The 72,089-nt window shown below is 36.3% G+C and overlaps 1 protein-coding gene across 1 annotated transcript; it reads left to right on the top strand.

Annotated features, from left to right (window-relative positions):
* The first annotated feature begins 28,965 nt into the window (after window positions 1–28,965).
* On the top strand, window positions 28,966–51,545 carry SEM1 (SEM1 26S proteasome subunit). The gene is made up of 3 exons (XM_063100910.1): window positions 28,966–29,152; window positions 44,948–45,041; window positions 51,345–51,545. The coding sequence occupies exons 1-3, from the start codon at window positions 29,077–29,079 to the stop codon at window positions 51,385–51,387; spliced, it is 213 nt and encodes a 70-aa protein (XP_062956980.1). The 5' UTR covers window positions 28,966–29,076; the 3' UTR covers window positions 51,388–51,545.
* Window positions 51,546–72,089: the final 20,544 nt, after the last annotated feature.

The following is a 72,089-nucleotide window of genomic DNA, read 5'->3' as shown; positions in this document are numbered from 1 at the left end:
ACAGCACTCTGCCTCACCTGCATCTTGTATCTCTTGCTTCTTGCTTTCTGCCCCAAGGCTTATCTGAGGCAGCAGTGTGGTATGGAGTAGTTTATTCATCGCAGCTTGGAGGTGCGCATTTGCATCCCATGGGACAATATGCTTCCTTCTTCCAATCCTTGGGAAGACAATTATGAGGAACATGTTCCACAGCTCCGTACTGCATCTTTATGTTGGTTTCCCATCCTTTCCTTCCCTGTTTGACTCACCCCATCCCCCGCTCCTGCTTACTGAGATCACTTCCCAAAATAAACTATCTATATGTAAGTCCTTGTCCCAGATTCTACTTTTTGTGGTTATCCAGGCTAAGACTCCTAACTTCCTTAGAAATACGGAATTTTCTTCAACTTATTTGAAAGTTACATGCTATATAGCTTTATTTTTTGTTGATAATTTATTGAACTGATGTTTTTATCATCAATCCCATGAGCTAAGAATATCTGTAACTACTACTCTCTCCCCTCCAAAAAACAAAGGCAACTTAGCATTTGCTTTTCTCTGGTCACTCTGCTTCTGGCCATTTTGGTATCACATAGAATGTTAGCTTGGAATTATATTAGTTAGATATATCTTATTTCTCTTCCTGATCCTTGTATTTTAATTTTAAATCAAACTTTATTCCCTAGGTATCTCAAATCATCCTCTGAAATTTATTTCTTTTCCTGCTGGAAATATTTGCCCAAGTGTATATTTTAAGAGAACCTTATGTTTTAAATTTTCTCAGCTTTATATCACTGAGAATATCACAAAACACTAAGTTCAAAGATAATTTCCTTTAACACTATGTATTAACCAGTAATGTAAATATTACTCTATTATTTTCTTCCATCTAGGGTTGCTGTTGAGAAATTTGATAATAATAGCCAACACTTACAGAATGCTTACCATATGCACTAGAGTGTTCTCATAATTTACATATATTAACTCATTTAATGTCCATAATGGTGATCTCATTTTTGTTCCTTTGTAGTTATAATCCCCTGTCCCATCTTCTCCCCCTCCCCATTTTGAAGGCTTGTAGAATTTTTCTTTTCTCCTTGATGGTTTTAAATATTAATATATCATGCCTAGTCATGATTTTCTTTTTCATTTATTCTATTAAGCAGTCCATAAGTCTTTTTAATCTAAGGTCTTATATATTTCTTTCATTCTGAAAAATTCTTGTTTACTACCTCCTCAATTATTTTCTTTTCTCTATTTGTTTATTTCCTCTTCCCAAGACTCCTGTTATATAAAACTCAACTTAAAAAAACAAAAAAACTTCCATCTTCTATATCTCTTACCCTTCCTTTTATATTGTTCTGCCTGCTGCTTCCTGGGAGAGTTCTCTATCTGATTTTACAATTCACTAATTCATCTTCAGATATACTGAGTTCTTTATTCCAACTCTCATACTTTGATGCCTAGTTTCTTTCATTGGTTCGTTCTTATGACAATTTCTGTCTCTTTTGTGTTCTTACTAATCTCCCTTATTTCCTTCAGAATTTTTATTATGCTTTTAAAAATTTTTTGTTCTATCTGCTACATTAATAGAGCTTTATCTAGTACAGATTGTTCAGTTTATCTTTTTTCATAGTGCTTGTACCTCAAAGAATTGCTACCTTGGCTGGTAATGTTTCTAAACTGAAGCAGCAAAAGCCTAGGTCCTATCTGTACCCATCAGAGTGTACTTGGCATGGGGGAGGAAACGCTTCTCAAGGAGAAGGATGTTTCTGGTGTTATATTTCACCATCTATCACTCACTCTTCTCGTTTTCCCCACCACCGACTAGACAGCCTGCTTTGAAATCTTCCTATAGCTGTGGAATACTCTCTGTTCAGAGCTGCCTCTCTTGACTCGTAATCGCCTATCCCGTGGGATGAAAAGGAGAAGGGGAGAGGGAGAAAAGAAGGCTTCGGAGCTGTCCTCCCACATGTTTTTATTGCTTTCCATGCAGGCCAGAAAGCTCTTCCCTGGCTGACTCTGATCCAGGGCACAGGATGACTCTGCCCTGGGCCTAACTCCCTGTTGCCACAAGAGCTTCTCACTGTTCCTGTCAGGTTCTCAGATTTCTCAACCTTTTTATCTCTCTTTTGGCATCCCCAGGGGTTAGTTAAGGGAAAGTCAGCATCTAGAGCTAGTTCACTCTCTCTACAGGACCAGCCAATGACTTTCTGGAAACTCCTAACTGTATCCCAGTCCTCACTTATATGATGTGCCTAAGCAAACATGTCTGCCCTGAAAGATGCTGAGGCTGAGTCTTTCACTTAGAAAGCTCTACAGTGATACAGGAGGGTATTTCACAGACTTGAGGTGGCAGTTTTGTGCAGAGATATGTGGCTTTTAGAAAGAGCATAGCTAGGGCGAGACAGCATGACAGGCCTTGACAAGTTTATGTACCTCAGCCTTATTTGTTGGCCTCCAGTAACACTATAAAAATGTCATTCCTTTCCTCTTTCTTTCCTTCTTTCCTTCTTTTCTTCTCTCTCTTTCTCTCTCTCCTTTTTTTCTCTCCTTCCCTCTCTCCCTCCCCTTCTCTCTGCATGGAAAATAATCAGAAGCTGTTTGCCCACAGCAATGTGAATCCACACAATGGGGTGCAGGTAAAAGCGGATTTGCAGCAGGAAATTTGGAGGAAGGGTAAAAAGAAACACTTTCCTCCACAGTCAGAGGATTATGTCTAGACAAGGATGACAGATTTGACTCTGAAATTAAAATGTTGCAATGCAATTTTTCCAACAACAGAAGGTGATTCTTATAAGCAAAGTAATATATGGGTCTTCTTTGCTTTTCTAATGATCATGTCTCCTGATTTCTACCATTAATGTGTTTCTTGCCAAAAGCAAGCCAGATAATTGAGTTAAGCCAGATTAGTCACTCCAAATTACCTATAGTCTACAGAAGAAAAAAAATTACCAGAAATCTACAATCAATTTTTATTTTCTCCCAAAGTAAAAATGTGCAGGGATCTATTCAGAAAATGTTATTTTATTTGCATTCTGCATTTATGTAAATCCACAAGAATAAATGGTTTTCAATGACATCATCCTCCCTCCTTTGTAAGTAGATAATAATTGACGGGTACACTTTCCAAAAGAAGGATTTCACCAAATAAGGGGCTTTGCGAATGCAAATGCACGAAGCGGCACGCACGATGAATAGAAAAATAAATTTCCCCACAAAAAGGAAAGAATACACCTAAGGAACTGCTTCTTAAGAATAATAATGTTATTCATTTACTTCAGGATTTTTTGTTCAGATATTCCCCATATATTCAATAAAGAGAAATGGTTTTCAATCCCTGGTCCAGCTAATAAATTTGAGATGGGAATGGAGAGAGGCCAATAATCTTGCCTTCTGATAAGCCCCCCCGCCAGGTATCAGTCCTCACCCTCCACCTAGACTCTTCCACAGTCAGCGGGGAAAAAGGAATCATCCATCTATAACTCATAAAGTGAATTTCCCTGGGCTTCAAAATGCACCAAATAGCAGGGACTGCTCCAGGAAGAAAACAGTACATGAAGGTATTGTCTGTCAAGACAGAATAAACACTAGGGACTGTTTATGCTAATGGGAGCAATTTTCCTAGTGTTACACAGAACTAGAATCCAAAGCTTTATCAGCAGTTTGGCAATAACGTATTGATTTGTCTTTCCCTTTTGACATCACACAGACTTGCCATCACACAATGAGCAGACTGAAGACCACTGTACTGAGACACTTAGAGATTACTAAAGATTTTCCTGCTACAGAATCTAATGACAATTACTTCATCCTCTTCTGCATTGACATATCTTAATATTTGATACTGTTGAATACACACCATACTTCTGAAATAATACCTGACATTTAGTAAGAGTTAAGTATATGTCATGCACAATATTAAGCATTTTGCATGCATTAATCTTTGCATATTTCAAATGACCACATAAGGTAGGAGCCATTATTATCACTATTTAAAAAATAAAGTAGTGGGGTCCAAAGAGGTTAAGTAATTGCTAAAAGTTCCCCAGTAGCAGAGGAAGGAGTCAACTGTAGGTCGTGTTGACTCTAAGCCCATGCTCTATCCACCACACTGATACTTCACACAATATGCTTTTGTCCCTTCTCATTTATGATCCCGCTTTCCTCCTTACACTCTTTTCCCCACCCCTTAATTTTGGGCATTGTTAGGTCCCATTTTTGGCCCTCTGCTCTTCTTCCTCTCCACTCTGCTTCAGGACTTTTCCAGAGTTGTATTAGTCATCTCAGGCTGCCATAAGAAAATACCTTAGACTGGATGGCTTAAATAACAGAAATTTATTTTCTCACAGTTCCAAAGGCTAGAAGTCTGTGATCCTAGTGCCAGCAGGGTCAGGAGTTAGGGCTTCTTGGTTTGCAGAGGTCACCTTCTCGCTGTGTCCTCATATGCCTTCTCCAGGATGCATGGGTATGGAGAGAGAGAGCTCTGGTATCTCTTCCTCTTCCTGTAAGGCCACCAATCCTATCTGATTAGGATCCCACCCTCATGACCTCATTTAACCTTAATTATCTCCTAAAATCCCTATTTCTAAATCCAAGCCCGATGTCCATCTCAGACACATGGAGGGCCAGGGCTTCAACATATGAATTTGGGGAGACACAATTCAATATGTAGCAAGTTATGACCTAAAATATCCTCTGTCCTCTAATTCAAGCTCTTCTCATCAGTAGCTTCCAATTATACCTTTCCCCGTGAATCTTCCACTACCACTTCAGATTTAACAAGTCCAAAGTTCAGTCTTTCATTTTCTCTGCCACAGAAGTGTCAGCATTTCTTTTACTTTAGGATCAAAATTTTGGAGGAATTTACAAACCGCCTTTCTCTTTCAACCCCAGAGTCTGTTATTAAGAACTATTCATCTGTCCTTCAAAGCATGTCTCATAATCACTCCCTCCTTTCTTTCTACACCACATTACATCCTTACCTTTGTATCAGTTACTATTGCTGCATAACAAAACACCCCAGAATTCAGTCTTAAACCAATTATCTATCATTCATCATGTGTTCATGGGCTGGCTGGGGGTTAGCTGATCAAGGGGGGCTTAGGATGGGGCTCAGCTTCTCCTCAGCTCTCTCTCAGGCTAGCCTAGATAGCTTCTTCTTTTGGTGATAGTGGGAGCAAGTCCAATCACACAAGTCCTCCTCCAGTTTTTGTTCACATTGTGCCAACTAGCTTTTCATCAGCCAAAGCAAGTCACATGACCAGAACCAAGGGGTAGAAGGTGTGGGGTAGGAGGGAGAGAGTAAATATTTGGAAGAGTAATTTAACCTATCACATCTTCTTATCCATCTATGATGGCAAATTTAACCCTTAAGCAGCTTTTTTTATGACTGCAGTATCATCTTTGTCCAATGTTTCCTGTATATACTTCCCAGATTCATCTTCCTTAAACACCACTTTTATGATGACATTTATCTTCTCTAAAATCATGAACGGGTCACTATTTCCAACTATACTGTATCTAAAGTACTTTTCCTCCTTTTCAGAACCCTTCATAATTTGGGCACGCTCCATTTCCTCATCATATGTTTTCTACTCTAATCAGGCCAGACTCTTTAATAATTCATGAACATCCTTTATCAATCCTCATTTTGGCACATTTGTCCATACAGTTCTTCTTACCCCAAATGCACCCTTCTCTCCCCAGACCTGATTACATCTCCTTCACAAAATTTCTCTAGGTAATTTTTCCTCACTTATCTCCCTTTTATGCTGTTGAACCAATGTGTTACTTTTCCCAGGGGAGAATTTTTTGTTCGTTTATTCATTTAACAAAATTTTATGTAGTATTTAGTAGGTGTCAGCATTGTACTAAATGTTGGAGATAACACAATTTAAAGGACCCAGTCCATGACCACATTCTGGTTGACAATCTTTGGGAAAGATTATCGTGTGATAGCACTGCATAAGTGTGAATGAGGGTACACAGGAAGGGGTTTTAATCCAGTATTAGGGGACTATGAAGAGGTATTTGGAGAACAAGTTGTCTCTGGTTAAATGTGTGTGATGAATTAGTTATTCAGATGAAGAGGGATTAGCAGAAAGCATTCAGGGTGTAAGGAACTAAGGCAAGCGAGAAAGAGGCAGCATGTTTGGAGAGCTGCCCATAATTCAGTATATCTGGAGAATTCCATGTGAGACAGGAAGAGGAGGGAAATAAGGCTGGAGAAGAAAGCCTTGTATAATGAATTTGAAATCCACACTGAGAGCAGCAGGGAACTAGTTAGTATGCTTAAGCAAGGGCATGGCATGATTAGATTAGTGTTTTAAAACATCATCTGCAGACAATGGATTGAAGGGTGTCAAGAAGAGAAGCAAGGAGACCTGTTCAGGAGGCTGTTGTAATAATCCAGGAGAGTGTGGATCAAATTAAGATAGCAAAGAAAAGTAGATGATTTCAGAGATATGTGAAAGTGGATTGACTAGGACTTGGCTATTAAATGACAAAATGCATGAGAGGGAAAAGTGCCAAGGCTGTGCACAGGTTTCTGGTATTGGCAAAGTAAGTGGTGGTGCTACAAATTTGGGGAGCCTGAGAGGAAGGGGGAGAGAAATGAAGAGTAGGGAAGGACAGGATGAACAGGTAGATGATGGGGGGTGGGGAGGATGTCACACCTTGATGCGTTTTAAAGAATGATACCTGTTTCAGAGATCACCAAGCAGGCAGGAAGGAGGATCTTCTGGCACCTCTGATATCACTCTAAATAGTTGGCCACATATCTTGCTCATGAACCTATGTTCAAACCACAATGGGCCTAAAAGGAGTGTTACAGTCCAGTGTCTGAGATCCAGATTAACTCAGTTGTAGTTACCACAGGTGGGGCACAAAACTGATAAAGTTAAGACTATGGGTCTCTTCACTCTCTTCTTATTGGATTTAGAATCATGGTAGTTGCAACAATTCCTCATTCCACCATACCCTTTGATGGAGTTCCTGAGAGATGCAGCTCACCCCCACTCATCTGATGATGCCAAACTAATAGTGCTCTACTAAGCAAGTAAAAGAACTAAGTCCAAAAAAGTTAAAATTGGCTTTGCGTTTTAAAAAATTTATATTTCTTTTGAGGAAACTGAAATAATATTTATTTTTTTGTATCTTGAAATATAAAATTTCATTTGCTGGAAGAATGTTCAAAATATATAATGGATCTTAAAAATGAAAACAGACTTATAGAGTTTTTATCTTAATATCAGTGATATTGGAAGGTTGCTCTAGAAGGAAAACAGTGCCCATAGAAATAACAGCTACATTTTCAAGGAAGAGAACTGTGTATTTACTTGATGGTTTGCAATGTATTCAATTACTGGTTGGGTCAGCAACTCAGGCCCTTAGCAGTGAAATAGTCTATTACATTACCTAACACCACCCCCACCGCTCCAACTAGGGTAGGATTCTTCTATCTGGTATGTTCATAAGAACTCTGTTCAGTCTAGTTTTAAAGGTGTTTAGCTTGGGGCTTTAATCACCTCCTTTAGAAGACTCTTTCCTACTATCATAGGAAGTATGTCCTTAAGGGAAATTCACTGATACTTAACCCATATTTTACTTGTTATAATTTCCTATTACCCTAATGAATACCTTTCTTTGAGTCTTTCTTTGTGACTCATCCACCACGTATCACCTCTTCCTCTCTGGTGTTTTTGCCATTCAGATCCCTTGCATGTGGAAGGTTATCCTGTGTCTCTAGTCAGTCTTAATAGTTAGGAAATGTTTAAGCCTGTAGAACTAATAAATCAGCTCAACATATAATTAGAGGCTTAACTCCATGAAGAGAAGATGTAACCCATTTGTTAATAATATCACTTAGGTCTTTTGAAAACATTCTTGCCTAAAATAACTGAGTCAAATTAGGAACTGGCCTTAAACAAAATGTCAAAATAATGGCCTTCTAGGACATAATGAGCCCTATTTCTTCACTGAAAATGCAGAGCTAAGAATGCTCTGTAGATCTCTGTCAGTTATTCTAGAGGCAAGTTGACTCTTAGCTTCTCCAAAGTTGATTAATATTCAGATTTAATAAACATCACCATTTGCTAGATGCTTTCATTTAATCCCCCACATTATATCATTTTATATTTGACTACACCAAGGCTAAGAGAGGTTAGGTAACATGTCCAACACCACACAGTAGAAAGTGACAGACTCGGTATATGCACCCAATTCTTCTGACTCCAAATTCTGAGCTCCTTAAATGTCATTCACCTGATCATGAGACAATAAGGTATTACTTAGTGGGCTTGAGTCTTTCTACCACACCACAAGGCCTTGGCAACATATCTGCTTCATATCTTTTATTGCACTGTAAAGCTTATGGGCATAATAACAAGAGTGTTTATGGTTGTATAAGAGCCATGGAATTCATATTCTCCACCTTGAAATAATCCATGCCTCTCTGTTCACTCCATATTACCCCTTTTTATATTCTTGTACATGTGGTCCTATAACAACCACTTCACTGGGTATTCCATTAAAGTACCAGCCCAGGCCAGGAAAAGATGAAATGAAGACAAGGTAGGAGTTGCTCTAAGTTCTCTCCCCATCGCCATCTCTGGCTCAGCCTTTCCTGGGTTCAAGAAGAAGAACACACTCTTCTCCATATAGAGCAGAAGAGAATCATTTTTTTCTAACTCACTCCACTTGCAACCCATAACTTCCAGACACCTATCCCTCCTGCTTCTCTGACTCCCAGAAGAGTGGAGATTTGTTCACCTCAACCTACCTCATATTAAGCATGAGGAAAAGAAGGGTAGAATCCTGGCAGCTCTTCTTCTGGAGCTGACTTTGGGTCTGGGGTGGAGGCTCAGAATCAGGGAGGTGCTGCTTCTTCTCCCTTAACCTTCGCAGTGAAGTGCTTAGAATCAGATTAGGGGTGCACAACTCTGATGCACTAAGCCCATGTGGTCCATGAAAAGGTGGGGAGGGATCTGATCAGGCCTAACCAGGGAAAACCAGTCTTTGCCAGGGAAGCAGTAACCAGATGTGCTACAGGGTCAGCCCCCATTCCACTAAATTTTTTCTTATCGAACAACCCCCCAAAAGGGATTCATATGAAAGAAACTCATAGTATGGCTAATTTTGTATTCAAATACAAATCACTTATAGAAAAAGTAGAGTTGTAGCATATTTAGAGATTAATTTTTTAGAGAGAAGGTACATATAGTCAAAATTGGTCATTAAAATACCTTCAGTGTCCCACAGTAAAGAGCAATTGTGGTTCCAACTACTTTCCCTCTGTCTTTGGATCATATTTCAATTTCTTTAATATAATATCCAGATGAAGTAGTTGGCTTACATCTTGGGACCTTGTTATATGAAAAATACATACCTTTAAACACTAGAATCACACTTGGTATGGCAAGACTTTGGGACAATGAGAGGCATGAAAGAAGTGAGGCAACCTAAGAGAAGAACAAGCCCATGGTTCCATGTCATGCTTACTCTAAGGCCTACACTCAGTGAAGGGAATGTCAGGTAGAATTGCTGCTTCTCCATCTCTTTCTTTCTGTACACCTATTTTTGTCCCGTGTATGTACAGTTGCCTTCTCTTAAGTTAAATGCACACATGATGTAACTTCCCTGCATACAATATAGGTTTACATTATTGTTGGCCACCAAGACACCACATTAGGGTAACCCTGACAACTTAATGAAATTAACAATCAATATTCAAACTCATCATGGTGATTGAAGTCTTAATATTTTATTTTAATTTTTTACACTTCTTAAGGTCATCAAAACCGAAAGTAGGACTTGGGAGATCTAGAATTAAGTAGATTTAAGGTACTACTGGAAATTGTGGTTCCCTCATGACTATGGTGCTGGTATTCTATTGACATCTGGGTAAACATAGGAACTGTGTTCCTCTGCTCCCATAAGATTTCCATAGCATTGGTTTGCAGCTGTTTTACAATTGCTGACATTTACATGATTAATTAAGATTGATGGTCAGTTTTAGTACTAACATCGTGCTTATAATTCCCAAATCTTGAAGTTTTTGTTTATAAGTTTGGAGGATTTGGAAAGGGAGAGTGTATTAGTCCATTTTGTGTTGCTATAACAGAATACCTGAGACTGGGAAATTTATAAAGAAAATAAAATTTATTGCTTACAGTTTCTGAGGCTGGGAAGTCCAAAGTCCATCTGGTGATGGTGACAGCAACCCAGGGGACTCAAACTGCAAAATGGTGGAAGCAGAGAGAGCAGAGACAGACTCTCCTCGTCTTTCGAAGCCCTCAGAACCACGTCCTGACCACCATTTTTATATATCTATAAAATCTCCTAAATATGTATATAATTTCTAAGTATATGTAATCTCCAAATTATATATATCCAAATATATATATTCTATATATATCCAAATATATATATTCTATATATATACCCAAATATATATATTCTCTCTCTCTCTCTCTCTCTCTCTCTATATATATATATATATATATATATATATATACAAAATACTAGTACTCCTCAAAACTATCAAGGTCATCAAAACCCAAGAAAGTCTGAGAAATTGTCATAGTCAAGAGAAGCCTAAAGGAGACATGCTGACTAAATGTAATGTGGTTTTCTGAATGGGAAAAAAAAGAACATTAGTTAAAAACTAATAATATCTGAATAAAGTGTGGACTTTAATAATGATGTATGGATATTTGTTCATTAATTATGGGGAATTAGGTGTGGGGTATATGGGAATCTCTGTACTATCTTCATAATTTTTTAAAAAAAATTAAAACTGTTCTAAAAAAGAAAGTTTATTTAAAAATGACTAAAACAAAAAGCATGTAAATAGGATTTTGCTTTGAACAAATTCCTTAAAATGTGCATTCTCCTTCTCCTGTTTTCATGTTTTTCAAAAATCTGAGAGAGCAAGACAGCATTTTTTTTTTTAATTCACAGGAAATGTGTTTATCAGGAAAAGTATAAGTTAGCCTTGTCCCATCTTGCCTTCTTGAATAGAGATTAAGAAATTCAGGACTATTTTTCTTTAGCTTTGTTATTGATTAATTATGATCTTAAAACACTTATTTTACATTTGTAAAATAGATAAAATTCTACCTACTGGCAGGCTTACAGTCGAATTGAAATGAAATAAATAAACAGATAGTACACAAAAAGAATTTCTTTAGGATTAACATTCTAATTTCAGAGCTTTTAAAAATAATCAATTTTAATTTATTTCAAATCTGACCAGAAGATTTGACTTTCCTGTCAACAAAGAGGCCTATAATAATTTTATTCCTTTGTTGGATTTTCTTCACACAAATGAGCACGCATGTAAACTTTGCTTAAATACCAGGACATGCTGGCACAAGTTGGGGGCAGAACTGCATAGACAGTCCACACCCTGGCTGCTGCTCGGTTCTTACAACCCAGGACACAGTGTGACCCAGCTGTGCAAGTCACTGTTTCATGAATCAGCCCCTCCATGTGAAAACGTCCTTGGCAACCTGGCAGTGCTAGTCTAAGGTGAGGGAAGTGATTTCCAAGGGAGAAGACATCAAGGCTACCACACATAGGAACTTGCTCTGCCCAGGACACGGGGAATTTTGCTTTGCTTGGAATCGGCTCCAGAATTCAGAATTAAACTAACTACAGCATGCTTTCCTAATATCTTTAAAACGTGTGCTTTCGTTAAAACCCTCCATGCTGGCTTTCCTATTTGTGTGTGCTTTGCTTCCTCACCACTCCTGAGCCCTTAGCACACCATTGCTTGGCCTCTTTAGGTAATGTGAAGCACAATGAGGCAATCAGCTGTAAAATTCAGTCACAGGTGTGTGTGTAGAAACAACCCCACGTGTAATCAGAAAGAGTCACAGGACAGAAAGGGCTACTGCAGGTTCTGAAAGAAGACCTGATGGACTCTATGCCAGAAACGAGGCAGGCAGGGTGGAGCACGGTCATCACCTGTGTGGTATCGGTTTTCTTACGGTTTCTGCTATTGGTGCCTAATTCAAGAGAACGTCACCCAATGGGAGCAACAGGAAACAAGCAGGCTATTCTTCTGTGGAACCTGTTGGGTCCAGTCTCTGGCCCAAGGTGGTTTCCAAATGCTTTTTTTTCTTCCCTCATGTAGGCCACAGGAACTCACGGTAATGAAGACTTATGACTCATGGTAGCTACTGACAAGAATTTTATGGAACATAATTGTACCAGGCTCTGTGGCTTGACTTGTAGTACTATGTGACTTGAAAGTCATAAAACCAAATTCCACAGTCTGCATTCCTTTTCTCTTTAGGACTGCCCCTACTCCATCCATCCCTAGAGATTCTTCTCTCTCCCCATCTCCAAGACTGCCTATGAGTGGCTCATATACTCCCCAATACTTTCTTGCTAACCGTATAGAGATGCATGTCATTTCTGCTTTAGAAGTTTAGACTAAGTGCTATAGGAATGCTGACACCAGAAAAGAAAAAAATGCAATAATCACCGGGGAAGTTGTAAAAGCCTAATAAATTATATAAAATTCAGCCAGTCATAGTTCTTAGTCTGAAGTCATGGGATGATGCCCTTTGGCTTTCAGTTCTTGTTTATAAAAGTGAAGTTCTGAATAAATAGTAAGAAAAAAAATTTATAGAGTTCCTATTTGTGGGTAATATGCATATTTATTTTTCAGGAACTTTCAGGTGTGTGTTACCAGATTCACTGAGTATTTTCACAACACAGGTATCATCCTCCATGAACATATTGTTGGGATAATTATACCCCTATCCAGAATTCTCTGAGTATTAAGGAATTATTCAGTCAATATACTAAAAAAAGGAGAATTTGACTTCAAGTTTTATTTTTGTCATTTGACTCATGACAGTAACTAACCAGAATACCATTGGATATGGATGACACATGAAACACAGTCACAAGGTTCTGTGGCTTGGTTTCTGATTTCATTATCATCACTGTACTCAGCAATGTTTCTTGGACACAACACTGGACCAGGCTTTCCTTCCTCATTCTTTCCTGAGACCCAGAAGCTGATCTAACAGAGTTTAGGCTTATGTTCCATAAAGTCACCAGCAAAGTTTATTAATTTAAAATGCCAAGTATTTATACTAAGAAAGTTAAGTTTTTTCCTGGATATCTACTTCGAGCTAAAGAGAGCAGTTTGTTTTATGAGTATGGAGGCAGAAAATAAAGGGAAGAGAATCTTGTAAGTTGAGACATCTTGCTGAAATGTCCTCGTGATTATGGCACCACAGACTTATATCTACCCCAAAGCCTAAATATTCCTGTCACAAGTCTAGGTACCCTTAGCTTGGGGACATACCAAAAAATTCTTACAATTCTCATTTTTCTGGCTGTTGTATGCACCTGCACCTTTTGAATTCTACACTTTCACCTCCCATTGCAGCACTCTTGCATTTGGACAATGTCTGTATTGAGTTTTACATTCCATTGATCTGAGTTCCTATGTAAAGGAAGTATCCATGTACATAATTTACTAATTGCTATCAGTTCCAGTTAGGTAGGATTTGCCATTCCTTTTCTTTTTTGCCTATTTTTTAGCATTCATCTTATTTTGGTCTGTTCTGTATATCCAATTACTACAATAGTAGATAGGAATAACTGACCACATTTCAAAATTTGTATTCATAATGTCAGTTGAATGAGTTCCATAAGCACAGACAATTGTAAAATTGTATTACAAAAGCACAAAAGAGCATTATATAGGATAAACATTCCTTTGTTTCTCATCCTATATGTGTGAATGGGAGAATTAATATAGGATGACATAATGGTAAGGATCTTGGTACCTTATATTATATAACATCAAATGATGGGGTGCAATTAAACAAGCCTTCCTTGTGGTCAGTCATTACTGACTTGGGGTTTTAATTAAGAGGACATTTATTGTGTTCTCATTACAGTGCTTACAAAGCTTTGACAGCATAGCAGGCAAGCAACCAGAGAGGAAAAAACAGTATTGTAATTAATATTAATAAAAATACTGTAATTAATACAGCCTATAAAACATTCTTACCTAAATTTTAAAAGGACCCTGGAATCAACAAATGGTGCTGGGACAACTGGATATCCACATGAAAAGGAATGGAGTTGGATCCTTATCTCACACCATATACAAGAATTAACTCAAAATGGATCATAGACTTAGATGTATGAACTATGTTTTGTCAGAAGAAAACATAAGAGTAAGTCTTCATGATCTTGGATTAGGCAATAGTTTCTGGAGGTGACTGAAGAGCACAAGTGATAAAAAAAATTAGATAAATTTGACTTCACCAACATTAAAAACTTTTCTGCTTTAATAGACACTATCAAGAAAGTAAAACAACAGCACACCGAATGGGAGAAGTTATTTGCAGATCGTCTATCCAGTAAAGAACTAGTATCCAGAATATATAAGAAATTCTTTCAACCCAACAAGGAAAAAAAATCATCCAATTTAAGAATGAGCAAAGGATTTGAACAGACATTTCTCCAAACAAGATATACAAATATCTGATAAGCACAAAAAAGATGTACAACATAATTAGTCATTAGAGAAATGCAAATGAAAACCACAATGAAACACCACTACACACCCACTAGGATGGCTATAATAAAAAGAGGAACAAGTTTTGGCAAGGATGTGAGAAACTGGAACTCATACATTGCTGATGAAAATGTAAAATGATGCAGTTCTTTGAAAACAGTTTGGCATTTCCTCAAAAATTTAACATAGAGCTACCATAAAAGCCACTCCTACTGAAACCCCCTCATAATTATATCCTAAGAGAAATGAGAACATATATTCACACAAATTTATAATAGCCAAAAATGAACACTACCCAAAATGTACATCAACGAACGAATGGATAAACAAAATGTAATGTGCCCATAGAATTATATATTACTTGGCCTAAAACAGAATGAAGTTTTGATACAGGCTACAACATGGATGAACTTTGAAAACATGATACTAGGGAAAGAAGTCACACATAAAAGATTACATATTATATGACTCTATATGAAATGTCCAGAATAGGCAAATTCACAGAGACAAAGCACATCAGTTGCTGCCTAAACCTGGAGGAGAGCGGAGTGGGGAGTGATTGCTAGGGAGTATTGAGTTTTCTTCTTGAGTGATGGAAACATTTTGGAATTATTGATGATAGCTCCAAAACTGTGAATATACTAAAAATCAGTAAGTTGCACACTTTAAAATGGTGAATTTTATGACATGCGAGGTAGGTATTAGAACTGTCCACACTTTAAGGTAAAGGTACTGGTTCGGAAAGGCTGAGGACTTGATTAAGATGAGAGGTGGTATAGTGCATTGATTACATCAAAGTTTCTCAGAGTGTGGTCCACAGGTCAGCAGCATTAACATCACTTGGAGAGGCACATTCTCGGGTTATGACTGACTGCTGAGTCAAAACCCCTCTGGCTGGGGCTCGGCGATCCGGCGATCTGTGTTTTAACAAGCCCTGCAGGTGATTCTGATGCAAACTCAGGTTTGAGAGCCACTGGCTTAGTTACAGCTTTAAATGCCTAATTGCTCTTCCACTAGATTTGCAGCCTTTGGCAAGTTTCTTGACCTTTCTGTGCCTCAAATTATTCATCTGAAAAAATAGTTCCTCACGGGGTTATTGTGAAGATTGAACGTTTTAGCACAGGCAATGTGGTTGGAAGGGGACTTACCACTTAATGAGTACTCAATAAGTGTCAGCCATTATTATGCAACAGTACTGAGCTGATCTGGCAATCAACACAGATCCTTCCACTCAGCAGAATGTCAGCCACCTTTTAAGTTTATATTTTCTAGTAGCCACATTAAACTAAAAGGAAACGAGAAATTCATTGTAATAATATATTTTATTTGACCTAATGAATCAAAAATATTATCATTTCAACATGCAATCGATATAAAAATTTTGAGATATTTTACATTCTCTTTCTCATATTGTCATCAAAATTCAGTGTATTTTATATTTAGAGTGCATCTCAATTTGGGATAGCCACGTTTCAGTTGCCCAATAGCCACACATGGCTAGTGGCTATCCTATTAAACAACATGGCTTTAACTCAAATGCTCTGCTGTTTTCCCTTTCTCAAGTTCCTGAAGATTCAGGGATGTAGTCTCTGCCTGAGGATTTCCTACGAGTTGATGACCAGGTCATGAAGCATCATTTCCTGACCATGTTCCATCTTAACATGTGACACTGGGTTGCAGATGAGTCTCCCATTGATCCACCTGCTCAGCTTCATATGGTTACACAAGAACTGGTAAGCTGCCTAAGGAAGACCTTAATGGAGTAATATATTAGATTCCAGGCATTTATATGTCCATAGCGTTTAGAAAACGTGCCTGGCACATAGCAGGCACTCAACACATTGTTTCAATTAATAAACGAATATTAACAATGCTTTTCCGACTTAACCTCTACTTTTGTAACTATCTTTTCAAATATCTGAAAACACTCTAATAATTCTTTTAATATTGTCATTACTTCTCACAAGCAGATCCATTCTTGTCTTCTAAATTGATTTTAAGCTCCTAGTTAACTTTAAATATTTATTGAGCCCTTAAAAAAGGTTAGTTTTCACAGACATGGACTCAATAGAATCACTGGTATTTAGGGGTTTATTTTCTGTGACATAACACATATTTCACCTATGTGCAAACATAGTAACAAAGATCAGTATAATTTTGTTTGGATTTTTCTTTATTGCTGGCCTGAACAAAAATGGAAGGAAATATTCAGAGGTCTAATATTTATGATTCTTCCTGCATTCTCGATAGCAGTAACTACAGGATTTATTTAAGGGCCCACACTGCTGGATGATACTGACATTATTAACACTTACACAAGAACAATCTGAAGGAGTGCACAGAAACACTGCTGAGGTATGGGTGAGTGGTTTCCCAGGGAGGCTGATACCTTACAAGGTAATTTCATCTCCGAGTTCCCAGGATTCTCACAGTGAGATGTTGTGGGCAGTTTACTCAGAGTAGAAACAAGGTCCTAGCATCATCTTACCAGGCCTCTCTGACTTCATCTCTTAATATTCTTCTCCACACTCACTCCACTCCAGCCACACTGGCCTCCCTCTGTTCCTCAGACACACTGGGTTTGCTCCAGCATTCCTGCTGTGCTCTGTAGCTTCTCTCTTCCTGGAGTGCTCTTCCCCCAATATCCACTAGGCTAACTACTTTCTCTTCCTTTAAGTCTTGCTCAAATGTCTCTCTTTCTCCATGAGTTCTACCCTGATTACATTATTAAATACGTCATCTGCTCCGATTTGCACCGCCACCACCCCAGCCCCTTCATCTTCTTTAGCCTGCTTTTTAACCCCTCCCTTAGCACTTCTATCTCTTAAGTGCAGCACACTATGTATTTCATGGTTCCTAACACTAGAACGTAAACACCAAGAGGGCAGATCTCCTGTTTTGTTCACTGGGGTACACCACCCTAGAATAGTGGCAGGCAGATAGTACGCATTCCATAAATCCTAGCAGAATGAATAAATAAATTTGTTTACTCATTGACCAGACTGTTTAATACAATTCTTTTCCCTTTCACTTCTTAGCCTGCTCTAGTATTGAGATCAGCTGGGAGGTTTTTCAAGTGTGTCTAAGAAGTTGAACTCTCCCAACCTGTTAGGTGGGCTTGCTCAGTGAATGATCCTGTCCCTGGAATTTATTCCTCTGGGCAGGTTGCCAGAGCCTGTTTGTCATCTTTGGGGTCTGATGCAAGATTTAGGTTTTTTTATTTTGAGGGGCGTGTTTCAATTTTGGTTGACTTTATTGTTTTGTCTGGGCTTTTATTCTTGTGTTGAGTTTTATTTTTCTAGGTTGATCAAGCAATTTAGCAACTATTCTTTACAGAGCTATGGAATAGTAGAAATTAGAGCTGGAAAAGGCCTCATGGTTGATCCAGGCTACCCTCTTGCCATTAAGTCCTGCTCGCCACAATACAATGTCCATGGTTTTGTTCAGTGAGGTTTTAAATGTCCTCAGAGATTTGTTGGGGCACCCACTCAACTAACCTAATATTCCTGACAATTAACAAGAATTCCTGATTTTTTTGTCTAAACTTTCTTTTTCTTATTTTCATTTTAGTTCTCCTGTTTACAGCCCAAGGTAGAAAATCCTTTCTCTTTGGGGATTTTATATCTTTCAAAAAGGTGTGGACTTAACATTTCTGTTCTATCACCTCTTTATCCAAACTGTACATGCGTTCCTACACTAATTTTTCTTTGTTCTCTTGTTGAATTTTGATTTTGGTTATTCAGTTCCTTCCAACTCCTCACCTTGATCTGGAGTATATGTAGTTTCACTAGACACCCATCGAATGATTGTAACATAATGCTTTTCCCTCCGTAATCTTAAGACAAGGCATTGCCATATGAAATTGAAAACATTGTAAACATATCCAATTTGCTTCCATAATCAACCTGGAATGTTTTTACTTTATACATCAGAATATTAAATAAGTTCTGTGTAATGATGTTTACTGAACTTTACTTTAAAATTTTGATGGTAAGTGTGTAATATCAGACATCTCACTTAAGCTCTTTGTATCTTTGTTTTCGTATCTGCAAAAGGAGAGAACAATATCTGCTTTGGTCTCCTGTGCTATAACATTATGAAAATAAATATGTTATTCTAGGGCTAGAAGGAGATCTTTCAGAGATAAAAACACCCCATTTCCCAGCTTTCAGACAGAATCACACAGGATAAATTATTCTAAATACTATGAAGTTCAAATGACACTCTTTTTTTCTGGCTTACAGTAATTCATGCTAAATCAATGCATCTCTATTTATAGTAAAGGGCAAATTTTAAAAATTCCCAAATGCCATGGCCTGATTTTTATAAAATACAAAAATCACAGAGTTGGATGAAGTGGCAGGGTCAAACTGCCCTGAGAATCTCCAAATGTTTGTGCTTACTTTCTGTAGTTGTCTTGGATGGGCACTGCTCCATGGACCCCACTTTGAGTAGCCCTGTGCTAGACAATTATATTTCTGCCTTCAGATTAAGATACTTTTCAAGATAAATTTTTCTCTTCTAAAGATTAACATTACACTTGCTTTTACTTTTCAGTTTGTTTTCTACTTCAATTTAAAGTCAACTGAAAAAAATAGAATTGCCAATCAATTTTCCCCAAAATATTTGGTTACATATTTCGTATTTATCTTCTCCTTCTTCAAAGTTTGAAAATCCCTAGCTTATCTCATAAGATAGTCAATGCTGTCTCTTACAGATATGTACGATCATGTTTCAATTAAAAATAAATAAATGAAAAGAGAAATAATACCAAAAAAAAAAAAAACCACAATGAAAAATATTTTTAAGAAAGAAAAGATCATTTCATGGAGCTTGCAACAGGCCCATAAGTTACTGAATGATCTCTTAGTCAAAGCAATGCCAGCAGCTCTACTCGTCAAACTGTCATTAGTCTCTGGCAATATAAGGTCAAGACCAGGCTGAGAGCAGGCAGAAACTCACCAATCTGAAGGAAAGCAAAAAAACATCCCAGCACTTATTCCACCCTGCCTGGAACTCTGCCATCAACCTGTACTTTTTGAATTTAAGACACAGATTATATATCAGTAATAACTGGCGTAGCTATTACATAAGCTGGTTATGAGATGCCACGTGCTTTCAATTGGCATCTTTTATAGTTTGGGTAGAAGAAAATTTTCAAGTTTTAGCACTCTTTTCTGAAACAGGCTTCTTTTATTTTTAGTGGGCTTTAATTACTTGGAGAAGGAATTAAATAAAAATGTACTGAAATTTCGTTTTTCCAGGGAATTAAAAAAATTAAGTTTATGGCAAAACATGAAATGTGGGGAAATATTAAATATAGTAAACTGAAAAAATGTTATACATAAGTTTCACGTTGGACTTTTTATGATCTAAAAATCTATTCCAAGAAAAAGAAAAATTGAAATTTAAAGACTTACGAGCTTGTTTTAAAAAAATAGTAAAAATAAGTTCCAGGTGGTGTGAGAACATGCATGAAGTCCCAACTCATGGTCAAGGTGCAACATGGTACCAGGGTAAATAATAGCACAGGATGGGTGAGGTGCTGGCAGATGTAAACATTAAGTGCAGAACATTTTACACTGCTTTTCTAAGAGATTTTCTAAAAACTAATAAAACATGTATGTATGTATTATTAGCAGACAAAATGTATTGAAACAATGTATCAGATGAAGTTCTTCTTTACAGGGTTTTCCAAGAGCAAGCACATAGCCAATGTACATCAATCACTAATGAATTTAATAAAGTGAACAGATTATTAGCTCCTAAAGCTAGTTATTTTGTTTTTCAAATGTTTCAATGTGCCAAATGCTTCATAAAAATAGTTTTTATTATTTAAAATGATTTATGAAACTAGAATGCCCAACTTATATTTCTGTATTAAAATTTAAGTCTTAAAAACCGTTAACAGACAAACAGAATTTACAGTTCAGTTAGCAGTCACTGAATGAAAAGAGTTCTTAAAACGCTCCTCTTCAGAGCCTTTCTTGTTCCCATAGAAACCAATGTGAGATCCTGAAAAATAAGGTAAGTTCTAAAATAATCACCATTATAAATACCCATTATATAAATGTAAATACAGGCAATTGAAATGATTTAGATGATTTTGAAATTGCATATCATTTCCCAAACCATAATGATTCCTTCAGAGTGGTTCTTGTCTGTCATATAAATACAGCATTTACAAAATTTTTTAAATTCTTATGATTTACTTGTGAGACCATAATCGCCTTTTCAAACAAGTCTTGGGCATGCAAATATCAATTTTTGAACATGTATTTTGGTGCAAGATGGATCTTTTTGGCTGGGCTTTTACTTTATGCTAGATTAAGTACTGATTATTAGCATTTAAATTTTATATAATCATTTCTTTATTCATTACTAATTCCTCTACAATGAGATCTAGATATTTTAGGAGATTATTTTACAATTTTGATTTTTTACATTTTTATTTGTCCAAGCATTTTGTCATGATAAAAGAGCCAAAAAAGATTCTATTGGGATTGTAATTCTTCCCAAAGTCTAAAATCAATCATTGGATAGAAAGTTCTCATAATATTAACGAAGATATGAGTGTGAGTTGTTCACAGATATATGAAAGTACTTGGAAAAGTTCGTGGACTATTCGTGTTATCTTTTAATTCTATGTTTCCATGAACTTTTTGAAGTATCCTCTTATATACCTTATTAGAAGAGCTAAACCTTCTAATGTTTAAGGAGTAAGAACATTTCACAGGAGAAGTTTCAACAGTGAGAAGCAAATATTTGTATTTAGTATGGTTTTAAAAGAACCACAATAAGTTATAAACTAGTCACACAGGATTGTGAGCTGGGTCAGTTTTCTGCAACTCAGATTTTCTTCTTTTACTTTGATTTCATCTAAACCCTTGCTTTTTAATGTCTGGTCTCCAGATGAGCAACACGGACATTATCTAGGAACTTGTTAAAAATGTAGAATCTCAGGCCCTACGTAGACCAACTGAATCAGAATCTGAGTTTTAACAGGATTGCCAGAGATTCAAATGCACGTTCAAGTTTAGAAGTATAGCCAGTCCTAAATATTTGCCCCAGAAAAATTTTGGTAGCTTTACTCCAGATGGATTGATGGAGACTATCAGAATCCACTAGGATGTAAACTCTAAGGGAAGGGACTGTCTGCATGTGGCATCTGCAGTGTATAACTCAGAGCACAATCCATCAACAATGTTTATTAATTTGGGGAAAAGAGAATGAAAAATATCCCTTTATTTCAAAACTGACATATATTCAAGCTTTTTGTTTTTAAAAGAAAATGTTCTTACATTTTATTTTTAATTGCCCCTTCCCCATAAACCAAACCACTAAGTACATTACACACAGAAGTCAACCCAAAGTGGATTAGAGACCTAAACGTAAGACCTGACACTGTAAAACTCCTAGAAGAAAACAGGTGAAAAGCTTCATGAAATTGGTCTAGGAAACGATTTTTTGGATGTGACCCCAAAAGCACAAGCAATGAAAGCAAAAATAGACAAGTGGAATGACATCAAATGCAAAAGCTTCTACACAGCAAAGGAAACAAAAACAGAACAAAATGGCAACCTATGAAATTGGAGAAAATATTTACAAACCATATATCTGATAAAAGCTTAATATCTAACATATATAAGAAACTCCTACAACTCAATAGGAAAAATACAAATATTTCAATTCAAAAATGGGCAAATGACTTGAATTGACATTTCTCTAAGGAAGACACACATATGGCCAACAGGTATATGAAAAGATTCTCAACATCAATAATAATAAAAAAAATGTAAATCAAAACCAAAATAAGATATTACTTCACACCTGTTAGATATGGCTGTTATTAAAAAAAAAAAAAAAGATAACAAGTGTTGGTGAAAATGTAGAAAAGTTGGAACTCTAGTACACTGTTGGTTGGAGTGTAAAATAGTGCAGCCTCTATAGAAAACAATAGGAGGTTCCTCAAAAATTAAAAATAGAGCTACCATATGATCCAGTTATCCCACTTCTGAGTATATAATCCAAAGGAATTGAAATCAGGATCGGGAAGAGATATCTGCACTCCCATGTTCATTGCAACATTATTCACAATAGTTAAGACATAGAAAAAAACCTAAATGTCCATCAACTGATGAATGGATAAAGAAAATGTGGTTTATATATACAATGGGATATTGTTCAGCCTTAAAAAAAGAAGGAAATCCTGCCATATGCAACAACATGGATGAACCTGGAGGACATTATGCCAAGTGAAATAGGCCAGTGACAGAAGAATGAATACTGCATGATTCCACCTATATGAGGTATCTAAAATAGTCAAACATATAGAAACAAAGAATAGAATGGAGATTTCCAGGGGCTAGAGGGAGGTGGAAATGGGGAGTTGCTGTTCAATGGGTATAAAGTTTCAGTTATAGAAAATGACTAAGTTCTAGAGATCTGCTGTTTAACACAGTGTCTATATTTAACAATACTGTATTGTGCACTTAAAAATTTAAGAAAGTAGGATGCCCACTCTCACCACTCCTATTCAACATAGTGTTGGAAGTACTAGCCAGAGCAATCAGAGAAGAGAAGGAAATAAAGGGCATCCAGATTGGAAAAGAGGAAGTCAAACTGTCCCTGTTTGCAGATGACATGATCCTATATATCAAACAGCCTAAAACCTCTACAAAAAAACTCTTGGAATTGATAAATGATTTCAGCACAGTAGCAGGATACAAAATCAACACACAAAAATCAGTAGCATTTCTTTTCTCCAATAGTGAACATGCAGAACGAGAAATCAAGAAAGCCTGCCCATTTACAATAGCCACCAAAAAGATAAAATACTTAGGAATTCAGTTAACCAAGGATATGAAAAATCTCTATAATGAGAACTACAAACCACTGCTGAGAGAAATTAGAGAGGATACAAGAAGATGGAAAGATATCCCATGCTCTTGGATTGGAAGAATCAACATAGTGAAAATGTCCATACTACCCAAAGTGATATACAAATTCAACGCAATCCCCATCAAAATTCCAAAGACATTTTTCTCAGAAATGGAAAGAACTATCCAGACATTTATATGGAACAATAAAAGACCACGCATAGCCAAAGCAATGCTGACCAAAAAAAATAAAGCTGGAGGCATAACACTACCTGACTTTAAGCTATACTACAAAGCTATAATAACCAAAACAGTATGGTACTGGCATAAAAACAGACACACTGACCAATGGAATAGAATAGAGAATCCAGAAATCAACCCACACACTTACTGCCATCAGATCTTTGACAAAGGCACCAAGCCTATTCACTGGGGAAGGGACTGCCTCTTCAGCAAATGGTGCTGGGATAACTGGATATCCATATGCAGGAGAATGAAACTAGATCCATACCTCTCACCGTATACTAAAATCAACTCAAAATGGATTAAGGATTTAAATATACACCCTGAAACAATAAAACTTCTTAAAGAAAACATAGGAGAAACACTTCAGGAAATAGGACTGGGCACAGACTTCATGAATACGACCCCAAAAGCACGGGCAACCAAAGGAAAAATAAACAAATGGGATTATATCAAACTAAAAAGCTTCTGCACAGCAAAAGAAACAATTAACAGAGTTAAAAGACAACCAACAGAGTGGGAGAAAATATTTGCAAAATATACATCTGACAAAGGATTAATATCCAGAATATATAAGGAACTCAAAGAACTTTACAAGAAGAAAACAAGCAACCCAATTAAAAAATGGGCAAAAGAGCTAAGTAGGCATTTCTCTAAGGAAGATATACAAATGGCCAACAGACATATGAAAAAATGCTCAACATCACTCAGCATCCCGGAAATGCAAATCAAAACCACATTGAGATACCATCTAACCCCAGTTAGGATGGCTAAAATCCAAAAGACTCTGAACGATAAATGCTGGCGAGGTTGCGGAGAAAAAGGAACTCTCATACATTGTTGGTGGGACTGCAAAATGGTGCAGCCTCTATGGAAAATGGTATGGAGGTTCCTCAAACAATTGCAGATAGATCTACCATACGACCCAGCTATCCCACTGTTGGGAATATACCCAGAGGAATGGAAATCATCAAGTCGAAGGTATACCTGTTCCCCAATGTTCATCGCAGCACTCTTTACAATAGCCAAGAGTTGGAACCAGCCCAAATGTCCATCATCAGATGAGTGGATACGGAAAATGTGGTACATCTACACAATGGAATACTACTCAGCTATAAAAACGAATGAAATACTGCCATTTGCAACAACATGGATGGACCTTGAGAGAATGATATTAAGTGAAACAAGTCAGGCACAGAAAGAGAAATACCACATGTTCTCACTTATTGGTGGGAGCTAAAAATTAATATATAAATTCACACACACACACACACACACACACACATACACACACACAAAAAAAAAACGGGGGGGGAGAAGATATAACAACCACAACTACTTGAAGTTGATACGACAAGCAAACAGAAAGGACATTGTTGGGGGGGGGGAGGAAGAAGGGAGGGAGGTTTTGGTGATGGGGAGCAATAATCAGCCACAATGTATATCAACAAAATAAAACTTAAAAAAAAAAATTAAGAAAGTAAATCTCACGTTAAGTCTTCTTACCGCAGTAATAACAACCCAAACATATATGACAGTAGGGTTTAGAGCCAGCTGCAAATATCCATTCTGCCTGCATAGTTACAGTTCACTTTTCTTAAAGCCCTTCAAAGTCTGTTTTAGGGGAAGGTGAGTAAATTTTAAAGGTAGAGAAAGAATGAAAATTTGAATAGGTAACTATGGATTTACATAAAAGAAGAGATTTCCTACAAAAAATATCCCAATCTCTACTGCTTAGTATCCCATCCTTTATATACTTCCCTTTCCTCATTTCTATTGCTGCCAATTGCATATGGCTTAGTTTGTTCTACCAAAATATCCACTTTCTTCTAATAGAGTTATTCTTGCATTTATCACAAATATATGTGGAATGCTGATGATGGTGTTGATAGTTGCCTAAATGCTGTGACCTGATGGGGAAAGGAGATGTCCGAAATTGCGCTGCAGACCACTTTATGGATTTAGTCTCATCTAGGGCCTGCCCTTTGGACACTTGAGAGAGAAGTTACAGCAAATTGTTGTGTTCTGGAGGTTAGAAGGCAGATGAGAAAGATTGTCACAGTATTCAGCACAGCTAATATTCAGTACTTCTTGATGATAAGAATCACTGTTGTTGGAAATAGTCAACTTTCCTTCTAATTTTCAGGATTTTTATGCATTGTCAAGGGGTGGAAATTAGTTTATCATCTTCCTTTCTACTTCAAACTACCATTACTTATTGTGTGTTTGTCACAACTTTCTGAGTGTTATATATGCAGTAGCTAATTTAATCTTCACAACAACCTCATGAGGAAGGCAATTTTATTATTCCCATTTCAAAAATTAGAAAACTGAGGCATAAAAGGGAAATTTCCTTAGGACACACAGCCAGTAAGTAAATAAAACTCTGGAACGGTGACTCTGGAGACCAAGCTTTTTACATATTCTGAAAAGATATCATAGAAGTTGAAGTGTAGCTCAGCTTCCTCCACTCTTCATTGCTAATTAGCTCTACCCTCCTGAAGTCAAACTGAAGGTGCCATTGAAATCAGTTCTTCCTCTAGATATCAGCCATTTAACAGACTCTTACCATTCCCCCCCCCCCCACCGGATAAATATAGACACAGAAACGTCAACCTGATATGATCCATTCTATCTAGTTACTATATGGTCATTCCATAGCAAATTTAAGGATTCAGGTATTTGTGATGTAACTAATATAAAGAGGATCCATAATGGAACTTTTAGAGAGGAAAAAAAAAAATCATCTACTATAAAATATGCTGCCAACTTGATTTCCTAACTGTGTCATAAAACTATTCAGTTACAGATATGATATGTAGATAGAGGCATGGTTTTGACTACAAAGCCTTCTCATAAGAGTTGTGGAGAGTTTCATAGCCATAGAGCACTAAGTCAATCTGAGGGTTCAACTACCTCTTTGCCCTCTGCACTTTTGCCTGCATGTGTGGTTTTTGTTGTTGTTGTTGTTTGTTTGTTTGTCATTTTCTTACATATGTGTGTTTAATAGTATTAGAAAGAAATGATTATGGTAGTTCTTGTGTCGAATATCTGCCTTTCTGCACATTGGGACGATTTGTTTCCTATCCTTGAAGAAAACCCTTAGGATATAATAGCTCCACCATTTCATAGCACTGTGACCTTGACCGCATTACCAACCTCTGTGTCTCAGTTGCCTCCAGTATAAAATAGGTTTAAATTGTACTCACTTAATAGGACTGTTGTAAAGATGACTGAAAGAGTAAATACCCAAAATGGGCTTGGCCCAGTGCCTGATACAAAGTAAACACTAAATACACATTGTTATTATTTATTATTAGTATTAACTTGGGGATGGACTGACTTCTTCATAAAGTATCATCAAGATATCGTCAAAGAAATAAAACCCACACTTACAGACTTTTAGATAGGGAGGATCTGAGATATTTTTAAAATATGAGTCCCTTATTTAATAATAGCTGATATGTATTGATCACTCATTACATACCAGGCATTTTGCTATACATGTTGTATACATAATCTCATTTAATATTAATTATAACTATTAATAACTAAAATGTATTACAGAGATATTAAGTAATTTGTCTAAGCCCCTCTTTAGAAGGAATTGAGTGTGAATTTATAAACTGGTCTGCAAATACATATTCTTATGTGCTTAATTTAACTGAGCAACAATGCCTCTCACACTTTAATATCTATTGTTTCCCAAAGTTTTCCATGTGCCATGGCCATTGAAATGAAATGTTGCTCATTGTGCCATGTGCCATGACAATTTAAATGAAAAGTTATTTCGGTGGGTCCAGCATTTTGGATTTCATAAACCCATACAATTGAAAAAAAAGTGGTGAGGGGTGTTGACATTTAAAAAATCAACAACCTCTTTTTAAATCGAATAAATATATAATTTTAGGGAAAAAATTACTATAGTGCTGTTGATTTTTTTCCTTTGCCAAAGATTGATACAAACTTCTTCAAATATCAGATGAACTAAATAATAGATCCAAGAACTAGAATTTGGGTTTCATGACTACTTGGTAAACCTTTTTTTTTTTTTTTTTTTTTTTGCATTCTTTGAAAAACTTTAATTTACAAAATTTGTATGACTTTATATTGTACAACATGATGTTTTGTCATATGTATACATTGTGGAATAGCTAAATCAAGCTAATTAAAATATGCATTACTTCACCTACTTATCACTTTTTTGCAGTAAGATACCAATACTTTCAGTAATTAATACAAATTAAAATAGGGCCATAATACTTTCTTAAAAATTACATCTAATTGTAGTTCTCCAATTTTTTTCTCTGTTTAGTTGCTCCATTCTCTGTACTCCCACACACTCTGTTCCTTTCCCATATAATTTTATTTTAAGATGGAGATTCAAATGGATTACTAAGTTTCATTGTGAGTAGAATTATGAGCTCCTTGGGGAATAGAACCTTGTCGATATGTACGTTTGATGCACAGTGCCTGGTAAATGATATGAACAAGTTGTTGAATTAAAGAATGAGATTTAAATATATAAGTAAACATGTATCAAAACTTACAATAATACCCAATTTTTATATACTGTATATATATATTCCATAATATTACATACCCATATATATTACATATAGAGTTCCATATAGTTCACCACTATATTCAAAATAATATTCAAACGCTATTCAAAAATGCTAAATGATAAATTTTGAGCACCATAAAATGTTGCACATATCTATTTTTCCAAAGTACTATTTTATAATCTGTAAACTACAGTTACTACAAACACACACGCGCGCACACTTTATTTCACAGGCTATTTAGCACCAAGTAATTCCACCACCAAGAAACATTGCATAATGAAGTTTGGAGACGGGAGTCAGGCAAACGAATCTGCATTTAGATTATCTAGCACTACCTGAGTGACTTTGGCTGTTTCTTTCTGAACCTGAATTTTCTGTGATGTGGAGATATTTAATACCGTATTTAGGGAACTGATTTAAGGACGCCAGGTCCCTGAAGTATGTTAAGGGCCTGGCATTTGTAAGGATGATGAATGTCAGCAGTCACTTTGTAGATTTCCTTCCTCAGTTGTAAACCAAGTAAAGGTGATTAATTTTTTTACACATGATGAGCCTTTTCCAGTAAAGGAAACCTACGTTGATCGCAACTTTGGCAACTGAGAGAGTACGATAAGAAGTTAAAGACCGAAAACAATTTAGCTTTCTAACTCGGAAGGACTGCTAAACCCGCAGGAAGCGCGGGGCGGACCTCCAGTATCCCAGCATTCCTCGCGCTGCTCCCGTAGCTCTTCCCTCGAGTCTCTATGGTAGAGCCGGCCTCGGAGTTGGCTTCGGCGGTGGTGGCTGCCCTGAGAAGACCGGGGGGTTCCAACTTTCCTATTCATCTGGGAAGCATTGGGCGCGAAGGGTCGCGATGTCAGAGAAAAAGCAGCCGGTAGATTTGGGTCTCCTAGAGGAGGACGACGAGTTCGAGGAGTTCCCTGCCGAAGGTAACCGGCTGGGCCCCCGGCTCTTGGGCCGCGGGGACGGTGACTCAGGCCTCCGGGGAGAGGCGACGGGGACGGTCGGGCCCGGATCGGGGGCACCCGCAGTTAGTCTGCACTTCCGCGGCCGGCAGGCGAGGCTTTGACGCGCGACCCTCCGTGCGCCCCGGCTTCGGGTTCGGGGTGTCACGGTGGCACTCAGCAGCGAGGCCCAATGGCTTCTGCTTCCTCTCTGGGAGGAGCCGCGGTGATCCTGGGCCCTTCGCGGGGGGTCTGGGATGGTTGGTCCCTTCGTTCTTCAGCCGGTTACCCACCACCTCGTTCATGTCTACATTGCCTCTTTCCTCCTGTTTTCTTTTGGTTTAGCAGTCTTCCTTTGCCTTTAAACCTTTCTGGAGTTAAATTGTTGTCCCTAGTTATGCCAGTGTTGCTTACTTTTAGGACGTTAGCAAATGAATCTTAAGTAGAATGGAAGGATCAGGAGTTGGGCGCTTAGAGTACACCTTTTGCTTTACTCCTGTTCCTCGCCATTTTTGGTTACTTTACTTTTAACTAACGTGAGTTTAAGGCTTTATATTCTAAAAGTTTAAGACCCTAAAGATTAACTTTAGTTTTCTGATTGTAGTTAATAGCGAATAGCTAACATTTATTGACTGACTGCTCTGTTTTTAGGAAATTGTCTAAGTGCTTTGCTTGTATTAACATTTCATTTTCACAAATACAGGAAGTAGGTACTAGTATTACCATTTTTCAGGTAAAGAAACTGAAGCTTGGAACGATTAAGAAATGTGCCTAGTGTCTGATAACCGGCTAGAAATGATGAAACTGTAATTGGGACACCTGGTCTGATTGACACAAAAGCGTTTAACTTTAGCTGTACTCCTGTTTGTTAGAGCACTGTTGCCAGTTAACTTTATTGGCTAATTGCTATGAATAGGATTGGCAGATATTTACCTTACAAGAAAAGGTTACTGTTGGGTAGCCTGTCTGAAGGTGGTAGGAAGACAAATGTGGTTAATGGTGTACATATATGTTGCATCAGGCGATTACTGCTTCACTAAAATTATCCTAGGTTGTATACCCCATCATGATCCTATTGTGCATAAAACCACATAGCTGGAACATTCTGTGTATTTATAGTGTACTCTATTACTTTGTTTAATGGAGGAGGACATTAGTATGCATACTCCACAAACTCATAAACTAACCCAAAGCACATTTCAGTTCTGGAACTCATTATAGATTGTGGAGATTGTTAGCTTTTTGTATTTGTAGGGGATTTATCTGTTCTGTCATGTTTTCTTTACCTCATTTTCAAGTTAGTTTATAATCCTCCAACTTAGAGCTATGTAGTAGAAAACTGGCTTATTGAGGACAGAATCCTCTACTTATGCAAACTTCCTATTTAGAATAGCATTTATTACGAATAATTTATCTATACTAGGCACAATGTTAGGCACTTTATTTACATCAAATGGTCAAATTATTACCACCACCGTGAGGAAACAGGCTCAGAGGTGAAAACAAACAAAACAACTTGCCATTAAGTGTCCAAGCCAGGATCTGAAAGGTCTGTCTGACTCCTCAATCCAAACATTATCCCTAATATTTAGCAAAGTGCCTGACATGTAGTGGGTGGTCAATAAATGCTTGTTGAATGAATGAACCAATGAACCTGCATTTAATTTAAGTAGTTAGTTGAGAATTGACCACTTAAAAAGGACCTAGAGACAACTGTGTACCTAATGATACCTTTGATTTTTTCAGCAACTTCTATTCATCAGCTTTTACAGTGTGTAGTTTGTCCTTGTTCTGAGTTTATGTTGTGAGCAGTAATTTGTTTAAAATGTTGGTAGTTACATAGGTAAAAAAGAGAAAAACTCATTAAAGTTAAAAGGAAAAACACACAAAATATTCTTTCTGAAGACAAAGGACTCAGAACAAACTGGTTTATTAGTGTTGAGTAATTCACCATTTATTCATCTCCTTACAGAATATTCGTTTTCTTCCAGATTGAATTGAATCCTAATTCCAGATTGCAAGCTTCGCTACTCTACACTGGGGAGCCATTATTAACCTAATTCATTTGAGACACTTTTAAAATGAGAAACAACATTTTAAATGCTTTTATATGGTTCAAGTTTCTCTGTTTCTTCTTTGGCTTATGATTTAGATGGATTTTACCTAATTTGAATTAGGGAAATTTTACTGGATACTGAATTTAGCCCACTGGGTGAAACAACCACTCAAAATTTACTAATGAAAACTGCTCTGATAAAACAAAACCAAAAAAAAACAACTTGGAAAAATATCACCAAATAATTATTTCCCTTTTGAGATGGTACATTTCTTTCATGTTTTGGCCTAGTTGTGATTTAGAGTCTCTGTTACTACTCAAAGTGTGATAGATGGACCAGCAGTCTTGACATTGCTTGGGAGCCTGTTAGAAACACAGCATCTCATTCCTAAACCTAGCCCTACTGCATCAGTCTGGACTTTACCAAGATTCCTAAGAGACTTGTATGTACTTTAAAGTTTGAAAACCAATACTTTAAACAGTCGCCTGTTTTCAATCTTTTGGTATTTGAGTTTTCAGCAATTATTAATGCTCTGATTTACTTTCAAGTTCTTTCTCATCTTTGGAAAATTCTTTTTCTCGTGATTATCTTTATGGTAAATATGCCATTGACAGACTCAGTAAAAAATACAAATTAAAATTGCTGTTAAGTCAGCCTGTAGTCATCTCTGCAGTCCATAGGAGGTCTTACTTTCAAAGACTTTGTTGAGTCTCAGGTGCTCCAGAAAGTGGATAATGTCCACTGTCTAGGGTAACTTACGTACAGTAGCCAGCCCTTATCTGTGTAGAATATATTCCAAGAGCCCCAGTGGATGCCTGAAACCACAGATAGTACTGAATGCAATTGCCGTCATTTGGAACAGGCTTCTGTTCATTTCTTCCACCCACAAATTTAATGCCTTTTCCATCTTAACTAAGCATTTATCTTGCACTGTGGCCATGACTTTTGCAGTTTGAAGTACGACAGCAAATCTAGCACAAATTTCTTTTTTCTTTCTTCATTTCACAGATAGAAGATTCATTCTTACCAAAGATCCTAGCAACCTCAGCATATAATTTTTTTTTCTTTCTTTATTAAATTGAGAATGTTCACCTTTTCTCTTAAAGGAAGCACTTTATGGCTTCTCTTTGGTATTTCCAGATTGCAAGCATCACTACTCTTGCACTTTGGGGCTATTATTAAGTAAGGGTTACTTGAACACAAGCACTGGGATATCAGAACAGTCGATCTGATAAGCAGAGAGGGCTACTAAATGACTAAACAGCAGGTAGTATCTGGAGAATGGATAACCTGGACAAAGGGATGATTCATGTCTTGGATGGGATGGAGTGGGATAGCAGGAGATTTCATAGTAGTACTTTCACTATTCAGAAGTGAGTGCAATTTCTTCTTCTTTATTTACCGCGTTGGCAGCTGACCTGTATGGGGATCCAAACCCGTGACCTTGGTGTTTTAAGGCTATGCTATAACCAACAGAGCTAATTGGCCAGCCCAGCACAATTTAAAACTCATGAATTGTTTATTTCTGGAATGGTCATTTAATAATTTTAGACCTCAGGTAAATGAAACTGGAAAGGGAAACCTCAGATAAGGGAGACTACAGTATGAAGCCTGCCACTTGAAAGTCATTACTGAAATTATGTATCCATGGTCTGACTAATGTATTGTCCATCTTTTGGGAGTATTGTTGCTACATCTCATCCTTGAAAAGAACCTGTTTGTAGGATGCCAATTTAGTCATTTTAAGGAAAGAGAATTTTTATTTTCAAAAGGAAACTAAGATAACACATTTTCATGGAGGCCTCATTGTTCTGAATCGTTTTTCTTCAGTGTGAAATGTAATATCTGGAATGATTCTCTGAAGGTACAAAGGAACAAATGCTCCTTTTATTTTTTCCCTCTGTTATTAAGTCTCAGTCTTGTTACATTGGCAGTTCCTCACAGTTACACTAATTGGTCTGTGTGTAATCTACTGGTCATTAAGCAGGAACTGTTAAAAAATCATGTTTACGATCTTTGTGAAGCATATTCTCCAACTTCTTGATTATTTAAACTGATTGAGAATAGGCTTTATAAGGAAAATGTCCAAATTCCTGGGCATGATTGATTTTAGTATCGTTTTAGAGGCTTTGACATGGTTAGAATTTTAGAACTGGAGAGCAACTTAAAGTCTAGGGAAGATTTCATTTTTCATCTATTATACATTTAAGTTGTGGTAGTAGAGTGGGGTCTAAAACTGAAGTACACTATAATTTATTTGAAACTTGGAGTACTTTTTCATATCAGAGAGATATTTATTGTAAGAGTTTTTAAAAAATATTTTAGTTTCTTTCTCTGACAATTAGAAATGGATGAGAGTAAAAGTGTGAAGAAAACAAGTGGTTTTTTAGATGCTTTATTCTGTTTTTCATGTGCTAGAATTGAGTTTTTTTTTTTTTTTCTTGAAGGAAAAGCTTATTTAGAATATTTAAAATGAAATTGAGTTTGCCTGCACCAGCAATAGTATTTGCAAGACAGTTCTATTATAGTAAGTATTCTGTAATTTTTCTATAACCAGTAAAACTGTTATATAGTCTGAAGGAATCAGAATAGGACCCACCTCTGCACCCCACCCATCCCTCAAGAATCTGTTGAGGCAGACAACAGCCTGGTGATTCCCTGATGCTGCCAGTATTCTGGAATAACTGAGGCATTCTCACCTGTGCCTAACGAAATAGGACATCTTATAGTGGTTCTTAACCAGGGTAATGTTTTTGGTCGTCACATTCACTTGACAGATGTGAGTGTGAAAAAACTGCCAGCATTAGTGGGCAGAGGCCAAGTATTTTAAATGTGTGTTTGTATAGACAGTCCTGCACAAGGAAGAATTGTCCTATGAAAAATGCCATTTTTTGGAAGTACATGTACATACCAACTGGTACATATATCTCAACTGGACTAAGGAGTCAACAGAAGGGTTCCTTAGAATCTTAAATGTAGAAGGCAGACATCACCAATATTGACTATGTCCAACACTAAGCTAGTCAGTTTACCTAGTGCCAAAAGGGGCTTTGCTGTTTACTTTTATTAAATATAATATAGTGAACATATAAATAGTACCATCAAACTTTTAAATTAGTTATATGGTGGTAGCAAGAAATGGGGAATTCATGTTAACTAAACATTTTTAAGAAAAAATATATAGTCTATGTAGTGAATGGCAGAGTACTTACTGAATGTCCATTATTGACAATTGTATGTAAAAATAAATTTTTTGAACCCTGAGATGGAATAAGTGTGGTGGATGTTGAATCAGAACTAGGTTCAAATCTACCATTCATAAACTTTTATCTTGTCGACTCATGCTAGTTTCTTTTTAAAAATATTTCTATAGTATAAAATAATTATGCAAGTAAGTGCTTAGAGTAAAAATTTAAACCTATAAAAGAATATAAATTGAAAAGTAAAAGCACTGTTTCTCCCTTCCTTTCTCCCCAAAAGTTTTACATGCCCCAGTAGTAACCACTATTAAATGGTTACTTTTCATATCCTGGAACATGTTTCTCTGCTCACCTCCCTCACCCTTTAAGTTCCCTTGCAGTGATTAGCACATAATAAATGATTTATTCATTTGATATGTATTTGTTGAGTCTTTCCTATAAATTTGGTACTGAGGGGTGCAGAGAATGATATTAGCTACAATTTATCAATACCAAGTGTTTTAGATATGTGATCTCATGTAGGCCTTATAGCAGCTCTATGAGGTGTAGGTTTTATACCTGGGGCTCAGCAAAATTAAATTATTTACCCAAGGTCACTGTTAACTAGAGGCTGCACTGGAGCAAATTTGACTCCTGATGTAGATATTTGTCTTTGAACTTAGTAAGTAATATAAATGTCAAGGGAGATATGGACCAGAGGTTTTCACACCAAGCTGTAGCTCTTTAGTATTTTGGAGATGCTTATCCTGGGGTGGGACTCCAAGTCCTTCCCTCCCGTCCCGCAATTAAATCAGAGCAATTTTGCTTTTGTCTATCTTATCTGTTGGGCTTCTGAGTAAGATTGTATTTGGTTTCCTTCTAGTGGAGGAAAAAAAATTAAACTAATAGTAAAGTGTAACAGCAGTCCAAAAGAAGGGAAAATTATTTCCGGTTATGTACAATATGAGGTAGCAACATTTGAATAGAGCTTTCAAAAAACAGAAATGTAGGAAAGAGGTTTCCAGACGAAGGGAAAAGGAGTAGATGCTTCGAGGTGGAAAATAAATGTGTATATGTATTTTATTTGCCTGTGAAATAGTAGTTGTAATTTGGGCCTAATCATGGAAAGCTTTAAGCCAAATGACTAGTTTGGACTTATTCTTAAGTAGATGAATAGTGAGATTTTTTGTTTATTTTTTGTTTGGTTGCATGTTTTGCTTATGATGTGTGTTTCCTTTAGGCAGTAGCTTGTCTAGGAAACTTTAAGCCAACAGAATTAATTTGAAAAGATAGAGACCAGTGTCAAGGAGGTTAATTTGCAAATTGTTGAAATAACTCAGGTGAGGACTAAGGACCCGGAAAAGGTTAATATAGTAGTGAAGTGAAGGGAGTGATGCAAAAATAACAAGGGAGGTAGATTTGATGGAGCTTTGGCAACTAGTTTGATGTGGGATGTTGGAAATACGACTAAATCTGGAGTTATGATTTTATACTTGCTTGTCTAAGAATTTGAATGCTAGAGTTCAGATTGTATGCCTTTGACCCAGTAACACGAAGGAGGATCAGAATAACAGAATCAAGATGAGGTGAGGGCACGAGGGCTTGGAAAGTTGAGAGTAATGACTTTTGGAAATTTTTTAGAATTAAAGAAAAATAAAAGCACAATCACAAAAGAGAACCAACAAAGTGGAGCCATTCTGCCAGGTATATATGTGTATAATTTTTATATGTATATAATATATATAGAGAGAGATATATATAATTTTTTATTATTGATGAAAAGAACTGTGTTTGAATTCCCTTATTTTTTAATGTAAGAATAATTATAAATGGTTGTGTAAATTATTTTGAGCCTCTGTTTCATACGCCTCAGCACAAATAATTGAACACTCACCAGTGACCAGGTAGCAACATTATTTGTGACTTGCTTTCCTTTGTTCTGAAATTCCCCACTAACAGTTTTGGTTCTTGTTAAAGAAAATATAGTAGTTCAGTGGTGCTATGCTAGGTACTGGATGGATTCTTAGCCACTGAATAGACATTAGATCTATAGGGTATAAGTGTGTTTGTATCATGAACCTACAGAAATAAATTTTAGGAAAAATGTTAATTTGTTTTGTACAGCCTAACCACGAACACGTAAGTTTATCTCAGAATGACTAATTTGGTGTGGTTTCATTATCGTACTCATGAGTGTAATAATGTTGTTTGCAGCTATTGTTGTTCTCTTTTACACTCACCTATGATGGTGAGTGTATAATTTAGTATATTTCTCTTCATGTAATGTTCTGCCTATACATACACATTGTTTATTTGAAGAAACTTGGAGATTAGGTTGGTTTATTTTTGGAGTAGCTTTACTGTTATGAAACAATAATTTGATGCTCTGAAAATTGATATAAAATAGAACATTTGCAATGCTATTTACTATAAATGGAATTTCCTCTTTACTTTTCTCCAATGTGGTATACTGCATACTTTTATGAAATCTGGGAATATATGTTGGAGGGTAGGGAGAGTAAGTATTAAAAACATTTTCTAAGTTGAGAGAAACCCTTTTAACACTTAAATGTCAAGGTAAGACTTTGAGAGATGAAGTTATGTGAGATCTTTGATAGTTCAGAGTTTTGAAATTTAAATCTAGTCATAGATGTAATTCTCAATTGGCAAATGTGAAGAAAGCCAAATTTGGGACAACATCTTAAATAATCAAGAATTGCTAGAAATGTATGTATTAGGCATCTGTTATTGGTTATTTCCAATTCTGACTTTTTAAAATATGGTAATTTTTTTTTTAACCAGTACACATCTGGAATCCTACACATTGAAGTAAACACAGATGTGGTTATTTAAACGATTAATCACAATTCTGGCAATGCATTTAGTGTTGAAAGTGTGTAACTTTATTAGGTCATCTACATATTGAAGGATGGCATTAGACATGAATCAAATATCCTTTCTTGATTTTATTTTTTAAAAAGCTGTTTCTGGGGCAGGCCCCACGGCTCACTCGGGAGAGTGCAGCGCTGGTAGCGCCAAAGCCGTGGGTTCAGATCCTATGTAGGGATGGCTGATGTGCTCACTGGCTAAGCGTGGTACAGACAACACCGTGCTGAGGGTTGCGATCCCCTTACTGGTCAAAAAAATAGAAACTATTTCTGGACTTGAGTTTTTAAAAACGAGTGATCAAGTAAAATTGCATGGTTATCAGTGTAGTGTTATAATTGAAAATTAAAATAGTTCAGCAATGTATTACAAGATATGTAAGCTAAACCCAGAGATTACAACAGTCACAGCTTTTTTATGTTTTACATGCACTTAGTAGAGTTTACATGTATCGTAACTTACATATATCGTAACATGTATGTACAGTATGATGGAGGACTTACCAAGTGCTGGAAATAATGTTTGGGGGTATCACTTATTATCTTATCACTTAACTTATTTGTGTAATATAGTTTAGTACATAACTCTAGTTAACAAAGTCTTTGGAGTTTCCGTCTGAAATAGCTTATAGATTCTGGCTTGTCAGCATGAACACTAGTTTTCTTAATAGTGCTCTTATTAAATAATTTTAAATGCTTAATAAGTTGTAATGCAAAAGAAGGTTATTTATTTCTACATAAGTTTATTTATTCTACATAAAATCTTATTCACAGTATTGTTTTCCCTCGTTAGTGAGCTTTTTTTTTTTTTTCTTGGAACTTTATATCCACCTATTCCTTTCCTTTCCCTGCCATTAAAATAGCATGAGATGGTTGTGAAAGGAGGGAGAGATGTTTTATCCTTATGCTAAATGATTGTCAGAGTTCTACTTGACAAACTAAAAATTGCACCACTCTTAAAAAAAGAAGATACTGTTACAGCTAGTATCTCCTGTATTATGTTAAGAATTTTGACTTTTTTGAATTAAGGATTGGCACTTTTACGAAACAGGTTGACTCTGTTAGGTTTCTTGTTGGTGATTCTCTGAGGCATTTGGTACAATGGTAGGTCATTCCTTGGTATCCACGGGGATTTGGTTCCATGACCTCCCATGGATACCAGAATCTGTGGATGCCAAGTCCCTGATATAAAATAGTGTAATATTTGTGTATAACCTATACACATCTTCCCATGTACTTTAAATCATGTCTAGATTACTTATAATACCAAATACAATGTAAATAATTGTTATACTGTATTGTTTAAGGAATAATGACAAGAAAAAAAAGTCTGTACATGTTTAGTAAAGATGCATGTTTTAAAAAATATTTTTGATCCATAGTTGATTGAATTCATGGATGTGGAACCCATGGATACTGAGGACCAACCATATGTTTTGTCTCTCAGAGTTCAAAGAAATAAAGCCAGCTTGAAGACATTTGAATGACATCAAATAATAACAGTATTGAAATCATCATTTTGAATTAAATCATAATTAGAGTAAAAGTTCCTGGGGCCTGTAATTTTGCTGTTCCTGAAAAGACAATTGCTTTAAAAGACAATTAAGGCCCTACAATATTTTTCAAAGACTTATAAGGTTAGTAGAAAAGTGTCAAATAAATACTATTTCACATTTCTAGGTTGAATCTTTTGACACATGATCATTTCCTTTTTAGGGAGCAGAGTAGATGGAAATTACCTAGTTAACAGTTCAATAAGTTGGTTAGTTGGAAGTGGTTTAGACTCACTAGAGATTTGGTGTCTTAGAACCTTAAGAACATTTCCATGTTACTTGAGTGATGTCACCTCCTTTACTTGAGAATGTAGTATCCAGATATTTAATGTACAACAGATATTTAATTTGACAATTTGTGTTTCTAGACTCAACCTAAATAGCATCTTTAAAACCTGGTATTTGAGGTCTGGGAATAAAGGTAGAAAAAAGTTAACAAAATAATTTCTTGTAAGGCAATCTTAACTTTATGTTTTTTGGTAGTGGTAATGGTGATGGCTTTCAACAAAGAGGTATGATGTGCCATAATCTTTAAGGCTTTCTCTATCTCTAAAAGTCAGTTTTAAACAATCCTCAGTTTAGCCATTTTGGAAAAACTGGAAGTATAAAGCCAAACTTTGCTATAATGCACTTTAATGTAATCGTTAGTTTTATGTGAGTTTTTTATACAGGAAGGCTTTAGTGTCAGTAAAACAAAACTAAAAACAAAAAACCTAAGCTTTCCAGTAATATTATTAGATGGTTGCAAAGCCTGGAGGAAATGTGGAGGAAAAGCATCGTAGTCAGTGTTCACTTGCTATAAAAGGTATGATAGATTTTGTTCCATTACAAGTTCAACAGACAAGAATCTGAGTTTATATAAGATAAATTTGAGATTAAAGTGCTTTTGTTCAATTTTAATTTTAAAAATTAAAATTGTTTAGTTGATTTTTGGTGATTTAGTGTTACAGAGAAACATATCTACTGTTTTAAATGAGATTCCTTTTTAATTTAAAATTTGATCTTAAGTTGCACCCTATACCACTTTTACTTATGAGTCCTCTCTTGTATACTTAATACTACAATTTCTGTCTCCCTTTATTTTTGTCTTAAAATAGCTCCTATCTGAGATTTCTCTGTTCTTAGAAGAACAAAAAAAAAAAGTTTTATCTATAGCATTATAATGTAGATAGTAATATTGATTGTAATGACAGTGTGAGCATAACAGTACTATTTTATCCCTATGCCTACTAACTATTTATTGACTTAACTAAGTAACGTTACTTGTCTACAAAGGGACAGAAATGTTATTCCTTTGATGTGTCTTTAGCTTTGGGAGTAGTTATATCTATCTGTCTATCTAGACAGACAGACAGACAGATAGATAAAAAAAGGATTTCAATAGCTGTCTGATCATTCTGTAGACTGAGGGAAATGCTGAATATACTTTCCTTTTCTTTAACTTCTTAATCTACTCTCATTATAAAATGTTTTCAGTTTCATAAACAGTGAGAGAATAAAAATGTTCAATTTGAGCTTCAAGGTGCTCCTACAAGAAAGGAAAAAATGTTAGGATATCTCTAGTCCAGTCAATTTAGTTACTGACCTGTAATTCTGGATTACTTACTATTATTAAGGACCTCAGAGAATAGTATAGAATTTCAGTTTAGATAATTGCAATATTACTTCTTTGAGAATAATAATATTAATGGGGGTATAAAAGAATTTATTCAGGTAAAAATCATATTTTTGATTATTGGGAGTTATTATTGATAAATACAGATTGATTGCCCCACACAATGGTTAAAGTTAGGCATGCATTTGACTGAGCTTCCTAGCAACACGAAATAAATTGCCTAAGAAACTCATCTTTTGAAGCATGAGTTTAAAGAAATTTACTCTTGAGGTCTTAAAGAGATTTCCCACTTGATCTTTCTTAGGGGAGCATTGAATGAGGTGATCATTGTCTTCAAAAGCACTCTTACACTAGGTACAACTGAGAATTTTACACAACTCATTCATAGTACATGATATTGTTGATTTCTCCTGCCTTGAAATGTATTCTCTTGGCTTTGTTGAAACCATATGCTGGCCTCTTTTTCCTTTTTTTTTTTGTTTTTTTTTGTTTTGTTTTGTTTGGCTGATCAGAGGGAGGGGGAACTTGAGAAATGTAGCTTCATATGTCCAACCTTTTATTGAGTATCTGTTGTGTGCCTGACATTCAGCTATAGGCATTAGAGTTGCCAATTTAGTAAAATGTGGTTCTTACCTGAAGGTTTTGAATAGTACCTGACAGGAATGGTAGTGGTTATTTTAGGTAGCAGTAGGGGAGGGGTATAAACTTTGTATAATTAGGGTGGAGGGGACAAAAAGAAGTCATAGTAATAGTCCATGAAAGGAATAATCATTCCTAAATTGACATCATGGCAATAAGAATAGGGAGGGGGTGATTAACTAGAGATACTTGGGACTTGAAATGGAAAGGATGTGATTGACTGTGATAGTCAAAGGATAAAGAGTAGCTAAGATGCCTCCCGAGCTTCTGGTTTTGGGGACTAGGTAATTAAAGGTACTTTTCTTCTATTCTTAAATGATGACGATGATATATATCTATTTAAAATTTTTCTGATTGGTACATAATGCAACTGGAATAAAATGATATTATGAGCCATTGTTGAGTAGCTTTAAGTCTATATGTACCTAATCAGAAAAGCCTAAATCAAACCTTTTGTTATTTAGTTATTTTCTTTTTAGGTTGAAATGTTCTTAGCCATGTGTCTAGTAAGTAACTAAGATGAAACTAATGACATACTTGAGAGAGTGTGTAACTCATAATTACTGTTTTTTTGGATGGAGGGGAGGGGATCAAACAAAAATATACAAGATCCAATTTTATTGTTAATTGTGATTTAGTGTTATGTTGTTTTTTTCCACAACCATGTTATTCATATACTGGGTACTGTTTGTCATTTAGAATTGCAAAAATAAAGAAGATAGAGTTACTTCTAAGAAGCTCAGATACTAGTCTTGGAAATAGACATATAAAATGACAACTATGATTGTACAGTGTATAAATGCTGTTGTAGAGATATACACAAAAGGCTTCCAGAGGAGATGATTTCTAAGCTGATTTTTTTAAAAACCTATTTTTCCCACATTTAAATTTTGAAACTTTTCAACTCTATAGAAAAGGTGAGAGAAGAACAAACACTTAGATTCATAAATTGTTAACATCTTGCCATATTTTCTTTATTTCTGTCACATATGCGATAGAAATGTTATATATCAAATGTATATATTTGAGAACTATTTGCAAGTAAGATATCAACAAAATGACACTTGACTCAAATATTTTAGCTCTCATGTCTTGAAGAGTAAGAACATTGTGTTCTAAAAAAAATTCACAGTCATGACTAAGAAAATTAACATTAACTCAATAATATTGTCCAAATACACAATCTGTATTCACATTTCACCAACTGTTCAAAAAAATGTCTCATTACTTTTTTCTCAGTCCAGTTAGTTTACTTACGTATTATATTTCGTGGTTGCATCACTTTAGTCTTTTGAAATCTAGAACAGTTCCTCTCCATTTTTTTGTTTTTCGTGACATTGATTTATTTGAAGAGGTCAGTTGTAGAAAGCGCTGCCTTCTGCCTGATAGTTTCCTCATGATTAGAGTCAGAATCACATATCTAGCAAGAGTACTATAGAGGTGATACATGTTTCTTATTGCATCACATCAAGAAATATGTCAAATTGTCCCAATTTATTGGTGATGCTAAGTTTTATCAGTTGATTAAAATGGTCACCACTAAGTCTCTTCATTTCCCCCTTTGTAATGAGTAAATAATTATACTGTTATCCAGACATTTTTCTCCTCATAATGTAGTGTCCATTATTGTTGATCCTTTCCTAGGTTGCATTGGGGAATTGCAAAATGTTGATTTTCTAGTTCTGTCCTTTGTTTTATGTTTATAGCTGTGAACTATAAAGAAGAGCATTCTCATTCATATCTTCTCTCTTTCTCTCAAGTATTTCTGTAGACTAATGGATCTTTTTTTTTTTTTTTTTAATTCAGTATTTTATCTGTTAAGCCAGTTTCTGTGCCCTTTGACATACTTTCTGGCATTAAAAAGAAATCCCAGACTTACCTAGTAATTTCCATGGCCCAGATCTAGAATCAGTGATTTCTTCAGGAAGGTATGATTACTTTTAATAGGGGAATGAATGATATTTGAGCTAATTTAGGATAAGTAGAGGTCAGGCCAAGTAGTAGGTTCAAAAGATGGCACAAAGCCAGAGCAATAAGGAACAGCATGAAATGTTTGATGAATAGAAAATTTTAAGCAATTTCAAAACATGAAGTATAAGTTAGGGCTGAATAAAGATGAAGATCTTGTGGGTCATTTTCATTAATGGCTTTCACATTGGGGGAATGTGTATAAGAGCGTAGTTGAAACCACATGACCAACATGGGGGAGTCATTCCAGCGGACTTGAATGTTAAATAATTTTAAATATTTTTATTTTAGAAACAATTGTATTATGTAGTATAATACATATTTTTTTGTGGTAAAATGTAAAGCCGTGTTAAGATTGTAGCAGGAGGGTCAAGTTAAATAGGAGGAGAGCAAGGTATGCATAAACTCTCTTGCTTCCTGGATAGTTTGATAAAATTAAAATGAAAAGAGTACAATAATGACATAATCACCCTGGAGGCTAGGTTTTTTTATCAGGATCAAGAGAGTAGAAGCAAGAAGAATCTGTTAGAAGAATATTGCCGTTGTATAGGTGAGAAAGGCTATGTGAATGTGTGATCTAGAGCAGAGGTGATAGGGATAGAGAGTTGAGGATAAATTTGAGAATGATTTAGGGTATAAAATGGGCTGGACGTGGATAGAGAAGGAAATTTAAGAAGACTCCTCTGGTGGCACCTGGTATGACTGACTGGATGCATTTGTGTTTTTCCCTAGTTAGGCCAGGAAAGCATGTTGGTTGGGGGTAGGAGATAGGTAACTGAAGATAATGAGTTAAGTTGTGGCCATGTTGAGCTTGTGTCCAGTAGGCAGTTGTATGTAGAATTCTAAAGTTCAAGGGGGAGAGTTCTGCAGTGGAGACAGATTTGGAAATCAAAAACATGTTGCTAAAATATAACACTCAGGGAGGCACTAAAGGAGAGCATGAATCAGTGATGCATTCCTAATTGGAGCATTCTTCCACAAAGAGTAGTATTCAAGAGCATAAGGGAAGCGAAGTGTGGAAGGCAGCTTATATTTTACTGTATGCTCCTTGGTTTCTGAAACATTAGTGACTAAAGGTTTGGTTGAGGGAAAGCTGTCCTATTGTTAATTCCTTTCTACTTGTGTATCTAGTGGTCTGTAATAAGTTCTGTGCTCTTTGTTATTGTTCTCTCAATAGATATTCCTTATTCTTGTACTAGACTGCCTGAAGATGTTAGTTTATATAAGTATTTCTTCTCTCTTCTAAACAAAAGCTGAAATCACAATTTAACGCCCCCCCCCCATCACCTCTTAAAGGGAAGGAAGAAAAAAGAAAATTTAGAAAACTAAAAACTACAGCATTCCTACTTATGTATATTTATATTTATCTTTTCTTTAAAAATCTAAATGTTATATTGATAATATTAGCCAAATACTAGTGGTGGCTTATAATTTGGTCTACTTAATATCTGTATATGAGTTATCCTTTTTTTACAAGTAGCAGTTTTGAATTCCACGCTGATATTTTCCTGCTACTCAACTCGCTTTAGGATTATTAATGCTGTATTTAAAAGATTGTGAAATAGACCTTATAAAAATGAGCTCGAAGAAAAATCAGTAAATATCCTCCTGAAATTATAATAGTTTTTATGGCAAGTAGAATTTTTTAATTCTTTAATTTTTTGACGTTAACTTCTGTTTTAGATTATCTGCAAATTCAAGAACTGAGAGAACAAGACAGCATAAACTTTCAGATGTGAGGAGAAACATTACCATTTCTCATAGATGTGATATTAGCTGTTTTTGAATTGTGGGAATATATTCAGTAGCAAACTTTCTGAAGTTTTTGTAATTGTGAAAATAATGTATGAGAAATATTCAGACAGCATTTGTTTCTGTTTTTAGACTGGGCTGGTTTAGATGAAGATGAAGATGCACATGTCTGGGAGGATAATTGGGATGATGACAATGTAGAGGATGACTTCTCCAATCAGTTACGGTAAGTTTTAAATCAGATTTTTGTTACAGCTTAGTAATAATTGTAAGAATGAAATATGTAATTTACATAGATAATTGACTTCTTAAAAGATACTTAATCTTCAATATAGGTTTTCAAATTATGTAAAGTAAGACATTGCCTTTGTCTCCTGTGTTTCTAAACATGACTGCTTTGTATAATTGCATACAGCTTTTGTTGCTTGTAGTCTCTTAACAAAGATAGTTAAATAGAAGCATATTTGCTATGTATCCTTGTGTGTTTAATTCTATCAGTGTTAGTTTCCTACCAATATAGAATAACTTAGCAGAAGTTAGAATCATACAGTACTAGGATCCAATAGATTGGTGATTCTTAAACTGGAATGGAGATTGGAATTGTGGACATGTACTTTTTTCATATTCATGCACGAATCTACCTGATTTTATTTATTTATTTATTTATTGAGGTAAAATTCATATAATGTAAAATTAACAATTTTAAAGTATACAATTCAGTGGCATTTACTACATTTGCAGTATTTTGCAACTATCTTTTCTATTTAGTTCCAGTGTTTTCAGCATCCCAAAAGGAAAACACCTTAGCCATTGAGCAGTCACTTCACATTTCCTGTTCTCCCAGCCCCTGGCAACTGCTAATCTGCTTTCTATCTCTGGATTTGCCTACTGTGGGTATTTCATATAAATGGAATCATTACAATATGTGACTTTGTATGTCTAGCTTCTCTCACTTCACATTTTTTCTAGGTTCATCCATATTGTAGTATGTATTAGTACTTACTTCTTTCTATGACTGAATAATATTCAGTTGTCTGGATATCTCATTATATTCATACATTCATCATCTGATGGACATTTGGGCTGTTTCCACCTTGGCTGTTATGAATGGTGCTGTGAACATACATGTATTTGTCTGACTACCTGTTTTCTTTTGGGTATAACTAGAAGTGGAATTGCTGGAGTAAATGATAATTCTATGTTTATTTTTTTGAGGAACTGCCAAACTGTTTTCCATGGTGGCTGAACAAATTTACATTTCTACTAACAGTGTATGAAGGTTCCAATATCTCTACATCCTTGCCAAAGCTTATTTTTCATTTTTTTGATTATAGCCATTCTATAAGTGAAGGATGTAAATTGGTATCTTGTGTGGTTTTGATTCGTATTTCCCTAGCAACTAATCTTTTCATGTGCTTGCTGTCCGTTTGTATATCTTCTTTGGAGAAAAGTCTATTTAAGGCCTCTGGCCGTTTTCAAACTGGTTTGTCTTAATTTTTGTTGAGTTGTAAGACTTCTTTACATATTCTGGATACTAGACCCTTATCAGATATGTGATTAGCAAATACTTTCTCCCATTCGTTTCGTTGTCTTTTTCTTCATGGTGCCCTGTGCACAAAAGTTTTAAATTTTGACCAAGTCCAACTTATCTATTTCTTATTTGTGCTTTTGGTGTCATATTTAAGAATTCATTGCCAAATTTAAGGTAGTGAATATTTATCCTGTTTTCCTCTAAGAGTTTTATAGTTTTAGCTCTTACATTTAGGTCTTCAATTCATTTTGAGTTCATTTTTGTATATGGTGTGAAATAGGGATCCAACTCGTTCTTTTGCATGTAAATATACAGTTGCACCAGCCCCATTTGTCAAAGACACTTCTTTCCCTCCTAATTTTATTTTGATTCAACCAGTGTTTATCTGTCTTAGCCACAAGGATATCTAAGTAGACTGCCACATACTTTGCTCAAATCAAGAGAAGAAGGTCTATTGCAGTATTTTAATTTTCTAGTCTAGTATGCTTGTTCAAAAAGGAAGTGAATAGGGCCAGCCCATGGCTCACTTGGCAGAGTGTGGTGCTGATAACACCAAGGCCAAGGGTTCGGATCCCTATATAGGGATGGCCGGTTAGCTCACTTGGGAGAGCGTGGTGCTGACAATACCAAGTTAAGGGTTAAGATCCCCCTTATGGGCCATCTTTTAAAAAAAACCAAAAAACAAAAAGGAAGTGAAATCATCTGTAATACATTTTTAAAATTTATTTTTAATAGTGATACAATAGCGCCTATCCTACACTGCATTTTTTTTTTTTTAAATGGGCTCAAAACCCCTACATTCTAAAGACTAAAAAGAATTTTGCTGGAGACTGAAAATTTTACACTTCTCCTTTTTCTCCTTTTTGGAAATAGTACAATTTACCTTTCAATGGTACTTTTACAATTTTCTGTGATTTCTCAAAGATTGCTGATTCTGATTTTTGACTATATTGGTTCTTCCAGGACCCTGATATGTAATTATTCAGAGGCCTGAGACTTTAGATTACTTAAATGAAGTTTGGAGTTATCTTAGTTTTCCTTTTACAGTTTTATGGATAAAAATGATAGCTGTTGAACAGTAATCTTGCTTTTTCTCTAAAATCTGTTAATATTACACCATCTATTCCAAACACTGGACCTATTCTTTCTTATTCTTCTTGATCAATATATGGCTCTCAAAAGTCTTTTTTGTTCTTTTTACAGATCTCAGTCAATTCTGGGATCAAATTAATTCTGTGTGTACAAGTTCATACTTTCTTTTTGTATTTATCTTTGGTTTATATCTTTTAAAAACTGAGCCACATCTGAGAACACCTTGCCACCTTTAAAAAAAAATGTATGCACTCCCTTTCTTCTTCACTGGAGTCATATTAAGCTGTTAGGATATTTATTTTCAGGCTTTTGAGTGCTGTTTATCACTATTGCGTATTCTTAACCATATACTCATATCAGTTTTTTCTGATATCTTTTCAAAATTTATAAAGTTATAGCTAAATGAGGTTTTTTTCTTTGCTATTCAAAAGAGTTAAATTTCTTCAAAGTTTTTGTTTCTTTTGTGTCTTTCATTATTGAATATATTCACCATGATATTTATCAGGGGTCTTTTAGTAGTAAATGTATGGATAATTGGATTTCTTGTCACTACTATATCTTGCCTTTTTACTTTGACAGCATTATCCATATATTCTTTGCGGCTTACTGTTTTTATAATGCACTTGTACAGTGTTCTCATGTTCTGTGTTATATTTCTGTCTTTAGATTTGTTGATTCCCATAAGTATATAAATCTTGATACCTCCCTTAGTAAATAAGGTTTTCCTTTCCATTTCCCTATTCGAGTCATGACTTTTTTTCCGACTAAGGTCATTGATAAGTTACCAGTACTGTCAGATAGTACTGTCCATTACTGTAGTAATAGAAATGTTCTTCTGTAGGATGTGCTATCCAATACAAAAGCCATTAGTCACATATGACTACAGAGCACGTGAAATGTGGTTAGTGCACCTGAGGAGCTGAATTTTTTGTTATTTAATTTAAGTAACCACACTTGATTACCATATTGTGTAATACAGCCTTAGACAATCGTCACTTTAAAAAGTTTGTCTTGATTAACAAGTCTTCTGCAAAGATGTTCTTCCTAGTCTTTGTAAAATGCATGGCGGCCCTTCATGTGTTATCATAAGCCATGGTAAAGAACGTGTTTTACTGTTTTCTGACATTGTTGGGTCCTAATCCCATCTAACTTTGGAGAAGCGGATCAGACTCTAGAATCGAGTCAAAGTGCCTGGAGTCCAGCCCTGGATCTGCCTCTTATTTAGCCATACAAACCTTGGGCAAGTCACTTAGCCTTCCTGTGACTCATTTTTCTCATGTATAAAAGATGATAATTAGTACTTTACTCATAGGATTATTATAAGGATTAAATGAGTTAATATGTGTAAGGTCCTTAGAACATGGTAAGTATGTGTTAAATAAATAAAAACTGTCTGTATAGCAGGCTGCTCACTCTACATGTTCCTCTTTCTTTCAGTTTATCTTTAACAAATAGAAGTAGAAATAGTAAGGCTTCCTGTGTCTCCAGGTAACTAAAAGTCATTTTGTTGGTGGTGCTTCTGATATCATTTGTTTCTCTGCGTATCAGTAGTAATAGGTAGCATTTTGATTTTCTCAACCTTGTGTCCCATCTTACCTAAAAACTACAAAAAGCCAGTACAGTTCTTGATTTATCATGTCAGATATAGCCTGTTTTGTAAAGCCAAGTAGTTTCTTGGATCATAAGAGAAATTTTCAAGCCTACTAGTGGCTATTAGTCTTTTTTCTTGTTTTCTTAAAAAAGGAATGCTACTGCTTTTGTTTCAGATAATCTTCATTCACTATGTGTGTCCTATGAAATCATTCCAGTTGTACTGGGTTTATTTCCCTCTGTTGTCTTTGTTGAATTTTTTCCATTCAGCAGCCTCATATATTAGTATTTTTGTTCTGTGTTTGTACTTAGTGGCCTTGATTTATTTTTCTTTTGGATTCTTCATAAATTCTAGCAAAGAACTTTTCACCTTGTCTAAGAATTTTGCTGATAGAGAAGCATTTCATCATTTCCTTTTTGTTTGTAAATGATTTATAGTTGTAATCAGTGACTGACAACCTCCCATCAAGAAGGCAAATAGACACAAACCTGAAGGACAAATTTGGTGCACTTGTTATTTAAATGTTAGTTTGAACATGGTGTGCTTTTTTTGTTAAAATAAGAGAAAGTGAATAATCTAGGGATTTTGTAAAAGGAAGCAGAAAACTAATGTTTTAGAAAGTTTTAAAATTATTTTCATTTTAAATAGGAAAGATATAAAATTTTAGCACGAGATAGAAGTCAAAGACAATCACCACATTCAGTAAAGATTGGTAACAAGTTTTTGTAGGAAACATTTGAAGAACTTTCTGTGATAACAAAAATAGAAGCTTTTAGCTTTTCCTTTCCCTTGGTCCTTATGTGAATACTACATTTCATTTGTATAACTTTCTCTCATTTAGCCCTCAAAACAAAGGAACTAAGTCGTTATATATGAAGGACAGATACTATAATCTTCAATTTTCTCAGGGTACAGGGAGAAGCCCCAAGGAAGCAATTTAGTTTACCTTAGCAAATTAGGGTCCAAAGACTTTCACTGGTCTCTTGACTCCTAATCCGGTGTTTATACCACCAACCCACACTGCAATCTATACTCAAGCCGAAAACAAGGATAATTTATTTGAATAATCTCTGGCCTTGATATAACCATGGAAATTAGGTTAGTATTTGTATTATAAATAACTTTAAAATTTTTAGGAAAGCAAAGGAGTTTGGGAAAATCAATAATAAATGTTATGCATCATTTTCACCATGTGATTTTTGCATTGTGTTTGTATAAGACAGTGCGGTGGTATCTAAACCAAATTTTATTTGAGAACAAATGTCTTTTTATCTTATTGGATGTAATGATGTAAAACATATTAATCCTACTTTCATACATTTATGCAGTGTTTTGGACATTTATACAATGTTTTATCATAGATTGGCGCCCCCAATAATTTTGTCATTAACTTTTATAAAATTTGAAATGTGGCAGATAATTTGCTGGTGACATTTGGAATGGTAGTTTAAATAGTTGGAGTTGAGTATAGGGCTACAGTTTTTTGTGCAAATGTTTTATACAAGGCAGATCAGCAGTTGGAGTTGACATTTTCAAGATATGATTGAAACTTCAGGTTGGATAAATTATTTAAAATAATAAAAAGCATCTTTTTTATGTGTGTATATTTATATCCATATAAACTTTTGAGATTTTCCTCCACATTTAAAATTAGGAAAGTAAACATTTATTTAGTATTTTATGACTTATATTTATTTTGCTAACATAGAGTTAATGCACAAAATTTTCATACACCCTTAAATTTGATTAGTAATTTTTTTCTTGGTTAGAGCAATGGATATATTTCAGTATAGAAAGCAATCTAACTATTCTTTCTATATATAACAGTACTACCTATTATGATGATCATAAATCCCTAAAGGTTTTGACATCAGTGTCTTGCATACTTAGCCATAAGGTAATGACTCTCAAAATTTATTTATAAATATGTATTAGGTAAAGAACGTTTGTATGGTATTTAGGAGAGTATTTGGAGGTTATTAGTAAATGCTTCATTTCTTCCATGAATAGATTTATAAGAAAAAATAAGAAAAATTAAAAAATAAGAAAAATAAGAAAAATTTTAAGATAAAATACAAGTTAATTAATGGGAAAAGCAAAATTTTACTAGTATTATATTGACTCACATCCATTTTCCTTCTTATATGTGTAGGTTTATTTCTAGGGACTAAAAGTTATTTGTTAGTATTTTTGATTGGTACCCCAGGCTTAGCTCATTGATTTATTTATTGATTGTATTATTTCTAAAAAAAATCTGTTTCTTTAATTTATCATAAAGAATGCCTAATGATGTTATTCTTTGTGTTTTATTGTAGAGCCGAACTAGAGAAACATGGTTATAAGATGGAGACTTCATAGCGTCCAGAAGAAGTGTGAAAGTAACCTAAACTTGAACTGTTTACCAAATTCTAGGACAGAGAACCCAGGATGGAACACTTAAAAAATGTTTATTTCATTATCTGCTTGGATTTATTTTTGGTTTTATAACAAAAAAACAAATAAATGTTTTGGTCTAATCTTGGTTTGGTTCAGAAGTCTTCATCTTTTGCCTGTAATCATTAATTTTCTATTCATGATTTTCCAGAACTTTATTATATAGAGATAGTAAAATTCCATGTTATGAAACTTTTTTTTAAATGATCTGGGGCTCAAATTCATCTAATTTTCAATTCAGTACTTTTCTTAAACAACATAAATTAAATGTTAGTCCTATTTTATAAGGTACCTCTCTTATATCACATTGAGTTTTAATTTCATCTTTATTTTGATAGCTTAGGCAACATTTACTGACATTTATAAGGTGACCCTTCAAAACTTGTGTTTTTAAAATATTAATCATTTTAAATTGCTGTAATTTAGTTCCTGAACCATTAATGATATTATTAATGTTTGATAGAGTATTATTAGTGCTTAAAATCCAGGGTAGTATGATCACAGTTTTAAGAACAGTCTCTTCTGTTAAAACTGGGGAGCTGGTCTCAAGATACTTTATCAACATGTGCATATTCTCAGGTTCTATATAGTAGATCCATTTAGTACAATTAAGTTTCTGCAAAATGGTTACTGTTGCCAGTCTACCTTTGTGCGTGGGAGATTTAATTTAGTTTGTAAAGGATTCTTTCTGATAAGACTTAGAATGGATCTAATGTACAGTTTTTGTTAGCAATATTTTCAAACTTAAATGTGTTACCAAGAAGTAGAATCATCAGTACGGTTGAGTAATTTAAAATGTAAAATTTATGTAACATAATGCAGTACAAACATCAAAATAGGAGTTGGTGACCTGAAATATGTTCTGCTTCAAAATGGTTTTGAACATAAATATGTTTTCTCCTCTTAAGTATAAACCTGCCTTGTTTACCTGACAACTGCGAGAGAATCAAATGGAGTAAGGAACACAAAAGAACTTCAGAAAGTGTAAAAGCACCATATATATGTGACATTTTTGTAAGTACAGTGAAGCACAGGCAGCTGTGTTAATGTTGTGACAGGCTAAGAAATACTTTGATGTATAATTTTTCAATATTTTGGTCAGTGGTTACAGGGTCACCATTAGACCTCATATCAGTGTCACCTTGACAGTGTCAGATCAGTTCCCAGAGTGATGGCCACCTCATATGACTTGAGTTTAAAGGCCACCTCATATGACTTGAGTTTAAATTGGCGAGGTACAATTGTGAAACCTCATAGGAATTGGGCTGGCTGAAGTTATCCAAAGTGATCTGTCCTTAATTAAGTATCAAAATTTAGTTTAGGTGGTTTTCTTTGTTAAGGATTGGGTACCTGAAAATTGGTGTTGGCATAAAGATGATGAAGCACATTGGGAGAAGGAAGTGAAACTAGTCAGGTAGCTGAAGAAAATTATGAGATTTTACAGTTTATAGCTTGCTCTAACTTTTGATTGTTGCAACAACCCTGTGAAGCAGGCAGGAGGGGCCTGCCTACTGTAAACATTTTATCAAATAGAAAACAGTCTCAGAAACATTAAGTTAGGAAGTGAAAGGGCCCAGGATTTCATAGCTAACAGGTGTCAGATACAGAGCTAGAATCAAGGTTTCCTGACTCTTAGGTTTCCTCTTAGATATAGGACTAGAAACCAGGTTTCTAAACTCTTAGATATTTTGGAAAGTGCATGAGTTCTGGTGTTAGATCAAAGTGTGATTCGTAATTAGGCCACTTATTAGCTGTTTATTATCTCAAGCAAGTTTGAAAGCAGCCTGATAACATTTTTCCTGTTCTGTAAAATGGAAAGAATACCTGCAGTGTTGAACTGAATAACATGTGATGGTCTCAGTATAGTGGTAATAAATAAATGCTTTATTTTTCTTTCCCTACTGAGCCATGCTAGTGCTTATATGAAAGTCTCCTTACCTCCTAATGCTTTTATGCTGCTTACTATAAACAGGCATTGTCCTTAGCTATTTATATTTCAATTTAATCTTCATAGTAACTCTGAGATATAGGTAATGTCATCTGCATCTCACAAGTGAAAAAAGAAGCATCAAGAGGCTGAATAATTTGCCCATACTCACTCAGCTATGAAGTGGGAAAAAACTCAAGGACAGGGACTATTTTATATGACTTGAGATTTCTCTTTCAAAAGCACCTCATATAGTCTCTTCCACCTAAGTGCTTAAATTTTAGTTGAGTGAATATATGGAGAAATGAAGTTTACTGCAAATTTGTTCCATGGTAGAAGTTTTTATTGATACATAAATGTTTCTATTAGTGATAATGCCCTCTTTTTCCCCTGCCATTTTTAATAATCTCTTTCCAAACATTTTTTGTAGATGTAATAATAGTCAACATTTTTCATTAGGCCTTGGCTTAGAATTGCCATGGGATGCTATGTCCCCTCATCCTATTCCCACTAAGTGTTTAATTTAGAGGATTATCATAATGAGCGTATTCCCTTTTGAAAGATTATATGGTATATTCTGAGTTTTCTTCTTGCTCTATCCATATGTTCTCTTTAGTAATCTCATCCAGTCTCAGTTGCTTTAAAAAAAAATTCCATATGTATGATTTCTAATCTCTATTCTCAGTTTTGGCCTGTCCCTGAAATTCCAAACTCATATTTTCAACTAATAACTTGATTGTCTCTCTAATGTCTAATGAATATCTTAGAGTTAACTTGGTGAAAACAGAGCCATGGTTATCCTTTTCAAACCTGATCTTTCCTCTCGTTTTTCACATCTCAGTAAGTACACCCACTTTTTCTACCTTTTCTGCAGTTGTTGAAACCAAAAATATAGGAACCATTCTTGAATCCTCTGTTCTCCAGTATTCAGTCTATTGGCAAGCTCTGTCAATTCTACCTCCAAACAATATTCCGTGTAGTCGATACCACTGCTTGCCTACTCAGCATCCATTTCTCCCTTCCTCTTTCCTAACAAATCCTCATTTTCCCCTTTCAGGTATCACATAGGTGTGACTCAAGGCAAGCCTACACCATTCTCAGCTGAAGGTGGGCTCTGCTTAATCTTAAGCCAATCCTAGTAACTCCATCTGCCTTGCAAGTAATTGGAATAGACAAGCTTAAATAAGTTTGGGCCAATGAAACAAAAGGGTTAGGAGCATCTGGTAAAGAGATCCTGCCTCATTAAATAGCCACATAAAACCGGCCTTTTCCTCATGATATAAATCTGGGAGCATCCAGTCTCAATTGCTACTGGCAGTCATCTAACAACCGTTCCCGTTTGAGGGCAAAGATGATTAGAAAGTCTGGAAAAATGTGATTCTTTGACGATGTCATTGATCCTCCACTAGGATTAGTCTTCTTGTAAAATAAGCCTGCAAATTTTCTTATTTAAGACATCTTAGTATGGATATTTGGCAACTTGCACCTAGAAACATGTTAACGAATGTATCCACAATCTGTTCATTCCCACTACTAGTATCTTAGTCTAAACCACTCCTGTTGTTCATTAGGATCTACTACAATGATCACCTAACTTGTCTCCCTCCTACTTTTTCTGACTTACAATCTATTCTGGGAGAAAAAGGGATCTTGTTAGAATTTAGATCATTCTTTTTTCCTAGCAAGATGGCTGACTAGGGGCAGCCAGGCCTCGCCTCTAATGCAAAAAAAGCCCAAAGCAACAAACAGATATTAGTGTATAGGAGAAAACAAAGGAAATCCAGCTAAACAGTGAGGAACACACCCTTTCCCCCCTCCCAAGACCTGGAAGCTTGAAACAAACAGCAACATAGAAGAACAGGGGAAAGTCCTGACTAGGACCCAGGACCAGCACAGAGACTGGAAAAGTCCTGTACTGTAGGGACAAGGTAGGCAGGGGAGGGGAGGACAGGTGGCAGGCCTACTCCTACTGTAGATGCCTGCAAATGAGGCTGCAGGATAACAGTGTGGCCCTCACAGTAAGTGCAGTGTGTGGAGCAGCTAAGAGCCCACACAACTGTATTTTTCCAGAGGTGAACTACACATGGAGTCACCCCCACCCTCCTCGGTCCCAGGCTACTGCTAGATGTCACCATTTTAGGATAGGAACTGGGGAGCACAGAGTCCATCCATGCCAGCAGAGAGTGGGGGGAGCACACCAGTCCTCTGGGTCCACACCCTCCTACCCCAGGATCTTAGAGTTCTGCCTGATGCAAGAAGCCCACCAGCACTAGCAGAGAGCAAGCCTAGAGTATGTAAGCTGCCTAGATCTATGCCATCTTCCCTGAGAGACATGTCTCAACTGACACAGCAGCCTGCCCGCACCAGCGGAGAATGTGCATGGAATGAGCCAGCACTTACTACCACACTTACCTAGAACCAAACCTGTAATGCCCAACCCCTCTATCAATATAAAACACTTCTACAAAAAAGAGTCTCTCCCCTCAAAAGCCACTCCAAAAATTAAAAGAAGTACTATACCACCAGATGCCCAGACAGTAAAGCAGAGATAAGCATGAAAAAACAGGGAAACAGGACTCCCCCCAAAGAAGGCTCTAATTCTCCAATACCAGACACCAAACAACAGGCAACCAGTGAATCACCTGAAGAGGAATCCCAAATGGCAATATTAAGGAAACTCAACATGATGGATGAAAAAATAAAAATCATAATGAAGTAAAAAAAAAAAAAATCAAAGCATAAATGAGAAATTCAACAATGAGACAGAAACAAAAAAAAAAAGAATCAAGTAGAAATTTTGGAACTGAAGAATTCATTAAATGAAATAAAATATACAACCAAAAGCAAAAGCAGCAGGGTAGAACAAGTGGAAGAATTTCTGAACTAGAAGACAGGCTTTTTGAATTAACACAGTTTGGCCAAAAAAGATTTTCTAAAAAAATGAAGAAAGCCTACAAGATCTTTCTGATAACATTAAGCATACAAACATCTGTATGCTTCTCAAAGTATTGGGAGTGATATTCTCACAGATCCAAGAAGCTCAAAGAACCCCAGACTCAATTCAAGAAGAACCTCCCTGAGACACATTATAGTCAGGTTGTCAGGAGTCAAAGACAAAGAATTCTAAGAACAGCAAAAGAAAAGTGTCAAATCACCTATAAGGGAATTCACATCAAGCTAACAGCAGACTTCTCAATAGAAACCTACAGGCCAGGAGAGAGGGAGATGACACATTCAAAGTGCAAAATGAAAAAAACCTGCCAACAAAGAATACTATATCCAGCAGAGCCTTTCTTCAGAAATGAAGGAGAAATAGTATCTTCTTTCCCAGGCAAACAAAAACTGGGAATTTACCACTACAAGCCTGGCCCTTCAACAAATCCTCAAGGGAATCCTACATCTGGAATCTTTTTTTTTTTTTTTTTTTTTGTCTTTTTTGTGACCGGAACTCAGCCAGTGAGTGCACTGGCCATTCCTATATAGGATCTGAACCCGCGGCGGGAGCGTCGCTGCGCTCCCAGCACTGCACTCTCCCGAGTGCGCCACGGGCTCGGCCCCACATCTGGAATCTTAAGAACAATATATATCACCATAAATACATGAGAAAGAATAAAAAGCTAGGAGAACAGAAATGCAAAAGAGATAGTGAAAGAAAACATATCTTACCATTACAAAAAAAATACCATGGGGCTGACCCCATGGCGCACTCAGGAGAGTGTGGCACTGGGAGCACGGCAGTGCTTCCGCTGCGGGTTCAGATCCCATATAAAGATGGCTGGTGCACTCACTGGCTGAGCGCGGTGCAGCCGGTCACAAAAAAAAAAAGACAAAAAAAAAAAAAAAAAAAAAACACCAAACAGCAAAGACTGGATGAATGAAAGGAACAATGAATGAAATGAAAAGAATGAAAGGAACAAAAGAAATATAAAACAACCATGAAAAATTAATAAAGTGGCAAGAACAAGGCAACACCTTTCAATAACAACCCTGAATATAAATAGATTAAATTCTCCACTTAAAAGATATAGACTGGCTGAATGGATTGAAAAACTAGATCCAATTGTATGCTGCCTGCAAAAAACTCACTTCAAGAATAAAGACACACATAGACTTACAGTGAGAAATGGAAAACGATATTCCATGCAAAGGGAAACCAAAAATGAGCAGTAGTTGCCCTACTTATATAAGAGAAAATAGACTTCAATGCAAGAAATATAAAAAGAGAAAAGAAGGACATTGTATAATGATGAAAGGATCAATGCAGCAAGAAGATATAACAATCATAAATATATATGCATTGAACATTGGAGCACCCAGATATATAAAGCAATTTATTGGATCTAGGTGGGGATATAGACCCCAACACAATACTTGGGACTTTAACATGCCTCTCTCAGCATTGGACAGATCAGCTAGACAAAAAATTAGCAAAGAAATGTGGATTTAAACAGCACTTTAGACCAAGTGGACTTGACAGACATTTATAGAACATTTCATTGAACAACTACAGAATATACATTCTTCTCATCAACACACAGATCATTCTCCAGTATAGACCACGTTTTAGGTCATAAATCTCAACAAGTTTAAAAAGACTGAAATCATACCAAGTATATTTTCAGACCACAATGGAATAAAATTAGAAATTAACAACAAACAAAACTTTGGAAACTATGCAAATACATGGAAATTAAACAACATGCTCCTGAACAGCAAGTGGGTCAAAGAAGAAATAAAGCAGAAAATAAAAGAATTCCTTGAAATGAATGAAAATACAAGCACAACTTACAAAACCTATGGAATGTTGCAAAAGCATTACTAAGAGGTAACCGTATTGCAATAAATGCTTATATTGAAAGAATAAAAACACTTCAAATAAACATCCTAATGTTATATCTCAAAGAACTAGAAAACAAGAAAAATGCAGTCCCCAAATTATTAAACTCAAAGGAATAATTGAGATCAAAACAAAACTATATGAAATAGAGACCAGAAAAAGGTACAAAAGATCAATGAAACAAAATGTTGTTTTTTTGAGAAGATAAACAAAATAGACAAACAATTAGCTAATGTAACTTAAAAAAGGAGAGAAGACCCAAATAACAAAAATCAGAAATGAAAAGAGTACAGTCGATAGCACAAAAATACAGAGAATCATTAGAGACTATTATGCACAATTATATGGCAACAAATTTGAAAATCTGAAGGAAATGGATAAATCTCCGGACACATACTAACTACCAAGACTGAACCAAGAAGAAAAAGAAAACCTGAACAGACTAACAATGAGCAACAAGATTAGGACAGTAATCAACAGTCTCCTGGCAAAGAAAATCCCAGGACCAATGGCTTCACTGCCAAATTCTACCAAACCTTTAAAGAAGAATTAATAGCAATTATTTTCAAAGTATTCCAGAAAATTGAAACACAGGCCACTCTCCCAGACTTATTCTATGAGGCCAACATCATCCTGATATCAAAATCAGAGAGACACAACAAAAAAAGAAAACTACAGGTCAATGTCCTTGATGAACAGAGATGCAAGCATCCTCAACAAAATATTAGCAAACAGAAAGAGCATCAAAAATTATATATTGTGATCAAGTGGGATTCCTCCCAGGATGCAAGGTTGGTTCTACATACACAAATCGATAAACGTGATAACATCACATCAACAAAATCAAGAACAAAAACCATATGACTATTTCATTAGACACAGAAAAAGCATTTGACAAAATTCAACATCTCTTCACGATAAAGACTCTCAACAATTTAGATATAGAAGAAAAGTGTCTCAACACAATAAAAGCCATATTTGGCAAACCTACCACCAACATCATCCTGAATGGGGAAATGCTGAAAGCTTTTGCTTTGAGAACAGGAGCAAGACAAGGATGCCCACTTTCACCACTACTATTCATCATAATATTGGAAGTACTAACCAGAGCAACCATGCAAGAGAAAGAAATGAATGGCATCTGAATTGGAAAAGACGAAATCAAATTGTCCCTGTTTACAGATGACATGATCTTGTATATAGAAAAACCTAAAAACTACCAAAAAACTCATAGAGCTGATAAACGAATTCAGTAAAGTTGCAGGATGCAAAATTAATACTGAAAAATCAGTAGCATTTTTATATGCCAACAACATTGTGTATTTCTCCTCTTAGCTATTATTTGTTTGTTTCTTGAGTTTATTAATGGTCTTCTGTTTCAGACTATGAATTCCTTAAAGGTAGAACTCCTATTGTATTCATCCTTATATCCCCTTGTCTTATTTTGGATTCCCTCAGAAGCAGATTTAGTATATAGATCCTCATGTGAAGAATTTATTATAGAAGTGATAGAGGAATGAGGAAGTGAGTCAAGAAAGGGAAGCTAATAAAGAGTGTGTATCAAGCAAGTTACCACCATGGGCAATTACACCTTAATTCCACCTGGCACTTCTGGGAAGCTGTATATAACAAACATACTTTAGATCCCATGTTAGAGGCAGGGGAGCCAGGATATTTACCAACTGCAGTCAGTCATTGGTTGAGGGGTCCTGAGAGAGGGAAGTTTCCCAGTATCTTCTGGTATGTGCAGGTAGAGTAGGTTCTGGCTACCAGATAAATGTGTTCAGGCAGAATCACAGTTGCTGGCAGCTGGAAGTGGTAAATGATGTGAGAATGAGTGGGGCATCAGTAGCTTCTACTGCATCCTTAGGCTATACTTGATGTATCTTTAAATAAATGATGAGATGGCTTTTGCTGTTCTTCTTAGTTGTGAGGCACAAATTCTTATAATAAACCATTTCGTATCTAATTGGTCGTACCTAGACAATTCAAACCTATGTCCTGCCGAAAGAGGTCAGTAGGATCACTAACAACTATGAAATATACTTTTTTGTTGATGCCTGTGGTGAAATGTTTTTTTGAAAAATCTTCTTAGTTTATTATATGACCAATTTCAAGGTACAGAAAAGTCTAGGGATAGCCAGTCAGGAATTAGATGACAGATGTCAGACCAAATGTGTTCCCAGGAACCTGTGGGCAAAAGTGCAAGGTTGGGGCTCCAGGCAGCCCTCCTTTGTTTCAGTCACAGAAGTTTGACCTTTGTTTTAGACATTGGGATACAATGTAAGATTTCACTTGAAAAAATTGGTTCTGCTGCCTTCCTTTTACAGTTTGATAACAGTGATCCAGATTTTCTACAATATTGGCAATTTCTCCTAAATATTACCGAGTAAGTTAGGTTTTACTTTCTGTCTAGATTCAGGGGAGAGTCACTTCATACTGTGAAAATTATAAACATTTTTTCCTAAGTTTGCTGAGTCTCCGTCATCTATATATTTGTGACCCTGATGTTAGACTTATAGAATGAGACGGAGGGGATAGATTCTTAAAGAGCATCTACCTCTACCACTTCATTTTATAGATGAAGAAATAAACCCAAAGTAGTTCTGACCCATCCCCAAGGTCACATTGTACAGAATCAAGAAAAGATTCTAATCTAGTGCTCTTCCCACTGCATTGAGCTTTCTCTCTCCCTGTCCTTTTTTTTTTTCATTTTATTTACATTTATTTTTGTAGGGTACAGTGTGTTGTTTCAATACAGGCATATACTGCCCAATGATTCATTTAGGGTAGATAGCGTAGTTTTTTACCCTTTAATCTACCTTTCTCCTTCCCCTCCTTTCCCTTCCAGCCTCTGGTAACCATTATTCTACTCTCTATTTCTGTGAGAATCACTTTTTTTTTTTTAATTCCACATATGAGTGAGATCATGTGGTATTTGTCTTTCTGTGCCTGATTTAATTCGCTTAACATGATGGTTTCCAATTCCATCCATGTTGCTGCAAATTATAGGATATCATTTCTTTTTATAGCTGAATAGCACTCCATTGTGTATATATATCACATTTTTTTGTTGTTTTTTTTTTTAATCCATTCATCTGTTGATGGGCATTTAAGTGAGCTTCCTCCTTTACAGATTCTATTTCATCCATCTTGGATATGAAATATATGCTAGATATTAGGAAATATAAATGGCATAAAGGAAAGGATGAGAACAAATAACACTGGAAAAGAAATTCATCCATTCAGAAAATATTTATTGAGCAGCGACCATGCATTAGATACTGTATGATTACTGAAACTAGTCTGCTAGCTTACACACAAAACACCTACTTCATGCAATGTTTGTTAATGCAAGTTAAGTAGATGGCTCCTGACTTTTGGGGTTAAAACAATTTCTGTTTTAACACCATAGTGTCATTGGTTTCATCCTGGCCACTGGGGACACATTGTCCCTTATGTTAATACCAACACCCAGATTTCCCTGTGCATAATTAACACCACCACCTCTTCTCCCTACTCCACTCCCCACTCCTTTTCATTTTTCTGCAGCCTTGGTGAGGCCAAAAATCAAGGTCCTCTGTCCAGCCCTGACCAAACGGTGAAGGCATATAGTCAATCCTAGGCCAATTGAACTCTTTTTTCATGGGACTTTCTGTCTCAAGCAGAGGGTTACAAAGATAAGGGAAACTGTCAGAATTCATTCAACCCAGAGCACTGCTTCTGAGACCATCTCCCCATCAGAGTCTCCTAGACCTCATCCTTTTCAAGCGTGGCTTTTCAGTCTCATCATAGATTCTCATAACTCTCTCACTTCCTTTCAATAAATTCCTTTTTGCTTAAGTTGATCAAAGTTGGTTTGTGTTGCTTGCAACCAGTTAACCCCAACTTTTGTTGTGAAAGATCCTGCGATTCCTTATCAGATGTAAAAACACAGATTGATAGAGAAGAACAGGATCTATAAAAGTTTAGGCTTTTTGTCTCAAAGTCCAAAACCTGAGTCACTGTACCAAGAATAGATGACCCTAACCCCCAAATGAACCTTTTAGTTCTTTGTTACATTAACAAGCTTGGTATCAGAAGACCTGTTACGCAATAAGGATAATTCCCTTGCCTCGCTTATCTTCTCCCTATTTAGAGACGACTTCCTAGGAAGCCGTCCTGGTCCTCTTAGGACTGTGAAGGACTGTCGTCCTTTCCCAGCGTTCATTCTGATCTGCTAAAGTGCCATTACGCTGGCCCTCCGCTGACTGCTGTTGATCTCATTCGCTGATTGCTTTTAGTGATTCCCTTCAGTGATTGATGGAACTGACTGGACAGTAATGAAAACAGAGCTGATTTGCTTTATCCTAGCAGAATTAAAGCCTGAACACAAATCTAATTTTCTTTTATGGGGAAGGGAAGTAGGAACAAAAGATTTTGATCGGCATCTTAAAGTAACATGAAAGGAAGATGGGAGGATTTAATATGGTAAAAGGAAACTTTGCAAAGGAAAGGACACATAACTGTTAGATTCCTAATGGAAGGAGTGGTGACTCTCTAATTTCCTTTTCAGCAGTAAATGCCATTCACATGCTAGGCATGGTAAATACTAGCCCATAGACCCTTCGGATAAATTTGTGGTCTAAATTGAGAGAAAAAGACATGTGGGAAGTGTAAAACAATCATGGAAAATTGAAGAGGTTGGAATAGAGCGATGCACAGCATAATTTGAGATCTTTACCTTTCCATAATATAGCTCTATAAAATCAGGGAAAATGTAGCTTGTAGGAAATTAAAGTTCCTGAGTTCTTTGAGTTGTTTTTCTGCCGGTGTTAATGAATGTAAAGGGTTAACTATTAAAAACTGTAGCATAGCTCCAATTATTAGATATTTGGAAATATCTTTTAAATTTAATTTCCAACCCTTTTAATAAATGCGGGCAAATTACAGAGACCTGAGACTGTGGCAGGCGCTATTGTGGGAGGATGGGATATTGCAAGAACATCCCTCTTTCACATTTACCTTGTGGGAATAAATAGGTGGCTCAATCATTCAATCTATAGGTGGAGGGAAAGGCAGCAGCGGAGCCCAATACAACATCATTGCATTATTGTGATCATCGTTTACATGTCAGTGACTTACTCTCTAGGCCTCTGTTTCACAACTGGAAACGGGGATGTATCAGTCAGAGGCAAGGCCACTGCCAGGCTATACAATGCCTCTGTTTAGACTGGAAAATGCCACCCCTTCCTTTATCAACAAGTGGTGGAGCAGTCTGACTCAGGCACTAGTTAACCACTACATTCTAACACAGCTTGAAAATGTTTTCTTGATCTTGGCCAGGAAGGGCCCTGGTAACCAGAAGTCTGACCCTGCAGAAGAGAAAGTGTTACTGCATCTTGCGGGGTCAGGACAGAGGACAGGAGGAAGGGAGCATGCAGGGTGCTAATGAAGTTATATTCCCTTTTGGAGTTAGTGTTTATCCTAAGAATCAGATTTTGGATGGCAAGAAGACAGTACTTTGTTAGCTTAACTAAAGATCGTCTTTGCCATTCTGAAGATTAATTCTAGGTGTCAACTTGGTTAGATGGAGGAATGCTGAGAAACCTGGTAAAGCTATCTTTATAGGTGTGTCCATGAGGGTGTTTGCAGCAGAGATTAGTATGAGAGTCTGAGTGGACTGGGTGGGAAAGACCCACCCTCAGTGTGGGTGGGAACCATCCAATCTACTGAGGGTCCGGAGAGAACAAAAGACAGAGGAAAGAGGTGAGGCTCTCTCTCTCTCCATCCGCTGGAGCTGGGATACACTCTTCTCTCCTGTCCGTGGACATCAGAGCTTGAGACTTCAGCTTTTTGGTTCCAGGACATACACCAAGGACACCATCAGCTGCCTTGGTTGTGAGGCCTTTGGACTTGGACTGAGCCACACTACCGGCATCCAGTTTACAGACGGCCTATCATGGGACTTTTCTTCATCGTCGCGTGAGCTAATTCCCCTAATAAATCACTCTCATATAGTTATAGCATATCCTATTGATTCTGTCTCTCTGGAGAACACTGACTAATATACCAGTATTGTCATTGTTCTAAGTGTTTTTGGATGCTTCAGCCTGTTGCAGTTGGAGAGCCAAAGGTACCCCCCCGTACCTCTCTAGTGCCCTGGTCACAGAGACACACCATCCAGGAGATGATGGTACTTGTAATCAAAGCAGGAAAAACTAGGGGGAGAAAAACCCAGTGGGGATGAAGCTGGAGATTCTTGGACAACTGCCGTTTCCTATCTAAAGTGGCTTCCCTCATCGCTAAAACCTAGGTGGGTCTGAATTTATCGTAATAATGGAGGCTGTTGCCTTCAGACTTTTGGGTGGCTTCCTGCAACCTTCTGTAGCTTGAGGCCCAACAGTGACCTTGGGGCAGAGTGGACACCACTCTTGGTTTCCTGCCCACCGTTGTTCTTTCCTTGTAGCAAGTGGCCCTGGGGTAGACATGAAAAGCATTGCCTAGAAGCCCTAGTAAAAAATGCTGGGTGTGCGGGATGTTCAGTAAATAATTTTCAGGGAATTGTACTTGAGAGGTCATTGAGTTTCTGTTATTCTTACCTGGAGTTACAGCAAGCTTTCACCCAATGAGGGCACTGACCTAAGAACAGACATGTGCCATGTCACCAGCCAGGGGACCAGGGAGTATTTTGGTTTTCTAAAATTAAATCTATTTTTATAAAAAGTATTTCTAGGACCGAATTCTTCATCCCAATATGGGCATCATATAATGATAATAGGTTTTCCCAGTTACAGTTTACACTGTGAATTTGAAACATTTAATAATATTACTCAGCTATTTTTTTTCCATTTAGGAATGGCCTTGAATTCGAGTTTTCAGGTTAGTAATTCTGCTCTCCAAAGAGCATCGTCTTCAGGCATACTCTGCGATGTTTCATGCCTACTGGCTTTGCTCATGTGGTTTTCCCAGGCTAGGATGCCCTTTCTTCCTTTTTTCAATTAGTTAAATCCTCATTGCTCTTCAGGACTTACCTGAGGCATCATCCTCTCCTGAAAGCCTTTTGCAGGAGGACTCCTGGGTTGGGCTCAGTGTCCTTCCTCCAACTTCCATTGTACTCAATATCTTTATCTTATTCTTTAGGCTCATTTAAGTGAAATATCTGCTTTGAGGTTTTTTGTTGTTTTTTTCCTCCTTCATTAAAACCTAAAGTCCTCATAGGTGGGAGCTGTCTCTATTCAGCATTTTCACCTCTAGATCAAGTAAAGTTCTTAGTAAATGTCAGTGAAACCAAATTAAATGGATAAAAGCTGATTTTCAATAACTTGCAGTGAGAGTTCCATAATTCTGTTGTAGCTTTGGAAATGAGCACTGTCTCTATTAAGCCATCATTGAAACAATAAAACCAAAATTAAACTCCATAATCCAGCCATCCTGGAAATGGTAAAGAAAAAGCACCAAAGCTGAACTTGAATCTTATTGCTGACTTCTGATTCTAACTTGTTTTTAAGCAAGTTGTTTATTCAAGGTGTCTTAATTTGTCTAGCTGCAAAATAGCTGTGAATATTGAGTTCATTGAAATCTGTGAGGCCTGCTACTCTTACTGAGTCAACATATCACGAATGCAACTCGTTGTGCCAAAAATATAGTGCGTGCAGCTTAACCAGTGCAGAAGTGAAAACCAAGAATCTTGGAGCAGTTTGGACTGATCTGATATTTTCCTGGAATCAACAAGGAGGATGTACTCCCATGTGGTGAGCTACTGGGTCCCCCTAACCCCACTATATTTCAAGTTATAAATACACTTTCCTCATTGACATTTATTAACACAAAGCAGATTTGCTGCATTTGCACTCTGTGGACATTTTATATCGGGCATATTGTTTGCTTTCCATGTGCCAGGCATGATGGCATCCTTGCAGGTTAAGCCTCAAATCCTTTTCTACCATTTTAATAATTTCATCGACTTAACCTTTATATAGATGAAGTGTATAATTTCCTCAAAGAATACTTTGCTCTTCTGTGCTTAATGAAAGAATGCTTCAGGTTAGAAATTTGGTCTGTGATCTGTCAGGTGATGATACAAAAGTTTTAACTTAAACATAAACTCTAGGTCACACGGTGACAGGATCCAGATGGTTTTGTATTTGATTATACCATCCTACATCTCTCTGGCATCTATATCCTCTTCTCTTTCTGCCATCTGCCAATACATTTGAATGAGGAACATAATCATATCTGCTATCAACAGGTCAGATTTTTCCCCCACCTTTTCTTTCATGGGTGGTAAGAAAAGAGTATATTATGGAATGGTATCTAGTTTTACATCACACTTCACATTTTCCTCCAGCACTATGTAGTTGAAGCTAAGGCTGGGCCATTTCCTCATGTAATTTCAGTATTTGAGACAAAGAAATCAAATGTTACATTAATCTAATTTAATGAGTTAGAATAAAGTACTTTTTTCTTCCATTATTTGTTGTTATCATGAATTGTAGATATTATTATTAATTAATTATTTATTTGTAATAACATGTAGATTTTATTATTCATTGTAGATTTTTGATATTGGATATTTAAAATTAACCATAACAAGGTATTAACAGCAGTAGATACAGTGCTTTATATTATAAACCTTGGAGTCAGAATTACCTGATTTATTTCTGGCTTGATTATGTACGAGTTGTGGGGCCTCAGGCATGGTACTTAACCTTTCTAAGTCTCATCTGTAAAGGAAACATAGGACTGTGTAACTTTCAGGGTAAGATTAATGAGAAAATTGTGTACAGCATTTAAAAGAATGACTGCACTCTATAAGTGCTCAATAAATGGTGATCTTTGTCATTATTAATATTTGTGCTACTTATTAAAATAACTTTGAATGCTAAAGAGATAAAGTAATGAAATGGAGTTTTAAAAAACTATTATGCATCTCCCAATTTTATAAAAAATATTTTTATTTTAGAGAAATATCACTTCATGAATACAATTATCATCCACAACAAACCAGGCAAATTAGCTCATGTGCCCTGAGGCTGTTTATTGTTTTCTTTGTGATGCTTTCTACAAAGTGGTCAGTCTTACATCAACAACTTGGGACAGGGCCCAACAAGTTGCAGCCTGCAGACAAAATTCAGCCCCATGCCTGTTTTTTGTGTGGCCTTGGAACTAAGAATGGTTTATATATTTTTAAGTGGTGGGAAAAAAAGATTTTTTAAAATAATATTTTGTGATACAGGAAAACTGTGTGAAATTCAAATTTCAGTGTCCATAAATAAAGTATAATGGAACACAACCACACTCATTTATGTACATAGTGTCTATGGTAGCTTTCAATTGGCAGAGTTGTGCATGACCTGCAAATCCGAAAATATCTAGTATCTAGCCATTTTCAGAAAAAGCTTGTTGACCCCTGACTTAGAATAATAAAAATATATTTCTGGATGAAGCTTTCAGAATCTAGCACTCTCAATTTAAAGATCGGTGTTTTAGTTTCCTAGGGCTGGCATAACAAAATACCACAAACTAGGCAATTTTAAACAACGGAAATTCATTGTCTCACAGTTCTGGAGGCTGGAAGTCTGACATCCCGAAAGTCTGAAATCAGGGTGTCAGCAGGGCTGTGCTCTCTCTGAAAACCATGGGTCAGTCCTTCCTTGCCTCTTCCTAGATTTTTGTGGTTTGCTGGCAATCTTTGACATTCCTTATCTTGCAGCTGCTAAATTCCAGTTTCTGCCTTCGTTATCACGTGGTGTCCTCCTCGTGTATCTCTGCCTTCACATGGCCATCTTCTTATAAGGACACCAGTTATATCAGATCAGAGACCCACCCTACTCTAATATGACCTCATCTTAACTAATTTCAACCTATGACAATTAGGAAACTGGATCCCCAATATATGAAGGACTTAACCAAAGTCACCCAAAGAGTTAGCAGCAGAACAAAGACCAGAACCTGGGGAGCTGAGTCTGTAAGTAATTGATGAATGACCTTTCCACTACACTACATAAGCTTGAGTGAATTAATCTCCCATGTCTAATGTATGTATAATACTTAGCTTCATTAAGGTCTTTTTAGGACATACCTACTTAAGCATTATAATGAAACACACTATTTTAAGTTGTGGACTTTAATTGGCTACAATACTATAATTTTTATTTATTTACAACAGGAAAGAATCAGTGTGATGACGTTTCTTTTTCTTTTTTTTTCTATTTCAGTTATCTGCTAGCCATTCTAGAAAACAAAATTGAATGCATTCATAATCTACATTATTTGGTGACACTTTAATATTCTACTAACCTGTCAAAGTTTACATTCTTATTCAGAAATAACATCCATACAAAACAATATTAAAGAGGAAACATCAGCAATATAAATAATAATTTAAGTACTTTTAAAAATAATATATCTGCTAACTGCATAATTTTTTTCCTTTCTCAATGGCTACTAATTTTATCAGCTATAGGAACTCAAGCTTAAAGTTATTTGTTTCTCAAAGTTACTCTAAAAATATTTTTAGGAGGGCTTCCACCTTCACAGGTCTGTTAATGGTTGTATGCAAGGAGCTAATAAAATTACTGTGTTAAAATATTATTAAAATATGGAGTGTGAAAAAGATCACTTTAGAACTAAAAGTAATAGAAACCTGGTAGATAAAAAAAGATACTGGTGTTACCCACAGACAAAAAGAGGAGATGGGAAACTTTTAATCAGGACTTGTTTACCTGCAAATACCAAACTATATTCTTTTAGTATTTTTCAAATGGTATCAGATGCTTATATTGTGGAGAAGCCTGGAGGCTGAGACTAAAGAAAGCCACTAGTGTGATTTAGCAATGTTGTTCTCTTGAGCTGAATCCAGGCTTTCTGGTTTAATGTTTTGGAAGATGTTTCTGCTTCCATCAGCCAGCACTAAGGCAATCCAGTATGTGGCTCAGTAACCCCAGAGAAAAACACCCCTGAATGAACCTCCAGCTGTGATGTTCAGACATCTGAAACCTAAAGTAACCCCAAGGTTAAATGATTATGCTTTGAAGGAAAAAGCTGACAATAGCTTTGTTACTGCAAAGAGAGTTCCAAGTTTACTGTGGCCATGGAATAATTAATTGTCACAGCATATACCTTTGAAGTAGATGGAAGAAAGGAAAAATTACCCCATTTGACTGATAGAAAAACTGAGACAAGGGCAGCTTACTTGCTTGCGGTTACCGAAGGAATAGTTGGCTGAGACTCCAGGATTCCTGACTCCAAATTCATTGCCGTAACCACCAGACTGAAACCGGCCGCCAAAGGCTGTAATTTGGTTTTGAGGCTGTGGCCATAGTTTAGAACCACAACAGTGAAGGAAACACACTTTAAGAAGGAACTTGAAAAATCTCTCAAGAGAGTTATACCTCTTTATGTATGTTGATTATGCAATGATTGGAATAAATGAGGGTTCTGTCCCCACCACATTTGTGGCTTTGGTTTAGGCTGGGATCCCTCTGAAGAAACCAGGAAGGTTTGCCTCACCCTTCAGCCCCAAATTTTAAACCAATTGTGTTGAGTTTATGATGCACAAATCAAAGTGTTAACATTATGCCTTTTATTTGGCAGAAGTCATAACATAAATATAGCAAAGTGGGCCAGAGAGGAGACTTGGAAGCCAGGAGAGCAAACCTCTTGTGGCAACATGGGTGATCTGGACAGCCCTGAGGTGGGTAATCAGCAGGCATCTGAATGGGCATTGGCCCTGCATCAAGAAAACCTTCAGTGTCTATAGAAGGTAGACAGGAGGAGCATGACAAAAGAAAGAGTGTGGTCGAAATAGGGGCCGAGTGTGGGTACCGGGCTGAAGTCCTAAAGGCAAGCCTCAGGTATCACAGGGGTTGGGCTGTGTGCCTTTGGGGTTGAGACTCACAAAGTAGTGACAGCATTCAAGCTGTTTTTGAAAGAATGTACCAACAACCTTACTCCACTGAAACCGCAATACCAGGTAATAACAATCATTGTATTATATCCATAATTATACTGCACCTACTTTTTATTGTGCACCTACCATGAGCTGGGTGTTATGCTATTTCTTTATATTTGTTATCTTGTTTGTTTCTCACTACAACCCTACAATATAGGTTTTAATTTTCAGATTTGATAGATATGGACATTGAGACTCAGAAGGGTTAACTTGCCCAGAGTCACAGTGATACAACAGATGGAGAAGGAATTTGAGCCCAGAACTCCATTCCATTGCCCATGCTTTATGCTCATTCTTAATGGACGAGGGGACATGTCAGGGACTCAGTTCAGAGCCATGAAGTGAGAGTCCAGTTTCCAGATCTAGAATGCAAGGCTGTTGAATGCACTGTGCAAACTTTTAATATTTCTTTCAAGAACATTTCATCTAGAGATTAGGCCTTGGCTGTATCTTCAAGTAAGAACATAATGGCTGTAGAGTGGGAAATTATGGTTGCTAAGCAGGTCTTTATTCATATTGAAGTTTGTCCTTCCCCAGAATGACAACTCTTCCTCCCTTACTATTGGTTAAGTACGTGGACTTTGAAGTAATATGGATTTGACTTACAATCCTGTTTCAGATTCTTACTAGCTGCGTGGCTATGGGTAAGTTACTTAACCTCTCTGTGCCCTAGATTCCTCTTTCGTGGGGCTGGTATCTCTCAGGACTGTTGTGAAGAGCCAGTGAGACCTGCGTACACATGTTTAGCCTAGTGACAGGTTGCCAGTGGTCCTCAACAATAGCTGTACATTAGAATCACCTGGAGGACTTTAAAACCGCTGAGGCCTAGTCCCATCCCAGATCAATTAATTCACGATCTCTAGGCATGGGACCCAGACAGTGATATTTGTTGAAAGCTTCCTTTGTTATTCAATATGCAGCCAAGGTTGGGGTCCAACACGTAAGTGCTGGATATTTTTCTCTTGTTTAGGTGAAAGGTAGTTTTCTTCCTCAGTCTAGCAAAGAATTGGAGAAATTCCTGAGTAAAAATAACTATGGCTAAATCTTAACCATAAATAGAGTGATTTTTATTTTAAATAGAGAACTAACTTTTCATATTTACTGTCTCAGAAGTTCAAAGTTGCTATGTTTCCTTTTATTTATTAGGTTTCCAGTTTAGCAATTAATTTGAGCAGTGAACAGAAATGAGAAACCAATGGCATGTTTTTAGGTTGGGTATATACCTCCAAAATATGAGGGCACTTCAAAAATTTGGGGGGGAAATGGAATTAAAGGATAATACAAATCCTTCCATGAACTTTTTGAAGTACCCTTGTAGATAATCTTCAATCTCTCTTCTGCCCCCAAATCCCATTAACACATACAGTTTTTTCCTCTTCAGTGAGCTCCTATATTGCACAAAGATTTGTGATTGAGTTTTGTCTGATCCTGCCTCTGCGGTTTAGCAGGCCAGGGGGATGTCCTACCTGAGGGCTGGGTCAGGGGTTGGCTCCAGGGGGAGACTAGGATAGAGCTGACTTTCTGGGCTAGAGGATTGTGGGGACAGCTGGTGGGAAGATGGAAGCCAATGCCTGTGGAAGCCTGAGAATTCAGGACTGAGAGTCGAGAAGCCCGTGTCCACTGAGCAGGTGTGGGAGTATGAATGCTGGAGAACTGAGCGCGGACCGGGTTGAATCCGGAGCAGGGGAGAAACAAGCAGAGAGGATGCAGAATGATTGTCTCAGATAGTACTGTGTGTCCACTGCTCAACTTTGTGGGTGTCAGGATGGCTTAATGGTCAAAGTGCACTCCTCAGAAAAAACATATATCATGATCTGAAAATCACTCCATGACCAATAATTTTTTAAGATGTCAGTTGACCTAGAAATAGTTGGCATAACTGATAGAACAAACTGGTTATTAAAAGAGCACAGAGTAGAGGGAAAGCA

The sequence above is a fragment of the Cynocephalus volans genome, chromosome 6, assembly GCF_027409185.1.
Source record: "Cynocephalus volans isolate mCynVol1 chromosome 6, mCynVol1.pri, whole genome shotgun sequence".
Taxonomy (NCBI): Eukaryota; Metazoa; Chordata; class Mammalia; order Dermoptera; family Cynocephalidae; genus Cynocephalus; species Cynocephalus volans.
Note: the sequence above shows the minus strand (reverse complement) of the source record. Positions and strands in the feature narration are given on the sequence as shown.

What these genes read in the sequence shown, in the direction of transcription:
- SEM1 (XM_063100910.1), top strand. Translation starts at nt 29,077, where the DNA reads ATGTCAGAGAAAAAGCAGCCGGTAGATTTGGGTCTCCTAGAGGAGGAC. An exon ending in CGAGGAGTTCCCTGCCGAAG is followed by an intron (nt 29,153 to 44,947) that starts GTAACCGGCTGG and finishes TTCTGTTTTTAG; the next exon opens with ACTGGGCTGGTTTAGATGAA. An exon ending in GACTTCTCCAATCAGTTACG is followed by an intron (nt 45,042 to 51,344) that starts GTAAGTTTTAAA and finishes GTTTTATTGTAG; the next exon opens with AGCCGAACTAGAGAAACATG.